A 72,089-nucleotide genomic window follows, 5' to 3' on the forward strand; every position below is an offset into this window, starting at 1 on the left:
AAGCGACCAGGGCACGCTGATCTCTAGTTCGGTTGTGATAGATTTGGCGACTTGTAAGAGAGCCGAAGTTAAAAGAGCCGATTGAAAGAGCCGAAGATTTATTGAAGTTATTGGTCGATAAATTAAGATAAATTTTACAACCAATCAAGTTGCCTTCTGAAATGAGAGTGCCAAATTCTCAACCAATCAATACCGAGTATTTGAGAAATGAAATTTTAATATTTTTTAGTAAAACAAATTGAAATCGAATTAATAATAAATTATCTTGAAATTATCGCAATTTAAGGGACCTGATATTAAACTATCACAACCGAACATGAGATTAATCAACCCAATTAGCTACTTTTCTTGGTAAAAATCATCAAAAAATTTCAGATAGTTAAAAGCAACATTTTGCTTTCGGCTTCTTCGAATTAAATTTGTTTTTAGCTCTCTTTATACTCGACTCTTTATAACGTCTGCTAAATAACCGATAAACTCTTATTAAGTCCCACGTGGCGTTAAGGCATGGCCATTGTCTACTTTTAAATTTATCTCGCTTCAATTATTTTGCCTTAATAAAAATCTCATCCCCCGGTTGAAACCATTTCTTTTCATATACTATTTGGTTGAAAATACCTGTTTTCGGAATCCATTTTTATAACATGTATATGTTCAATTTCCTGGTTTTTTAATTTCCGGTTCCTCATATTTGATGTTTCTCGCTTAACATTCTATGAGAAGCTAAAACAAATCGATAGATAAACAGTTTTTCTGTTATTATTGTTGTACGTCGAAAAAATAAGGTAATTTTGTATGTTCAGTTTATTTGGCTCAGATATGTTTAAAGAAATATCTTAAGCATATTATAGATTATTTGGGAGCTGACAGTTATCTTCTCCAAGAAAATTAAAAAAAAACGTTTGTTTTTCAAATTGATGAGACGAAAAATCTCAATCATTGTTGCTTCTTACCCCAAACAATTGAACCAAATAACTTTCAAATACTTTCAAATAGATAATCAGATCAATATTCAAGAGTTTATTGGCACTCCTTTTCTTTTTCCCAAAACTTATGTTAGAGACCATTCACTAGAAAAAATTATTTTTGTACAACCACTTGCAAGCTACAAGTGTCTTAATTGAGTGAAATTTGTACGTACACTTTTCTAGTGTCTAGAGAGATTTTGTTTATCTAATAAATTTTTTGTTCATCTAATAATATGCACTTTTGTCTCTTTTAAAAAAATAATGTGTTAATATTGTAACAATTTTTCAACTAACATAATAACTGTGAAGTACACTGCCTGGAAATTTACACAAATCTGTAAATACTCAGGTAATTCAGTGTTTCTTATTTTATTTTCAGGCATTCTGTCCTATGCCTGATTTCAGATGAGTTCTTAAAATCATCACTCAATCTGACCTCAAAGTACTAAAAGTAAAGCTTTCAATAAGGATTTGCCTATAGTTTTGATTTACTAGTTTCCAAAAAGAAATTAATTAATGAGATTTTTTTTTAAAAAAATACATTACAGTCAGGTCCGTAAAATGCAGCAATTGCAAATTCTCCGTCTTGGTTTTGAAGATAGTTCATCTCTCCATAAATCAAAACCAAAACACATCTGGCACTACCACTGTTGTTGTAGTTGACGTCACAGCCGATCATCACTTGGTAAGAATTGGTAAGCAAATTGTTTGTTGAGTTGCCGACATGGTACCACGTGACAAGTAGTCCGAAGTCACATGAGAAGATTTGGTCGCCAAGATTTGAGTCGCAGAGTTCTCGATCTGCCGCTCCAGACAAAAGTCGGTAGAAAATTCCACTTTCAACTGAATCTTGATCCTATAAAATTGTCAGAACTATTTAGAGGTTTTCAAAAAGCATGAAATTCTATTGATAGTCAGTTACAAGTCGTTAGGTATACTGTTAGAAAACTTAGGAAATTAGAGCGAAATCTGCTCGGTGAAATTTCTAAAATTTCTTTCCAAAGAATTCATAAAAAACTTGAAAACTATTGAATCAAGTTTTTTTTTGATAAATCAGCAATCAGTTATACATAAAACATAAAACTGGTGGCTAGAAACGCAATTTTCTTGACTTTTTTAGTTCAATTTCAGGAAAATAAAAAAGATCCCTTCTTTTGTGATTCACAAGACAAGACATACCTCAGCCATTCAACATGCATGTCTTGTAAGATTTTATAAAGTATTTACGTAACATCATAACGTAATGCAATAATCTTGATGCAATAAGATTTGAAACGACGTTTGAAATTGTTCCAAGACAAGCAAAATAAAACCTTTTATTTTTTTTCAGAACAAGAATTAACTTAAAACATTGTTGAATGATTTGGGTACCTTAGAGGTTTTTTTTCTGATTCAGAGAAACTTCAAACCTAAATTCTAATTCCACTTCGTGATATTCACACTGGACACACCTTCTGCCTCTCCTGAGTTATTTGAGAATCAAAAGTGAAGAATAGTTGTTCATCAATCACGGTGTTGTTCATCAGAATAGATGATAATTGAAGGCGAAGTAAAAGAGCATTATCCGCATTTTTAACGATACTTTTCAATTACTGTCAATTCAATTTATACAATTCTTAAAATTGACATTTAAATTAATTGAGAAATGATCAAGTTTTTTTCATGCTAACTTAAGATTTCAACTCAAACTGTTTGGCGAATATCTGTTTTATTCAACCAATCTTTTGTAAATGATTTCCGCGAGAATGTGCTTTAATTACCCGAAATCAGGATTGCGCGAGTTTTATTAATAATTAATTGAGACTTATTTTCTGCACCGAACCTCCAAATAGTTATGGCATTCGTTAATGCTAATCAACAATAGGTCGTTTTAATCCTCAATTGAGGAGCTTTCCATTTTTTACCATTTAGGTATTCTTCAATTTCTGCCCTAGTCTAGACCTGGAATTATGAAAACGACAGATTCAAGGTATGAAAAGACTGTCCTCGACAGATATTGGGTATGAAAAGAATTTGTCTGGACCTAATGTGATGTCCTAGAATTTGGCTGGAACTAAAACGTACGTCCTGGAATTTAATTCAATATTTACACCCCCCCCCCCCCCCACCTCGAATTATTAGGTCTTTTCATAAATTCCAGGTCTAGACTAGGGTGCCTATCTCCCAACATGTTTTGCGGAATACGATGACGAGTGAGACTAACAATTGTCATACAAAAACGTTTTAATAGATTCAATTAAATTAAACAAATTAGCTCTCACTGAGTTAGGACTGTCAATGCACGCTGCTGCGACGTAGAATCTGGGTTTACTGTTTTGGTCAAAGTTGGACAAATCTTCACAATCCTTCACAAAAGAGTCGCATTCCTCGTCTTCGCTCAATAACACGATGTAACTTCTGGTAATGCAGACTTTTGTGATAGGAATGTTTCCTATAGTCAACACCACGTTCAGAAGCATTCCGACCACCGACTAAAAACAGCGTACAAACCCGGGTTGACCACCATAAACGAAACTTAGCAATAAAAAACATGATTGCCTTAAATTGGTCTATTATTCTGAAACAACTGCGAAACGGAGTGGATTATGCTCATTTATAATTTCAAATACTGGAAATGAAACCTGCTGAACCCAATAAAAGAAAATTAATAATCCTAAAACGCCTTATATGGACTTTTTAGAAACTTTCTAGCCAAACAAAGGTCGGGAAATATATTTTAAATTGTCAGATAAAGGGCGACTGGCGGTTTCCAGGACCACTCCTGTGCCTGATTGATCAGAATTTTTATTTCACTTTTATAGTTCCTTACTTACCATAAAACACTACAAAACTATTTTAGGGTGCTTTTATGGTTACCAATTTTCTACAAAAAATACAGACATTGTCAAAAACTGTTCTGTAATATTGCAAATTAGTTCCAAAACAATTTTGGTAGCAGTTAACGAGCAACAGAAAAAAATTCAAGGTGTCCAAGTTAACAAAAAAAAAATGAACAAATGAACACAAAGAACACAAATTTTTTATGGACATTTTATTCAGCAGTTTTTAAAAAACTTAGTTTGCTTCTATGTGTTGTTTTTCAGTTTTGTCTCAGACCTCACAACCTATGTGAGCTGTGAATCTGTCATTTTTGATTGTCTCAAAAAAGTTGTTTTTTTCCTATATAGAGCGGCAAAAAATAAGGACTTAGCGATATTTGCATAGTTTCGTTTCATTAACTTTTAGCATTCTATGACCTTAATAAACTATGTGAACAGAGAATCTACAAGTGATTTGTTTAACAAAAATTGGGTTTGAATTTCAAACAAAAGTCTCTTTCCCTCTCTATAGTCTTCAAAATTTAGGACTCCAATTGATATATGAAAATGCAGTTTTTTGTCAGTTGCTGGGTAACCTAACAACTCTAGCAACTATGTGAATTTCATACTCCTGGATATTTGCGCAAAACATGACATTTGGCAAAAAATGGAATTTAAAATTTCAACTCTTTTTTCCTCTTATGGAGGTCAAACCATAAGATTCTGTTTTCAAAAGCAAAATGTGCATTTGTGTCGAATTTTGTGTATCATACGAAAATTTTCAGTTATATAAATTCTGATCGAATCAGTTACAATTTTCATTAAGAAAAGCAATTTGATTTATTGGTTCACTAATTCCCTTATAAGTGAATGGTTCAGTTTTGTCTTGAAACATGGACTATCAAAAAAATGGACTATATATTGTTCCATATACGGTCTACCATTAAAAAAACTAAGCATTATTAAACTTAGAGGAGTTAATATATGGTCTACCAATGCCATAAAAAGTAGAAAAAATGGCATGGTTCAAAAATTGATGAAAATTTGCTTTGGAAACATACTTGACTTAAAAAGAGCATAAAATGGACCCTACCAAACTGCCATAACGTACACGGTTCTTTATGTCTTTAATGGACCATAACTGGGCCGTTCTATGGATATTAGGGAACTTTGCACTGTTCGTATTATGGTAAGTAAGTTCGGGACAGTTTTTCCTCATGAAGAGTAACTCTAGTTGACTTTTCCCGGCTTTGTTGTGAGATCTTTGAAAATTGTTGCATAATTTTGTGCTACACAACGTAATCTTGGATGATTCGGGCAACAAATTTTTCAGACCTGGTATAAGAACCAGTTTTGGCAGGAGGCAGCACAAGATAAATGGTAATATAAGCTCTCACAAAGCATTATATATTCGTACAATAAAAGCAATAGGACTGCTACGGTAATTGAAGACACTTTTATGCTCTTCTTGTAACACACCCCAGTGTTATTATAAACGCTCATTTTTTTCGTTAATAGACAAAGTGGACAAATGAAAAATTTTCCAAAACATTAGCTGGTCATTATATTTATAACCTTTATAAACGTATTTATTAACACTTGAGGTCAATACAACTTCGTTGATGAATTTTTAATAGCCTGTAGCCTGCCAAAATTGAAAATTGAATTTTGGGTAACGTGAAACTGGCTGCTTGAATCTCTACCAAGATTTGTTGAAATTCAGTTCCGTTTTTTATTCCCATCAATGTGGCCCTCACTTAATTGAGCAAATTTGGACCAGTAATGTATCAGAACGTTCTTCACTTGACTCTTAGAGATGAAACTTCATTTGCCAGAATTACGACCAGAAAAAAAGTGCCAGACTTTCTCCTGCATATTTTACAGGTAATATTAAAATATTACCTGAACTTCCTGCTAAGAAAAAAATGATCTCAATCTCCTGAAATTTTCTACTGGGAAGATTTGCTTTGTTATCCTTTTTTCGTTTTCAAACCTTTTTGTGCATATAGCTCTTCTGATTATTTTTTATATCCATTTCACGCAATTTTTCTGCGAACAAATTGAAAATTTCATTTTACTCAGAATTGCGTACAAAGCCAGTGCATGATTGGGATCTTTTGTTACAAGCTTCAAGACCACAGACTTCAAAAAGCAGGATTTTGACAAAAAGTTAAAATTCATTGAAAAATATAGCAATTTCCAATATTTGCCAATTATACTTCATGTAAATTTGAGTACCATTAAACCTTACAGCAAATTTCATAAACTTTCTTCCGTTGGAGTCTGTTTATTTGTCTTTTATAGCGAGTTTCATAAGAATTGAAATGCAAGCGGACGTTCGCAAAATTCTAGGAAAGCATATGAACATCAATTAAATCTGAACCCGGGTTGACCACCATAGATGTTTTTCTGGAAACCATACGAAAGACATGCATGGTTGTGTGGCTTCTTTGATACCATACATAAGACCATACACAAATTTAAAGATGATCTCATATGACTTCCTTCGGATCACCTAGTACAACGAAGTATATCGTAGTTGCCATTGACATTCAACAAGAAAGTTTTTTTCTATGGTGTCTTGTGTACCATATCCAAGAATAGAGACTTTTATGGCCCATACAAGATCATAAAACTTTTTTGTGCAATATCATTTTTTGACTCCAAATGTCTTTTCACACCTTAGAGGGTTTCAGACGGAACAAAATGTTAAACCATTTATGGTTCTTAGAAACCTTAACAAGAACGTAAAAGAAATTTTGGCCCTTCTTGAATGGAACCATCTATGGTCTTGCGTATGGTTCTCAAGAACCATTTCTGGTCTTTTATGGTTTAAAAGAAGGGTCAACCCGGGAGTGTTTTATATTTGAACTTTGAAAGGTTCCCTAACGTTTCAACTTCATGCTACGGACTATAAACACTAAAAATGACACCTGATCTTAACTGTTTCACAGCAAGGATTGCCGACTTTTGTAGTTTTGTAGATTGAAATATAGTTTTTGATAGTTAGTTTCGTAAAATTTATGCTATGGACTATAGAAAACGAAAAAAATTTTATCCACAAACTTTTATGTGTCCGTCAATAAATGCGTCCCCGTTGAATTCCATTAAAGCTGCATTGTCATCCTCGCAATCAGGAGCAATTCCAGTGCAATCAGACGTCTGGAATTCTGTTAGAATGTCTTGAGAATCTCCATCCTGACTCAGTTCGTACACCCACAGACCATTCTTTCTCTCTCCGTCTATCAGCACATTGCCTGGTCCAAGCAGAACTGATGCGACAGTCGATCCGTTAGAACTTGGGTGCATCCATTTGTTGACTAAAATAGAGCTAAGTATAAGGAAAGACAGATGTATAGCGTGCCCCCTGAAGATGAAATCTAGTCTGACCCATAAAGTTGAAACAATCGAACGTTTGAAAAACTCGAAAACATGCAATTGAACATGCAATTGTGCACGCAAATGAGCAATGTGAACAGTGTTTTTTAAAAGGTTCGATTATTTCAACTTTATGAAGCACGGCATACATCTGTCTGCACTTATATATAGTAAGTCCCATAAAGTTGCAACGCTATCGAACGTTTCAAAGGTCAAAGTTCAAACTTAAATCATGTAGAGATCAGAACTTTTGTTGTTCATTTGAACGTCAGAAATTTTTCGAACGTTCGCTTGCGTTACAACTTTATGGGACTTACTATATATAGTAAGTCCCATAAAGTTGCAACGCAAGCGAACGTTCGAAAAGCGCGGGGCATGCAAATGGGCAGTGCATTGCTAGATATCTGCATGTTTTAAATTTGAACTTTGACCTTTGAAACGTTCTATAGCGTTGCAACTTTATGGGACTGACTATAGCGTGTCCCGTAAAAATGATATGATCGAACCAATCAAAAACAGTCTACACGTTGCTCATTTGAAGGAATTCTCAATTGCATGTTTTGGAGTTTTTCAAACGTTTGATTATTCCAACTTTATGCAATAGACTATACATTAGTTTGACTACAGCGTTTGACCAATGTTGGCTGCAATGATGGTACCACGTGAAGTTTCAGAAGCAAAAGAAATGGCAATAATCACCACCGGGACTCAACGCCAAGTCAATTTCAATGCTGGGCAAGGCTAATTGGAAGTCTCATTTCATTACTGACTAGCATGTCCAAAAACGCTATCTGGATGCATCTTACCTTGAAACTTTAACAGTCAAAAATCTCACTGAGGAATTATTCGTGATAACTGTTGTACATGCGATCATTTCAATGATTTTTTTGAAAAACTTCTTTAGACACGCCAACAAACAATGAACAAGGGGAGCCAATTATGTCAAAGAAAGGCTTTGCGCGAGCTAAGAGTAATAGACGTTCTCACAGAGCATTAAAAAACCAAAACATATAGATTGAGGTATAAAGAGGTAGAGAAAGATCGATAGCAGCAGAAATATATAGAGTCGGAGAGCAATTAGATTTAAAAACAAGAAAAAAACCAAAAGACAGAACAAAATAAGATTGAAAGCAGAGAAAGAAAACAAAAAAGTCACAGAGAAAGCCAACGGGAGCAAAAAGCTCAAGAAAAAGGAATTAACGGGAAAAAGAGAACAAAAAATCGAAATTGAAGACAGAGAAGAAAGCATACAATGCAAACAGAACCATCAAAACATCAGAAACCCAACGCAAAAAAAAACAAAAGCAGGCAAAAAATTGAGTCAAGAACCGACAAAAAAGAAAAAGTTAGTAAACAACCGAGAAGAGAAAAAAAAGAGATAGAGAGAGAAAGCAGGAAAAAGAGAAAAAACGCAAGAAAAAAACACGCGATAGGATGAAGGAAAATGGGACATCAAAAAGAAAGAAGCCAAAATCATGAGAGAGAGAGAGAGAGAGAACAAGAACAGCGAGATACTGAGCTAGCGCAAAAGGCAAAAATTTGAGTGCAAAAAGAAAATATCACAGAGAAGACACTGGAAGAGCAGAAAAATAGAAGATCGCACAACAGAAAAGAAACATAGAGAAGGAAACTGATGACAGGCAGAGATCAAAAGAGAAGATAAAACAAATCCTGTGTGAGACACTGAATTCCCCGTTCTCATAAAAAAGGATGAATGCGCTAATGAGATCACGATGGATGAGCCCAAGACGAGCAATGCGCTGATAAAAAGGAATCGTTGGCAAACCTTTGCGAATGCTTTTAAGAAGTCAACAAACAAAGAGCGGATTTAAAGGGCTGGCTAATGCCACCAACAATAATTTCCTCAAAAAATAAAGAAAAGTCATATACCAATCAAGTTCTGTATGCAATGATTTTATTAGTAACAGCCCTGAACAATAAGTCCTCTACTGAGCACTAAAAAATTTGTATTTGTTTGAAGACCCCAATTTTGTCATACATAATTTTTTGGCACCTATCATTGGTTTTTGTATCGGCAGCTTTTGGGTCTTTAAGACTTCACAAATTTCGTTCGGTGAATTCTTCTTTATTGAAAAACTTTCGTACAACGAATCTTTGACAAAACAAGTGCCATCATCCACCTTTTAATCCTTGACGTTTTCTGTGAGTGACTTTTCCTTCACAATTTTTCCAGGCAAACTTTTTTCAACAATAAGTTTTTGACAATGAATTACGAAAAACAATGGTTTTTTCGGTCATAAACCCTCTTTGTCTCGACACAATTTCGATCATATACTTCTTCAATATCAAACGCTTTTCGGTAGCAGACCGTTTTCCGAAGACCTTTTTGGTCGCAGACCTTTTTTTGAACAACTAATTAGCCAATGATTTCTTCGACACATCTTTTTTTTTATTGAAACACCGTTTATTGTATTTTTCTTTAACTAAAAAATTTCGGCAAGGTTTTTTCGCAAAGCATTTTTTGGTAGATGACACGACCTCATTGCACCATTTTGGGTCAATGACCTTTTGGCAAGTTTTTTCGGTCAATGACCTTTTAAACATTTTTCGGTCAATGAGTTCTTAGAAAAATTAATCTGTCAATGAGCTTAAAGCACTCTTTTTCGGTCTTTAACCCCAATTAAGCAACCGCTTAACCGTGCTCTTCGGTAATACTGTTAAAACATGCTGCTCAGTGATGCCTCTAAAACATGCCGCCTTATGTTTTCACGCGATTAATATATAGATTCAAAGCTATGACTTTGTCACTATTTACACTTGACAGTCTAAATCCAAGTCCTGGCCAAGACTTGGCAAGCCTAACTTCAAGTCTTGGCACGTCAAAAATAGTTCCAGGAAACCCCAACATTAGCCAAAAATTGTCAAAAATAGGTCCAGAAAAATCCATTTTTGTGAAAATTTGGCCAAAAACGGCCCATAGGTACATGAAATGACGCATTGTGACCTCCCGGGGTCCTAGAGTATTGTTTGGTATCAATTTTCAAGACGCCGGTTAAGTGGGTATGAACTAATTTCAAAATCGCGGCAGGCTTCGAAAGTTCTAACTTGAAAAAATTTGAAAAGTTGGTTTTGGCTTGAGAATAATCTTGCAAGTGTCAGACTTGTAAGACTTGTGACTAGACTTGCCCAGTACTGATATTGACTTGGAGTTCGGTCCGGACAAAAAAAGACAGTTCTGCTCCGGAAAATAACATTCTGACACATAGGGAATATTAGAAAAAGGGCAGCTGAGAACAAACTACTATAGCCTAAGGCTGTTCCGCTGCAGTTACGCGGAAACCACAAAAAATTACGAGCCAAGCACCAATACCATTAACTACCTACTTTGCAGAATGTAGCGACAAATGACAAACATAACCGACTAAGCGTAGGAAGAATTGCTCTCGTACGACTAGTGGGAGCTCTAATCAATTGCAGCCTGCCTCAGTCGGGGGGAGGGGCAGGGAGGGAGAGGGAGTTTAAATGGGACTAAGAAGTTCAATAGTGGGCTTCAAATAACCACATTAGAGGTTAACATATACCACTATTAAGATCTAAAGTAAAAAAATGGCACCAGTTTTGGCGCACTTTTCAGTTGACTTTTAGTGTTAAATTGCCGCCAATTGAGTTCAGCTGCTTGAAATTGTAACTGAGAGAGAATTTCAGATCCCGCGAAACGCAAAAAGTTAAGGGCGTAAAAAAGTCACTCGAAAAGTCAAAACGAATCGTCGAACAAAATAATCTCTACCCTAACTTGGACAAAATCAGAATATCGAAAAAACCACTACAAATAACAAAAATAGTAGACCAATATAACATAAAAAGCGTTAAAGTTTTTTCAGTTCAGGGGTGTGGGTAGGTGCTTGGTGGGGGGGGGGGGGTTGGTAGGTGGGGGCAGGTAGTAGGTGGTGGTGGGGGTGAAAAGATAGGTGGGGTGGGGGGTAGGTACGTTGAGGGGGGGGGGGGGGTAGGAAGGTACGGGGGGGTGGTAGGTACATGGGGGGGTAGGGTGTAGGTAGGTACGAGGGGGGGGGGGTAGGTACGTTGGGGTGGGGGGGGGGGGGTAGGTACGTGGGCGGGGTAGTTTTTTGGGGGGCGGGGTAGGTAGTTAACTGGGATCAAATCTTCTCAAATTGACCTCTTCATCTTGAATTATAGACTGTTACAAATTGCTATAAATTACAAACTAAGCTATTGTTAAAGTCCAATGTTCTAAAACAGAAGTCAACAATCAAAAACCGAGGCAAAAGCTCGAATAGAAAGAAGTCAAAATTCAAGTCATGAACAAACTTGTTTTCTGCTAAAAAAAATACCTGTAGAATATCAATACTCCTCTTCGAGTCGTAAAAAGACACACGTTTACATTAATTGCTATGAACTTCGTTCAAGTGCAATTAAAGACATGAATAGTTACCAATTACTATAATAGTGCCATTGTCGCTATATCCCACACTAAGAGTATCTTTTTTAGATATAGATATGTTCTGTTGAGTTAAAGAGGAAACATGGAGCAAATAGTCTATTTTTTTTCATAGTTGCGCTGGTTTTCTCGGTCAAGAAGTAAGGTATTATTGGCAATGTGAACTCGTACACAATGTTAAACAAACATTTGAAAACTTTGAGCTGAAAGTTTCATTTTAATTTTTCACCTCAGATCGTCTATTCAGAAGTTCTGAAACCTTCAAGTTTAACTATTGTTAATTAATACAGAGAACTGAATAAACTTTATAGAAACAAAAACCGACTGTCGGAAGAAGTGCTCTTGAAAGACAAGCGAGGAAATTTATTTCAGGGGCTGTAGCCTAGATAATTTTTCTTTAAGGGTGCAAAAATAGTTTATTAAGCCGGGATTCGAGCCACTGACATCCCACTCCCTGACCAGAAGCACTGCCCACTCGGCTATCAGGCCCTTCTCCTTGCAATGTTGGAATCAATTTTATTTTAGCAACACGCTTTACTTCGGAGTGAGAGCAATCGAGATCACTCAAAAATGAAAAATGAAAGCGTGAAAAAGTCACTTGAGAAGTTAAAGAATGTTCTAGAAGAAAAGCGAAAAATAGTCCAGCAGAAAATTTGCATAAAAAACCAATACGTTTAAAATAATTCCTACGAACTTCGATCAGGAGCAATTAAGAACATTTTTTATTGCTAAAAATAACGCTTTTATAAAATTTGAAATTAAAATTTCACTTGGTTTGCCGAGTGATTGCTGCACTCTTTTTTCACCACAGTTGTGAAATAGATGGCTCCCTATTTTTATGCCAATTTTTGCGAGTTACTAAGTTTACGCACTTCTCATTTGAACAGGAGAAACGTTGTTTGTTTAGATAATGAAATGTTTATACGAATTTCCTGTTTAAAAAACATCTGACTTTGCTGTCCTGCGTAAGGACAAAGTCAAAAGAAACATTTGTCCTTATTAGAGGCAATAACCAAAGATAAGCATATATTTTCCTTTTTGTAGATTATTTTATGGTTAATTTTGATAACAGACACTACAAAGAAAAGACTGTTTTTAACTACTCGGCTCCCCTTTATGAACAAGATCCAAAATTCTGCAAAATTGAGAAGTCCTTTTGGTAAAATTCACCGCATTGCCGAACAGAAGGCTTCCGGGTTGAGACGCTTCTTTCCAACAATTTGTTAGTACGTTGGCAGATGAGAGCACACAAAAATTTAAAGCCGGTTTGTTAGATTAGCACAACAAGGAAATTAGACAGAATTCTAATCAAATATTTCGAATAGTCGTCATGTTGAGTACTTCCTTTTGTATATTTCTTTCCCCGGTTTAACCAAAATCTATCGACTATTGCGGTGTCTAACTGTTTTTATTTTTCTCTGTAATGTATTGCAGCAAAAATAGATTCTGGAAAAGTAAAATTTTAGTAGTGAGTGTGAAAACAGAGCTATAGTAACAAATTCACTTGTATACTAAAACTGAGTTTACGTTATATTAGTGCAACTTTGCATAGCAAGTGAGTAATCCGGCTTCTAAAGAAGTGGTAGATCGAAAACGCAAAATTTATAACAAGTTTGAAAAGTGATAGTTTAATTTGTTTAGTTTACCAAACAGTTGTTCATATTTTTTCTGTGATCCATTTTTATTGAAAATTTTTTCAGTAATTTTGAATATATTCTAACGATGTTGCTTACTGCTCTCGAACTGAAGGCTGTTTTTTTTCGAAATCTGATTAAAATTACCCGGGATCATGAACCTGTAATCGTCATAATTGGGCCATTTTTTTAGTTGTCACGTCTTGAACCACAAATGTCAGAATTGCATAGATCTTGAGTCAATCTTTGACAACATCAAAAGATTAAAAGGCTATTATGATTAGTATTCCTTTAAAAAAGAAACCCTATTAGTCTGAACAGTAGTTAAATTCTAGAACCAAAAGAATATCCGAGAAATTGATTTTTCTTCTTTAGGCACATTACTGGTTTTTAGAAAAGGCATTTGAGTAATTACATTTGTCAAAACCTATATCAAGGCCCAAACAGTTTTGATAAGTGGTGACGAAACAGCCCACAATTACCGCCTCTGTTTGTCACCGCCTCAGTAAATTGTGACATTGAGCCTTCAGTTGACCATAACTCCAGCTCAAATACTTTTTGATAAAACTGTCTGCAACTGTGTTGTACAAGAAAAATTCAGACCGCGAAAGGTGGCCGCATTCACCATAAGATATTACGTTCGCTAAATATCTAAAAATATCTAAAATGTGAAAAATAATTTTAAAAGACTGCTACAAACATGCTCTGCTAATGCGCGGCAGATTTTTTTTATAAAAACTAATGTATCAAGAAACTATGCTTAAACAGAACTATTTGCTTTTGTAACATTGATATTGTAGACATAATCAGGACTAGTTGCATAAATTAAAACGACCATTTATGATCTTGGAAAATTAAAATGAGCCTAATTGTTTTTTTTTTGCTTTTATGCTCTTTGAGGTTGAGATTAAAATTCGAGTAACGGGCATCTAAAATTGGGCTTTAAGGGTTTATCCCGTTTCTATTTCTGATTTCGTTATTTGATACTGACTCTGTTTATTTTGAATTGACTTGCTGAGCAGCTGCTATCCAAAAACACTTATAGCAGAATGAGAGAAGAGTGAAACTAGAGAAGTTAAAAAGATTTCACGCAAAATATTGAAAAAGTTGTGAACTAAGGTACAAGGAAAAATTTTTATTCGACGAAGTAAAAAAACATAGCAGGACAAGTCCTGACGCACAATTCAAAGAAATTTCACTGACTAAACCACAAACTAGACCCAAAACGGACTATGAGTGAATTTGGAAAACCAACTCGAAAAAAAATCAGATCAAAATATAAACAAAAAACGGAAAACCAATGTCAAAATGCCACATATGTACAAAAAACCACTAGCGAGAAATGAAAATTTCGTTCAAACAAAAACTAGGCCTATAATGAACTATGAAAGGATTGGGAAAACCATTTAGAAAAAATCCGATCCAAAAATCGAAAAAACAGTAAAAATCAAAGTGAAATTGCCGCATGTGAACAAAAAACCACTAGCGAGAAAGCGAATTTTTGTTCAAACACCGTTTTCTCACTACTTAAAATTTAGAGCGAAAAAATTTCACACCGCAAAACCACTCGCTTTTTCGCTCCACTTCCTGTTTCGGCGTGACCAAAATCACTACTCCAATTTGACTTCAAAAATCATGAAAATGTGTAAACAGATCTTAAAAAAAGACAGCTCCCCAATAAAATTCAAATTCTTTGAATTGAAAAAAAAATTAGGAGCACTATAATAGCCGACTAAAAAATTGAGGCGGCTATTAATCAAACGCGAAAAGAAGGCGAACGAGAATTTGATGAGAACTCTTAAAAAATGGTTACTTTCTATCGTTTTTAGACCCCAATTTCGACATTCTTGACCGCCAAATTTATTTGTTGATTTTAGTCTTACCTCTATCCGGATCATTAATGCCCACAGCCATGTACTCTACTGTTCTTTCCAAGTTCTGACTGTATCCATCAATGTTGTAGTATTCCATGACCAGAACACATTTGGTCTTATTCTCAGCCAGCGTCTGAAAAGCGAAGTCACAAGCAATGGCCATTTGGAAGTCATTCGTTGCTTCTGTCTCAACCGTTACTTCACGTCTGGTCCGTTTATAGAAGTACTCGTAGGATGACAACTCTTTCACCCACCGTACCGCAAATGCTTGGGTTGGTCTGAAAAACGGATCCAGCGACTGGAAAGCTGTCAACTCTTCTCCAGTTATGTTTTTGTACATTGTTCTGGACAGAATAGACAGGTAGTGCCGCTTGACCCGTTTCCGTTTATGGTCCGTTTCGAAAGGCATGATCAAACCGGGCGCCACAATTGTGGAGTTCTGAAGGTTGCATAAATCAGAGGGCGAATAAAGAATTTCTGGAGCGTCTGGACCTACTGTTAAGTAACCGTCGCTGCACGGGTAAAATTCTTGGAACAGTGCATTTCCAAGAAAAATACTTTGGCCAACATGCAAACTGTAATTGAAACAGAACCCACCGTACATGTCGACCACCTCGTCATCAGGGTGCCAGTCGCTCAAAATTCCCCCGAGATTCCTGGCTTCACAAAAGGGGGCTATACCTGGGCAGTTTGATCGCTCGTATGGCGTCACAAAATCTCCGGTTCCGTTCCAGTTCTGGTCCAGGTCAAATGCCCAGACACTGCGGGCAAACTCATATCCATCGAAGTATAGGAGACCTTGGGTGAGGTAGTAGGAACTGACATTTTGGGTCTGAGAAAAGTCAGGGCTCCATCGCATTGCTGAAGAAAAAATCTTGAACTTGACAAACTTAAATTCAAGAGAATGTTTGCCGAGAGCGTGCACATGAAAGAAGAAAGAAAGAATTTATTTCTCCAAAGAAATTTTATCCATACAAAATTTGACAGATTATCTCGGAGAGGACAGGAGGACGGGGCAATGTTGCCCTCTAGGTTCCTACCCTAGCTAAGTTGAAAGCAATTTGTGACGAAAAGTGATCGATTTTTTTAATTATGCTAAAATTTTCTAAGTTACATAACTCCTTCAGTGATTTTTTTAATGAAATGTGTATTGAGTGTTTGAGACGAAGAATCCGAGTTCATATATGTCTGTATGAGTGTGCATGTGCTTATGTGTGTATGCGCGTGCGTGTGTCTGTGTGGGTGTGTGTGCGTGCGTACGTGTGTGTGTTAATTTGTTTAAAAAAATTACCAGTTCATTATTCAGATCTGAGCAAAAAGCTAAATTTTAATTTTTTCAGAACATTTTTTCTACAAAGCAAGTAAATTTAAAAAAACTACGCTTCGTTTGGTGACAAATTATTGTCAAAAGATATTACTCGTTCTGAATACCATGACCATGTCGCGTTTTTTAAGTGAGTCAGCGTTTTGGATCGAACAAAAACACGTAGTTACTACGTGTTTTGATACAAAAATTACATTTAACTACAAATTTTAATCTAATGCGCTTAATTTTTATACGATAAAATTAGAAACCCTACGAAGTTTAACCAATTGGTTTTAACACGAACATGCTTCACGTCATTTTTTGTTTGCTAGATTTTTCTTCTGCCGAATATTATTTAATAATGGAAACTATATGGAGCAATTATTGTTCAGAGGGTAGAGATTTCTGAGGGTGCTAAAAAAACTCATGTCACGATCAGCCCCAACTACCCTTGGCAGAAGTTCATGACTATAACTTGAATAGATTAATGTTGAAAATCCTCAGATTGAAGTTGATGTTTTATCTCAAATTTAAAAGCAGTAGTAGTTTTTGTAGTTACACGTACTTTGTTACATAGTTACACGTAGTTTTTGAATAGAAAACATTCTAAAATTTCCAAAATTCCTTGAGTTTAGCTTGACTTTATCAAAAAAAGTTCGCACCAGCAATTAAGTACGGTCTCTTTTTTGTACAACTTTTTGGTTAATCATTTCATTGTTTCGTATTTTGAGGTAGTTGTAAAACAAAAAGGAGGAAGTCAATGAAAACTTCCTCCTCAAGCACACAATTGTTCAATAACATGATAGTAAAATTTAGCTTCCAAAAATGACCCTTTTGAAGTTACAGGATTAGGATAAATTTAATATAATTGTTCAGTCTCTAAAAATCCCGTTCGCCGAGAAAAATTTTCTTAATTGCCGAATATTTTTGCAAAGTTTCAAGAACAAGTCTGAGTTATGATTCCAATCAATTATTTTTTTGACAAGAGAGAATGATTTTCCTTGCTAGTTGAAATGTGTGATATTGATTTATTCATTAACTTTACTCGCCAATTCTTTTTAGGTTCGTTAGTATCTACATAAAAATACTTTACATTAAACTAATTATAAGAGTTCAGATGATTCAAACTTGGCAATGCCTTTTTCGGGTTTCAATTTAACCTATAATTTTTTGTCGAAAATATAAACTTACTATCGTCGAACAAATTGCTCTTGAGCGTCAGGTAGGAAAATTAAATTCAGAGGCGATGTAGCCTAGGGAACTTTTTATGGGTGCGAAAAGTACCCGCAAGGGAGGGTTTCTCTCCCGCTTTCTTCGAGTGCCAATCTGAGACCGTAACCACTAAGCTATGCTGATTATGGCATCTCATTGCTTTCAATCGTCTTTATGCTATCCACAGACTTAATCAAGCATGATAGAATAACTTGAGAAGTCAATTGCTCAAGCAAACGCAAGAATTCAAGCACAAAATGGCTATGCAAATATTTTTCATTAAAAAAGACAAATGTTTTCCATTATTGCTTCAAATTTTGTTTGAGAGCATCTAAAATTTCGTTCTAAAAATATTCGTCAAAATTATAAAGCCTCTTATAACATTTAAACCCTAACCAAGAGAAAGCCATCTGTTGAAATTTTGATGTTCTAAAGCCATTTTTAAAATTGATCCGCACGTGCTTGTTGGTGTGGGATTCTAAGGGAATGTAAAAATTCGATCGAAAGTGACCTCAATTGAGAAATAATAAAACTCGGACTTCTTTTAGTTGATATAGAAAAATCTGAGGTCAGTGGATTATACAAGTTCATACATTCGTATCTCGATGTTATCTTGTCATGCAACATGGCAAGATCTTGGCAAGATTTACCACGTTTTAACATACTTCTTTACTCAAAATTATATATCATGGCTAACAAGTTTCGTTTCACTGATTAAGTTCAATTAGGGGCGCAGTAAAGTGTTAGAGCGACTAACTTTGACTAGGGTTGTTCACGCCAACGGCCATGTATTGTATCTGCCCGCTCACATTTTGCTCAACATCGTCAAGTGAAAAATACTCAAGAATCAATGAACATTTTGTGATCCTGTCAACATTTCCTTCAATATCCAAAGTTGGATAGTGATAGTCGCATCCGATGGCCATGGAAAAAAAGTTGGACATGGTTTCCTGTTCGTCATAGTTACCCCAGTTGACAATAATGCCGTGATCAGGTTTCCAAAACGGGTCAACAGCCCCAAAGAAGTCTCGTTCGAAGGTGAACCCCTCGTAGTAAGCGTAAGTGTGGTTCCAACGAGGTAATCCGAGATCGTTAAAAGAGTTTATCAGACCCGCAGCGACAATAGTCGAAGTTCTCAACTTGTTGAAATTAGAGGGTCTGGTTAAAGACTGAGGCACCCCGCCGTCAATAGTTATGTAGCCCAAAGCACAAACGTGAATTTTTGTGACGTTGACAGATCCGATCATGAAGTCAACACCTTCGGTTAGACCTACAGGGTCACAATCGGGAGTTTCTGAGCGAAGTTCGAAATCCCAGGCATCGGGTATTACTCCAGTGGGCCCTACCAGTGCCTCGACCGCTTGCAACAGAGTTAAAACTGACCCGATGACCAACAAAAAGCGATAGGTAGTTTTTGGCATGATTTAATGTCAAGTTTGACCAACTGTTCAAGAAAACTTTTAATTTTTGCTATGAGGGACACAACGTGAAAACAAAAAGACGCTGGTTAATAAATTCTTAATCTTTTGTGATAACTAATTAGCATTCTTTGTGCTCTACAGTTTTCAAATCAATTTTATAAACCACATTCACCAAAAATTTTAATAACTTTTATCCATAACTTTTGATCAAACTTCTCGCGCACAAAATTGACATTTTTTTAGACGCTGTTTGATTGTATGTTCATGTATCTTCATTTAACATCGGAAAGTGAATTCACGACTCTTAGAGAGTCTGATCTCAGCTTCGTTAGCACTTATATTTTCAAATGCCACAAAATTGACAGATAAGACAGAATTTTTGATCAATTATAGTCAAAGTTCTGAATAGTTTTTCACATTATCCAATTTTTTGACAATTGTGAGAACATCTTAAGTACCATAGACTTGCGTTCTCTCGTTTACTCTGCCATTCAAACATTTTTGATCACAGTCTTGTATAGAGGTCTTGTTGAACCAGAGGTCAAAGTACCGAAATTGGATGAAAAATAATGTGTTAACGATTTTTGTCATTGTCAAACGTTCGCTTATTTACGAAAACAATTTCGCAAACATCTCGAAAACCCAGCAAAAGAGTAAGTTTTTGTTTGTTGCTGGATAAACTTGCAAACATAACCGCAAATGGAAACATAGCCGACAGATTGCCAGAAAATGGCCGCGATAGACGCTTGTGGGCTTCGATGGAATTGAAACAACTAAAGAAATAAGATAGACAGATTGACCATCAGTCCTTTAATAGACCAATAGACTTTTTCTTTAGATTCGGAGTGTCATTTTATGAGACACATACGCTCTAAAAGTGAAAAAATCCTAATAGAACTTTTTCAAAATTCATACTCGAAATCAAAAATTCACGTCTCTAATAGTCAAGAATTATGACATATACGTTTGGCACTATATAGATGAACGCTATTGATCTTTATTAACTAGTAAATGTTCCTTAAATTTAAAGTTCGTTAAATGAGTTCAGAAGTCATTTTTTTGAGTGAGGTAAGTCAGGCAATTGACCTAAAAGCAGAAAAATTGACGTCACGCACACAAACTGCTAAGCACTAGAAGTCAATGAAATAAAAAAAAAATAGCAGGACAAGTCCTGACGTACAATTCAAAGAATTTTCATTCACTTAACAAACAACTAGACCTAGAACGGACAATGGGTGAATTGGAAAACCATTTCTAAAAAAATCAGATGAAAAAAAAACAAAAAAAAACAGAAAATCAATGTCAAAATGCTGCTAGGGAGAACAAAAAACCACTAGTGAGATATGTAATTTTGATTCTAACAAAAAACTAGGTCCAGAATGAGCTGTGAATGGATTGGGAAAACCATTCAGAAAAAAATCCGATCCAAAAAATCGAAAAAACAGTAAAAATCAGAGTGAAATTGCCGCATGTGAACAAAAAACCACTACCGAGAAACCGAACTTTTGTTCAAACACTGTTTTCTCACTGTACTTTAAAATTAGAGCGAAAAAAATTCACGCCGCAAAACCACTCGCTTTTTCGCTCCATTTCCTGTTTCGGCGTGACCAAAATCACCACTCCAATTTGACTTCAAAAATCATGAAAATGTGTGAACAGATCTTAAAAAAAAAGACAGCGCGCCAATACAATTCAAATTCTTTGAATTGTAAAAAATTAATGGCCGTAAGAATCATCGATGGAGACGACGGATTAAACAAAAAAACACGATATCCCCACTAATAGCCGCAATCGCTTCGCGGCTATTAAAAAAACTGTAAATTTCTAAATAGACTTCTATCCTTCGATTCAAATCACTAATGATCCGAACCCACCTTAGTGGGTAGAGGGGGGAACTTTTATGCTCAACTGGGTTTTTATTGCGCCAAGTTTTGGCCACTGGATAAATTCATCGTTAAGAGTAAGTAGTCAGACCAGAAAAAGGTGAAAGCCCGTCAAGCAGAGAATATTAAATTAAAGTATAAACCGAATGACGTTGGATAAATTACTCTCGAAGAACAGTCACGGTAATTTAATTCAGGGGCTGCAACCTAGATATTTTTTCTTTATATGAGCCAAAAATTCCACTCATGGTAGGATTTTAACCTCTGACCTCCTCGGTTCTCGACGGAAACATTGGCCGCTAAGATATCATGCCCCTCTGCTATCCAAAGCTACAATCGCTTTAATTTCAGCAACAAGCTTTAATTCGGTGTGCGCGCAATTGAAATCGCTCAAAAATGAAAACAAGCATGAAAAAATGACTTACAAAATCAAAGGACGTTGTAGAAAAAAAGTTTAATTATAAACCAAAAAACTCCGGATGAATTGCCATTTAACTGGATAATTTTGGTTTTTGCTCCATTTTTGAAAATTTAGCCGTTTTAGTGAAAAGCAGCACAAATATGCTTCGTTATAACGCTTTTTCCAAACTGCGAAAATAAAGACTTAGAAACTGTTGTCACGATCTTCGTAACTGTCTGTTTATACATTTGTACATTTGTGACATATCAGTTCCCATATCGAGCTTTAAAATGGTTGGTTAAAAAATTTTTCTACTTTTTTTGTTCCAACTCCTCTTGAGAGGGGGGAACTATATACTCAAATGAGTTTTTGTCCGGTCAATTTTGACCGATTGATATATTCATCGTAAAAGATTTGTGAAAGGTATTATTAAAAAATCGGTCCGGTGAAATATATGGAATTGAAAATATTTTTTTGAATTTCGTTTTCTAACGCGTGTTATCGATGTTTAAATTTTTGTGAATATTAGACCAATTTTCGTTAATTTCGATCACATTTTCTGGAATTTTTGCCAAAAATTTTGTCAATTATGCTAACGTATGTTAAAATTGTTAACCATAGTGTTGTTGATTTTATTTATGAAGACAAAAAAGTATTTTTGACTATTTTGATTTAGTTTATTTTTGGTTAAAAATTGCAAAATTCAAACTATATCAACAAAAATAGAACAAAATAAGCTTCTCTAATCCACTTTGATTAAATTGGCCGGAAGTACACATCCAAAACTACTAACACAATAAATGTTAAAAAGGGGAAGTCCAACTTCCACTTCCTTTGAGAGTGCCCAGTAATTAAAAATTTTGGTGTTTTTCAGCTAAATTTACTGGAAGATTATCAAAAACGCAGCGTTTACTTTTGTGTTTTTAACTAACGAATTATCTATATCTATAACTTTTGAAAAAATTTAGTGTTCTTGATGGACAAACAGCAAAAACCAGGCTAGTTTTGGCCCAATCTTGGACTGTTACAATCCAAAAAAAAATCGGATTGTCATCAGTAGGACTTTAAAAATTGATCTTTTTTGTATTAATGAAAGAACAGAACAATTCAAATCAAAGTTCACTGGTGATAGCTCCAATTGGCTTCCGAAGCAGTTCTAAATTAATGTTTCTAAGGTTTTTACTCGAAAACTTATGGCCGCTTTGACTTCTAAAAGTATTTGATTTTTAAATAAACAATGGCTTACTGAACTTTGCCGCTTTTTTAATTTGGTCAACTTGCAGCTTATTGTCAGCAAAGACCGAACGCATCTTCTTTCTACTGACCAAAATTTAATCTTTATTGCGGTTTTAGCCGTCAAGTTACGGTTTTCTGGCTTTGATACTACCAGATTTCAAATTTTCTTTTATTTTTAGCCATGTGCCTATTTCTGAAGTATTTTTTTTTCGTTTTGTCACATAATCACATTATGGACAGTTCACAAATAACAGTAATGACGTTCAAAATAAGCCAAAATTGAACATGTAAAGTCTCTAACGTTATAATTTATGGTTTTAACGGCTTCGACAACACTTTCTCGAAGACTTTGAATTTTTAACTTTTGTTTTCAACCGTCGTTTTTCCTTCGTATTTTTAGTCTTATGAATTTTCCTAGATAATGAAAAGTCTCATTGGTTTTTAATGGAGGAATAGAGGAGCCGAAATTTTTATGTTAGTAGATAGCTGACGGTTTTCATTACTTTGTGTTTTCAATATTTAAAAACACTTATTAAACTTGCATTTTTGTTCTTTTTTGTCTATTTCCTACTTAGTTTCGTTTAATTACGGGTCACAAATGACATTATTGGTGTCTCGGGAAAGCGCAAGTGTACAAAATCTAGTGTTCCACACGGGTTTTAAGCAGAAAAATTTAACTTAATTTTTGTCTATATTTGACGTTTTTTGTTGACGTAAGCGATATGAAGCATTAGATTCTCGAGGACTTCCTTTCGATGAATAAACGAACCTATTTAATTGTTTTATTCTGCAGCTAATGGCTTTCATGACATAGAAAATATTTTTTCGAAAAATACAAAGTATTACCTAATTTTGCCTTTGCTCTTTTTTGTCTCCTTGTCGCCTAATCTCATTAATGAGAGGTCACATACCATATTATCGGCGTTCGATGAAGGCACAATAGAACATATTTTGTGCGGCAAATTTTAGATGTAATTAATGTTTGTTGTTGTTTGTTTTGTTGTTCGTCTTGACTCGCTTTCTTAATAATGTCAGATCTCATCAATCTAATGCGTGATTTTTTATTCCACTGATTTATTTGCTTCAGAGGCTATCGTTTTGTTCATACACCATTTTTTCGTTTTGTTCATACACCAAAGAAAAATATTTGAATTTCTGGGGATTTTCTGTCTGCTCCTGATTTGGTAGACAATTGTCAAAATTGTGGATGAGCGGGGTCGGAACCTTACGTGCAAACGCACATTACCGAGCCTCTTTGTTTAGACGCCGAAACAGCATGTCTTTATTGTGGGGAAACAACTCTTAAAATTTGAACTGTTTGACAATTTGATGGTCTATTTGCATCTTTGTTTCCAGTTTTAATAGCAGATGAGGTCAAGAGTCAATAGCTGCTATTTGCTGTCCGAGTTCATGATCAATTACTGGATCAGGAAACGGTGACCATTGTACTTTGTGCTTTCTCATTAATCCTGGATCTCTCAAATTTTAAAGCTTATGTAAATGGTATCAATTTGAACTAACTGAAAGGTTCAGCGTTTAATTTGAAGACCCTCATACCCTTCTTATCCTTTATTTGACTTAATTATTACGCAATTCAACTCAATTCACCTTTTAATACTTCTTACCTTTTAAGTTTGGAATTGTAAGACAGCTGGAAACACAAAACGACCGTTCTGGACCCGCCTCCTTACTAACAACCTTAATTCTGATAAATATGTCCATTAATGCTTTCGATCTCTAAACCTCATAACACATAAGGGTAAGCTTTGATTATCAGTTACCGAAAGCCACAAAACTTATTTGAAAACTATTTCCTCATTAAACACTACTCCTGTTAAAACAATATAACAAGAAATCTTTTAAAAGAATCAGTTAAACCCGGTTAAGAGTGGCAAAGCAATAATTTGATAATATTAAAAAAAGTTATGTATTTATCTAGCATAGAACAAATCAGTGTCCGAGTCAGATAGCAAGACATGGTGAGATGAAAAATGTGTGCCTGTCCCCTTTGACTCTGCCGTTATTAACACAGCGTAATCTTCCTCTTCATCATTAGCCATTGCTTCGTCGAACTCTAAAAATATCCAAAATAACAAGTGTATATCAACTGAAATTAGTCAATTTACGTATCCTGCATTATGAATTGAAACTGAAGATTTCACTATTTGTCCGATATCAAAGCTGTCTATTATATCAAATTTCTATTAACATGGCTGTCTATTGGATTGAATTTGATAATCAGGCCATAAAAAACAAACGGATTATTACTATTCCAAAACATTCTTGAACATAATAGAAAATCGCGAAAAAAAACGAAGCAAAGTGAAGTGATGGGTGTTTAAAACTGGGTTTAAAGCGTTTATCCTTGTTTTATCTTGACTACGTTCTTCGATCCGGACTTGTTTTCCTTGACTGCGTTGCTGAGCAACTGTTTTCGAATAGCCAAAGAGCAAAATGAGCCAATAATGAAACTAGCCTAGAAAGATCCCGGTTTCACGCAAAATGTTTGCGAAACCAAAATTTGATCAAAATTTTTGGTAGAATTAGCTTCTAACGAGTGGTAACTACAGGACAGTCTCAATGGATAACTTTAACATTGTCACAATAAGGGGAAGAAAAGTCGCACATGACTGTCAATTAAACTTGTTAAACTGAAATAAAAAAATATCAGGATGTGAAGCTATTCCAGTTTTATGACTAAATAGATCATTATTAAAAAAATAAATCAAACGCTAAAATCTGATCTCAACAACTCTCGCAAATTCTTCGAGAATATGATCATTCAATCAAAAGTTAGTGATATAAATTTTATTGATATGCAAATAATTGCAGGCCTTTGGTTAGATCCTTCAATAATTAAAATTCGAAAACTGCTTACTTTTCTTATTGATTGTGCCCTTTCTCTTGCGTCTAAGCGAGAACCTGACTTGCAGTGATTGTGCAACATCATTTGTCCACCGGCTTCGACATGATACTACAGTGACAACCAGGAGAAATAGGAGGAACAACACAACTGTCAGAACAATGTTGAACATGTTAGGCTCCGCAGTCCCTTCATCTGGCTTTTTGTTATCGGGCGATGTTACTTCTGAAGGTTCTATCAGCGACCTAATGCACCTGTCCATTCGTGCTAAAATCAATAAAAACTTATAATTCGATACAAAATATTAATCCGAGGAAACATTCTGATGAAGAAATTTGAGAGATCTGAAGAACGGGTGTTGGCGGGGAAAGCACAAGATATTAAAACTTAACAACAGAACCCTTAATTTGCTGAATAGCAGCATTGTCGACTTTTTTAGTCGAATAGAAATATCAACAAAAGAATTAAACTGGTCAGTTGACCGAAAAAGAACTTCAGAGAACTTTAAATATATTCTAATTTCACAACTTTTAATTGCCCTTAAAACAGAGTCTTTAACGCGTGGCAATTGATTTTTAAAGTGTGCTTCATTTTCAGAGAATCTTAATCCTTTAGCATAAAACTACAAGTATTCATGAGGGGCAAACAAACGCAATTAACGACAACAGCCGACTTGCATTGGGTACAAAACAGCATAGAAACATTCAAAAGCGTGAGAAAAAGAAAGAAACAGCCAGAAGACTTAAAATAAGCTCAGGGTTTGCATAACTGCAGAATAAAATACTTTAAGAAATACAAGCACTAACCATTTGATGAACGAAGGTGGACAACACATCTGCGAAAATCTAATGCAATAAGAGTCCGCAGGGGAACAAAAAAAACTAGTAAAATACCTTCAAGCTACCAATATTCTACTTAAGGTCTTTTAAAAGATGACTAGGAACAAAAAACACTCAATCAATTTTCAATGTTTGATCAGAGCTGTCTCACTTTCCTAGTTTTTGTATATTGTTTTCAAATATCTTCCGTCTCAGACACTTTAAAGATACCTCTTAGGCCTCAAAAATCGTCCTTTCAGTATCTTAAAAGTTTTGTTTCACTTAGTTTCAAACCTCATTTCCAACTTTTAAATTTACAAGATACTGTAAAAGAACGCTTTAGGTGAGTGGTGAGCGCCGGTGGGCCAAACTCAAAGAAGCACCCTTCACACCATGAATTTATGTCACAAATAGCTTCGGCGAATCGCATACTTGACTATTGAGCCGGTAGCAATTTCATAAAAACGTAACCAGTAGAATACCAGAAAAGTCTATAAGAGTCGTAAAAAAATCTGTAAACAAACCTTAGCTTAATCAAAAATATCAAAGAAAATGGACAAATTAGAACAAAATAACTGACTTTATTATAAGTCAGTTATATTGTCCTAATTTCTCTATTTTGACTAACTGTACAAAGTATGACTGGTTGGTGTCGGGGACCAGCGCGTAGGTATGTGGTGAAAAGATAGTATTTGCGGGTTAGGTAGCTGGGTAGTTTGCTGGGGGTTGGAGGAGGAACAGGTACGTGGAGGGGGTAAGCGCGTTAGGTGCGGGATCGCCTGGTGGGGGTAGCTAGGTAGTTGGGGAGTGTACTAAAAATGAGGGACTGTAATGGGATCAAAACTTCTAATACCAGATCTAGACCTTGAAATTTAACAGCAGCTCCTAAATAACTAAACATTAGAATATAAGCTACTGTTAAAGAACTATGTTCGAAAAAACACGTCAACGTTCTAAAAGAGAGGGCAATGTTCGAAAAGAAAGAAGTCCAAGTTCAAGTTATGAACAAACTCGCTTCTGCAAAAAAAAGCGGAAACACCAGTACTTCTCTGCGAGTAGGAAGAACTTGAAGATCAACCAAGACAACTCTTCGAGTATAAAGAGTATGAAGAACCTGTATAAAGACCAGCTCGACTAATAAGATTGCTACAAAATTCTTCTGAGATCAAAATCTCGAGAAAACTAAGAGATATATAACCTGAAGAAACAATTGGTATGTCACTATCAGTTTAACTCTATTTCTAAATTATTTTTCTACCTATATAAAATTTGAATTGACTTAACCTGCTGATCACATGCTCTGTACTCTCATTGTCGGCAAAATTAAGAATTAGCCCAGAGAACAAAATATGAAAAAACTTGAAAGTGCAAAAAACAGAGAATAGGCTCAAAAAGTAAGACGGTCACTCAAACTGAAAATAAAAATACGGGCGCAATAATTGTCTGCTAGAAAAAAATATTGCCTTTTCTGAAAACAGTAACTAAAAACGACTAAAAATATTGACAACTGCTTTTTCTTAATGATAAAGTCCGTGTACATTACCTCACAACAAAAAATAGTGACCGAAGCTCTCTTCCAAGGAAATATGGTCTACACTGACATCATTGCAGAGACCAGTCTGATAGACTAGATGAAAGTAAATATGGACACTGTTTGAGCAGTAGATTGGTATTGCAACAGAAAACATTTTGATTGTAGAAAAACAGAAAATTTGATGTTTTACAAAGATTTTTAAAGCTTGAATTATTTTGATTTCAATCTATTATCACACATACACATTTATTAATCAGAGGATAAAGGGATAGTACCAAAGATTAGAGATGGCAACTAAGCGTAGCGGACATCTAAAAATGGACATCTAAAAAGAACAATGAAACTAGGAGACAGTAGTCATAAAAATTTCACGAAAAATGTTGAACAAGTTGTGAACTAAGCTGAAGCAAACAAATTTTGTTCGACGAAAAAAACATAGTAGGACAAGTCCTGAACATCAATTCATATAAATTTTATTAACCAAAAAATAGCCGGGAAATTTTATTAACCGAAAAAATAGCCGGGATAATTAAATCGAAAACGCAGTTTGAATAAAACCCGAAAAAAACAGCACAATAAAAAACAACCGACTAAACGTCGGAAGAATTGCTCTCGAACAACAAGTGGGAGCTCTAATCAATTGCAGCCTGCTGCAGTCGGGAGTGGGGGAGGGGGAGCCTAAATGCGACTAAGAAGTTCAGTAGTGGGCTTCAAATAACCACATTAGAGGTTAACACATACCACTATTATGATTTAAAGTGAAAAATGGCACCAGTTTCCGCGCACTTTTCATTTGACTTTTAGTATTAAATTGCCGCCAATTGAGTTCAGCTGCTTGAAATTGTGTTGTCAAGGGCGTAAAAGTCACTCGAAAAGTCAAAACGGTCTAGCAAAAATTTCGCATCAAAAAAGACACCCACGTTCACAATAATTGCTTCTCTACGAGAGCAATTTATTAGTCAAATTGCCTCACGTGAACAAAAAATTACAAACGAGAAAGTTAATTTTTGTTCAAAGACCATTTTTTCCCTCTGCTTCAAAATTAGAGTGTAAAAATTTTTAGCAGCAAAATCACTCGTTTTCTGCTCCACTGTCCAATTTTAACACCCAAAAACAAACTTCTCCAATACTCCTCTTCGAGTCTTAAAAAGACAGCGCCCCAATGCAATTCAAATTGTAAAAGGGTCGCTATAATGACCGAAACTTTCAATACCCCAAACTGGTGTCCAGATAAATACCTTATTCCTAATTTTGCCCACCTGATCAACGTTTTCAACTAGCCTCGCCCGAATTACCAGTAAAAACAGAGCAAAAAAACTTAAAACAATTCATTTATTGTGTTCTCAAGTCGTTTCTAGTAAAAAAAATTTGTTTATTTCTTAGTCCTTTCATTATTGCATTCCACATACTTTCCTGATGTTATCCTGAAGTATCATCCCATTTATAAAAGATAATGTCGACTTATTATTCTAAATTAAATAGAATATCACATACGATAAAGAGAATATTATGAAGTTATATCAGGCGCATAGCATCGGACTTCGACTCCAACCAGCACGCAAATTAGCTTCTCTAATTGCAATGATTAAAATTACAGAAATTAAAATCCCCACAGATTAAAAAAAACAGAATAAACAATGTAATGCAACGGGACCAGCTGTGTCGGCATATCCACTGCCGATCTCTTTGTGTATTATATTTTCATGATTTTAGCGTCTGGGGTAATTTATGCGTGACATTTGTTTTTTTTTGTTTTTTGTGGGCTTTTGTTTTTGTTGAAATTAATTTAAGTTTTTGTTAATTGAAGAAAATAGACTGAATTTGAACAATTTTTGCTTATTTTTTTTGTTTTTGAGGTCCTTCTGCCACAAAATTTGAAGCAAAAAAAATCGTGTGAAAGTTTCAAAAATCGTTCACAAATTTCATAAGAGAGCAATTCCAAATGTTGCAGCCACATGAACCTATAATTACATCAAACTACTTAATCGTCTATATAATTCAACGGTTACCTGGTTCATGTTCTGAATCTAATTGTTCCTCTGACACAGGTGAGGGTCCAATTCTAGCCACATGCTTTGGTTCCTTTACCAGATCATCCCTCAAGGCATCTTGGACAGAACTGCCATGAAGTTCTACCTGATGAATTTGGTAAATTTTAGGGTGTCGAATACGGTCCATCGTCAGCACACTTAGCGTTCTCTAAAAATCGACAACAGAAACTTTGCGTTATAATCCAGATAAATTGAATCGTCGCAGTAAACACTTTTATACCAACGGAAACACCACCAGGAAGCTTTTTCCGGTAACTTCACTTAAATGAAAGCACGATTCATCAGCTGTCTTTGGTCCTGTCTAGTTTATTTAAAAGCGACGCATCTAAGATAGCTTTTGAACTCAACCAATTTATTATCACCATTTCACAGTAGAGTTCCATGGTACAATAAAAAATCGAAAGATAAAGAATCATGGGGCCAAAAAAGTTCCTTTCCTTGCTATTGCAGCTGGTCAAAAACAAAGTACACAGGTTCTACACTGGCACCAGTAGGATCATAAAGAGCCCCAAATTAATCCTACTTATTTTACCTTTTGAGAAATGTCAGTGCAATCCAACACGACTTGATGACAACTGCTAGCACCAGAGTTCTCTCTACGCATGATATGAATTTCAGACACCAAGTATGTGTTGCCGTCTTCATTTGATAACGCTCGATCTGTGCCTGAAACGAAGATACAACCATTTCCTTCATAAAGTAAGGACCAAAGAAAATCATTTTTTTACAATGCAATGTAGCGCTCAAAAAACAATCAGAAAAGCATTCACCACTCCGAAAATCAACATTTTGAAATGTGCGATGTTCAAGTTTTTGCATTAAAACACAGATCGAGCAAATTGACGTTAGAAAAAATTGGTTGCAAATGAGATTAACAAATATGTGGGATTTTGCGAAGCAAAATTCATCGAGATTTTAGAACAGCTGAATAAGGGCAGCTACAGTTTAATAACAAGTTGAGGTTCGAAAAAGGTTTATAAACCGGAACACCGCAAAGCCCAACAAGCAATCGCTCTATTGGATTTCGATGACCTAATGCACTATGAATCAATACATGGCTTTATCGGTTTTTCCCGTTTCTTTTGATTTCGCTCTTTAGACATTGACGGTTTTAACTACATTGCGTATTTCAATGAGCGAAAGAATTTAAAATCCATTTAATTCAAACAGTGAAGGAGGTGAGTCAGTAGTTAAAAGTGAAAGTCGTAACGAAAAACGTGGAAGAAAGGGAAGGTGTAATTAAAAAAACAGCCGAAGATTCCGGAATCGAATCGAAGTAAATTTTCACTTACACCCTAGCCACCTAACTGATCAAACTATCTTCACTGTACGATTCAAACTGAAACAACAAAGGGAGGAAACATAAGCAACTAGCGTCGGGCAATTTGCTCAAACGACTGGCGAGCTGTTGGCTTCATCAGTACGTAGCTACGATCCAGGGAGCCTAGCTTTAGCTCAATTGAAAGGGCGGAGCGTCAGCGCCGCGGGGTGGGGTGAGCTAACAGGGGCTTTAAAAGAGGCTGATGTGCGGGTGCTGAAGTGGGGCGGAGGAAGAACAAGGGTTAGATTCTAAGAACCACGCTCTTTAAGACATGAAATTATGTCCCAAAACAGTTTTGTAGAATTGGATACTATGGTAAGCCGAAAGGCTTTAAGAGCCCTTCATGACCTTCGGGTGTTACGTTTATCCCGTTTTTGAGAACGAAATATCAGAATGGGCGGAAAAATAGCTTACCACTCCGGGATTCGAACCATTGACATCCCGATCCCTCACCAGGAGCACTGCCTACTCGGCTATCAGGCCCTTATTTTTGCGATGCTGCAATCGATTTTATATTAGCAAAAAGCTTGACTTCACAGTGAGAAAAATAGAGACCAGTCAAAAATGAAGAACGAAAGCGTGAAAGTCGCTTAAGAAGTCAAAAAAAGTTCTAGAAGCGCAAGAACGGTAAAGCGAAAAATTTGCAAAAAGTCGGATCTTTTTCGTTTGTGCTCACCCAGCTTAGTGGTTACATATTATTTGCACCCCCCCCCCAGAAGCACGTGCAATATTTTAACAAAAATTTACCATGTAATGACACGTGCTCTGTAATTGGGGGGAGCATAACATAACGTACTGGGGGGGGGGCACAAACAGAAAAGATCCTATATTTTATGGAAATATCTGCCATCAAATTTACAATTGTTTTCAATTAGTAACAATAATCATACAAGCATAACCAGCTGAACAATTGAGCATAAAAAAGAATGAAAGTAAGAAAATTTGGTCGAATTAGGCAGAAATTCAAAAACCAAATGAGCAAAAAATTGTTTAAATTCAGCCAGTTTTCTTCAATCAACAAAACTTAAATTTTAACAAAACAAAAAGCCGACAAAAACCAATAAAGAACAAACGTCAACAAAAAATTATCCCTGACACTTAAAACATGAAAAAAGAGTACAAAAACAACTTGAAGGCCTGTATTACAGCGAAATCACAAAAATAGCACAAATAAGTTCATATAGAAGTCTACTAATGATTAAGATGATCAAAAATGCTCTCCAACGTACAGTATCTTGTTAATATGGATTCGAAAACTCACTTTACCCGACAAAGTAAAATAAAAACTAAAAAAATTCTTCGAAAAAACCGCACGCGAACAAAAACATTTCACTTACTTGGCGAAAGTTTTTCACGCCAACTTTCATCGCAGTCTTTAAAAAAAGCGTCATGGACAGAAAATCATTCTTTTGTCTCTCTGTTCTTCATTCAATTCGTCCAGATAATTCACCTAAACACTTAGTTTTCACGTGCCGCATTGACTTTAAATCTAAAGACGCTCCACCAATACTCCTCTTCGAGCGGCAAAAAAACATAACCGACTAACGTCGGAAGAATCGCTCTCGAACGAATATTGGGAGCTCGAATCAATTGCAGCCTGCTTCAGTCGGGTGGGGGCGAATGGGACTAAGAAGTTCAATAGTGGGCTTCAAATAACTACATTAGAGGTTAACATATACCACTATTAAGATTTAAAGCGAAAAATGGCACCAGTTTTGGCTCACGTTTCATTTGACTTTTAGTGTTAAATTACCGCCAATTGAGTTCAGCTGCATGAAATTGAGAGAGAATTTTAGATCACACGAAACGCAAAAAGTCAAGGGCCTAAAAGTCACTCGAAAAGTCAAAACGGTCAAGCGGAAATTTTGCATAAAAGACACGTTTACAATAATTGCTTCTCTACGAGAGCAATTAAAAAGGAACACTACAATATAGCTCCGCTCAGCTTACAGCTTCGCAGTATCAATAAATGGTCGAATCCCTCAACTAAAAAGAATACATAAGAAATATGACTACATAGTTGCTTCAAACTTCGTTCCAGAGCAATTAAAAACAATAATCTGCTTAGATATTAGTTTCACGCAACACATCAAAAAATTGGCGAGTCTCCGTAAGTTTTAATGAGCTGATTCGTTACACGGTAACAGTATCCAGTATCTCAGCATTGCAGTTTGGATCTTTGGGCAAACACGCAAAAGTCAGATATATTGAAACTTTTAGCGAAAATGTTAGAAATGGTTACAAATTGTGAAATATCTGGCAAAGTTCCTCTCAAGCCTAACTTGCTTTCGTATTTCAACACAACCTCGGGAGATTAATTTTTCCATTATCTATAGCTAATTCGTAGGGCGAAAAATTTGGTAGTCGAGAGAAAATTAAAGGGCCGTTTTACTTATAAAAAGAAACGAACGAGCTCTTCCATGCTTCTACAGCCTGTCAATGCATGTAATGCTATATCAACAAACAAAGTATTAACATTTGAAAGAATCGGTTAATTTCAAAAGTGTACCTTAAATTACACCAGTAAAGCTCTAGCAAAAGAGCCCAGCACTTCAATGCATTCGAGAATTCCCATTTTTATCCCATTTTTGAGGATGAAAAATCAAGTAAGTGAGAAGTACCACAAGAAATACCAACAAGAATTAATAAATGCAGTAATTTTGAGCTCACTTAACAACCATTTAAAATCAAACGAATAACTTCGGCCCAATTGCTCTAAAATGATGTACAGTGGGTTTATGATAAAAGCCAATAGCATGAGAAAATATGTGAGAACTCACATTTGTCAACCAATCAAAATTGGCCAAATCTTACACCCCAAACTTCTGCCTTAAGTTTCTCGTCAGTTATACAGAACCGTACACTAAGAGCGTACTAGGCTTCAATAGATCTTAGCAACTTAATGCCCTCAAGCTTTATCCGTTCATCTCATTTCTTTTGAACAAAGCCGGCAGATTGCCGGAAGAGCTGCGAAATACACTTGCGTGCCATATAATACAGATATCAACAGATACAGAAATATAAGTTTCAAAAGTTATCAAAAAATTGTAGAATTCAAATTAAAGATGTTTTAAAGCGCCATTTTATTGAATCAAGTAAGTCATGTATCATGAAAATTTAACCACGAAACTGACTGGAAAACTTTTACTAGAGAGATTGAGAACCCATTGACTTATTTGCACGTCACCCGCGCAAATAAGTTAGAGAGGAAGAAGTCATTCAGAAAATTGACTTTTTTTAGCTTTGAGGTGTGAACAAATGTAAAACGAAAAAAGCGCCAGACGACAAAACAAAAAACATGGCTGAAAGACTTCTGGCAACGACTCGACGTACGAATTTGACCATGCTAATAGATCTTATGAAAAAATTAAATAATGGAACAAAAACCTTTTAAACAACAGGAAAAATAGCCTGACAAAAACTGATATGGCATCTGATAAAATCTAATTTCGGTTGCGACTCCAAAAAACTGATTGGCAACAACTACGAACACCTTGTAATACAGACAGTTTGCAATAAAATATTACCCTTTAATATACAATCTAACAAAAAAATAGTTTGATAAAGAGAAGAACGCGGATTTGAAGAAATGACGTAGGACAAACATAGAATAATAATCTCTTCTCTGCAAAATGCCAAAACTCACCTTTCAGACCTTTATTCTGGGGAAAATAAACCTACTGGTATATCAATGAACCCACCAATACTTGTCGAAATATTAAACAACAGTTAAAATATGCAAATAAAAAAGCTGGAGAAAATAAGAAAATTTTTTGATTTATTTTATGATTTAGAATAGCTTTTAATTAAAACTGAACATTACACTCTACAGCGGGAGGCATACAATGATAAGAATTAGACAAAAAAACTTAGACAAAAATGGACAGAAATTGGTTTAATTTTGCTCAATTTTCTTCAACAAAAACAACTGTAAACAGAAGTCAATCAAATTGAAAAACCACTAAGATTGCTAGAGTAAATAATCTCAGCCACACAGCTCTCCAAATGCTATAAACAATCGAAGAAGAATACAAAAACACTAAGAAAGCTGTAAACGAGGCATAATGGTGAAAATAGCTGAAAATCGGATCCGAACGTGAAATATTTCATTCAGATGGACAAAAACCCATACAAACTAAATATATCTTAGATAATTGAGAGAAACACCTTTGACTAAAAAAAATTGAAATTAAAACTACAAAAAAAGTTTCGAAAAAGCTGCAAGAGAACAAATTTCGATCCCTTAGCAAAAACTTTTTACGCCTACTTTTACATGCTGTTTTAAATACACATCAAAAAAATTCTCGATAAAAAAGACGCTCCACCAATACTCCTCTTCGAACACCGCAATATAGCTCCGCTCAGCTTACAGCTTTGCAGTATTAATAAGTGCTCGAATCCCTCAAGTAAAGAGTATACATAAAAAAGACATGACTACATAGTTGCTTCAAACTTCGTTTGAGAGCAATTAAAAACAATAAACTGCTTAGACTTTAGTTTCCCTGGTTGGGAGACAACTACAAACTCAACACTTACAGCAAAATTGGCGAGTCTCTGAGTTCAAATGAGCTCTGTAAGTTCAATTGGCGAGTCTCTAAGTTCAAATGAGCAGATTTTAAGAGCTTTCTTGCTCACCCTCAATTTTTTGTTTTAAATTAATTCTTCCCTCAAATCAAACAGTCTAGGCTTACAGAAATAGTCTATATACAGCATCAGATGTCTCTGAAGTCCGCCATCTCCTTGGGCAGCAATTTGAACCACTTCTGACGTCACCTTAACCACATCTATATCTTCAGAGGAAAGACTCCCATTTTTATCTGGGGTAGTCTTCAATGAAGCTAAAACAATTTCCACATTGTTTAAAACATTACCCGATTACAGACGCGTTAGTTAGTTAATTGAAAAAATCGAATCCGATAGAAGTAATTGCTTCAAACTTTGACCACTTAGTTCTTCAAAACAAACCGATTTTGATACTGAACTTATTGTAGTCAAAAACGACTAAGCTCATTAAATATAGTTGAATGAGGAACAGAAGTACTATTTTGGTCGCCAATGCATTATAAAGCCTCCATTGTAATCCATTGCTGACCTTTATCTTGAAAGGGCGCAGAGTAACATTAAGAGGCCATAACATTAGTGTTAATAAGTCATTCAAAATATGAAAAGTCGTTCTTGATCAGAGAGTTATCAGACATCTCAGCCGAAATGACGTCATACACGCGAAAGCAGCAAAGCAGTCATACAGCGGATGAACAAAACCACTTATGATGATTAAGAAGTGAAATTGTCACCGAAAAAGAGCGTAAGACAACGAAATAAAAAGAACATATCAGGACAAGTCCTGACCTACAATTCCAAGAATTTTCATTCGCTGCACAATAAACTAACCTAGAATGGATCGTGAATGGATTGGAAAAACATTTTACAAAAAATCGAATAAAAAATCGACAAAAAGACGGTAGAAATCAAAGTCAAATTTCCGCATGTAAGCAAAAGAAGCAACTAGTGAAATTTTGCTGAAGCAACGTTTTCTGACACTACTTTAAATTTAGAGTGAAAACATTTCGAGCCACAAAACCACTCTCTTTTTGCTCCATTCATTATTTCGGCGTATCAAAAACCGTGACTTCAATTTGACTTCAAAAATCATGAAATCGTTAAACGATCATGAGAGCGCTCCAGTCAATTCAAATCGTCGAATTGCAAAAAAGTAAGAGCATCGTATAATAGCTACGCCCAGCTTACAGCTTTGCAGTTATAAAAAAACTAAAACTAGTCAATAGCAAACCTAATAAATAAACATAGCAGGCAGATTGCCAGAAAATAGCCGCAATAGCTTCGTAGACCCGCAGTCCAACAAAAAAACAGTAAAAAAAGACGGATCCAAAAAAATCGTCTCTTCATTGAAGGCTGATATGTTATATTTTGATTAAAAATCTGTATAAGTTTTTGCTGCCTCTGTTAGCTGCTATTTAATAACCTTCCTTTAGAGTGACACACACCCATTTGACCTTATCTCTTTTAATTGAAGTAAATAAAAGTCACTTTCAATGTGAGGAAGTCATTTTTGAGAGTGAGGTAAGTCAAGTGTGACCAAAAATTTAATCACGCAAATGAACAAAAAAACTCGCTCCACTAAAAGCGAAAAATGACGTCACACACGCACTTCAGTTGAAATTGCATGAACGAATGAACAAAAGGCAGATTTGAAGTGGTTGTGACGTCATATGGTCGAAACAAAATTCGCGACGACGAAATAAAAAACATAGCAGGACAAGTTCTGACGTACAATTCAAAGAATTTTCATTGACTAAACAAAAAACTAGACCTGGAATGAACTATGAATGGATTGGAAAAACCATTTAGAAAAAAATCCGATCCAAAAAATCGAAAAAACAGTAAAAATCATAGTGAAATTGCCGCATGTGAACAAAAAAAACCACTAGCGAGAAAACGTATTTTTGTTCAAACACCATTTTCTCACTCTACTTTAAAATTAGAGTGAAAAAATTTCACGCCGCAAAACCACTCGCTTTTTCGCTCCACTTCCTGTTCGGCGTGACCAAAATCACTACAATTTGACTTCAAAAATCATGAAAATGTGTGAACAGAAAAAAAAGACAGCGCCCCAATACAATTCAAATTCTTTGAATTGTAAAAAACCAAGAGAAGGCCAATAATAGCCCCAGCTATCGCTGTGCGGCTATTAAAAATAACTAATAAAAAGTATTCAATATAAAATGTTTGCCATCAACAAAAAGTAAAATAAAATTTAACCTTCCATCGATATTGAAATTTAGGATTATGATTAAGGCTTGACATTAAAGCTGCCTTATTCGATAGTTGTCCCTTAATTACAAGTCCATGAAAGCGTCAAAGAAATTGATGAAAAAATTAACAAGAGCAGGTTAAATAATTACCAATAATAGATATTTTCCAGGAAATTCGCGAATAAAAAAACTAACCTGCTCATAAAATTAATACATTAATATTTAAGATCAGTATGTGAGGAACAAAGTGGAAGAGAAATATTTCGGAACAAAAATTCTGGGGCAGCATTGTAATTTTGAAACAATGTAATTGAATTGTGGTTTTGAAAAGTTCTGGGGCAGCATTGTAAGAAAAAATCTCAAATAAATTCAATTTATAACATTCTATAGAACTCGACAATAGTGTGAGGTGAGGTAACCGACAGCCTAGTAGTCCTCAAAATACCACATTAATCTAAACAGAAACGCTATACAAAATTAGCTCTCCAAAAAGCGTTTTTCTGCCGAAGCCAACCATAATTTGCATCAAGATTTCAGCAGATCAGATAGAAAGCACTAACAAAAATAATGAAAACAATGGAGGCACAAGTGACAGCGCGGAAACAAGCTGATGAGCATTCAGTCAATGCTGATGCCAAAAATACACAACAAAGAAATCTGAGTTTCATGAGCAAGATACCTCAATCAATGCCATTACACAAACATAACCGACTAACGTCAGAGCTCTCAAAAGACCGGCGAGTGAGGTGAGCGCAGCGGTGGGCGTTGCGCCTTGGGGGGGGGGGGGGGGTCAAGCTCTCAGAACCGCCCTTCATACCATAAGTATAAGTCTCCAAAGCAGTTTATGTGAATCGCATACTTGGAGACTAGTGAGCTGAAAGGCTCTAAGAGAACTTAATGCCCGCTGGGCGCTACCTGTTTATCTGTTTTTGAGGACGAAAAAATAAATGCGTCAGACGAAAAATTGGTCAAGCGAAAAATCGAATTAAAAAGACCAACAGGACTAATATAATTGCTAAACTTCGTTTGAGAGCAATTAATAACCATGAAGAGAAAAGCGAGCTCAAAAAATAGTTTGATCTCTTTAAAAACTTCTTTGTCGACGAAAGACAAAGGCTTAAAAATTCACTAGCGGCAATAATCGGCGAAAAATAGGAAAAATGTTAGACACGGTGTTCTAGCTTCAAATTGTTAAACTGTTGCTTTCAATTTTGATGACTAATTTTCACTGCAACTAATCATCGATCAATTTCATCAACTTCGTTCAATTTCCTGACAAATTCCTCAACAGCCCCCCCCCCCCCAAAAAAAAAAATCAATTGGTTTGAAGCAATTAGTGAGAGATGATCGAATCTGAGAGCAACCTTGTAATTGTGATAAACAAGACAAACAAATCAATGCGTGCTTATGAACATAAAGGCGATGCATTGTACTGAGATAGATGGAAAAGTTTATAGCTATTAGTCAGTTTGATGTCGTTATTGAAGTGTGATCAATTTGGTAAGATGCTCCGTCTGAAACGCTTGAAGTTCACGTTTACTTAAAAATTGTTATTTTCAAATATTGTAAGTTAAAGCCACTCCAGTTATTTAGGTTACAGCAGAAGGAAAATTGTCTCTGATTTCCCTAGTTCCGACTACCAATATCGTGGAATATTACCTGATAAAATCATGTTTCCGATTAGCAACCAAAATCGGTTATGTTTGTTCACCCCTTCACCAATGGAAATGATCATTAAGAAAAAAAACTCTCCCACAAGATAAAAACACAGCTGGTTGATTGCCAGAAAATAGTCGCAATAGCTTTGTAGATCGGCAGTCTCGAAAAACCAGAACAACGAAATTTCTTTTCATTAAATGATCTCGTTATTTTGATTAAGAATTTGTATAACTTATTGCTGTTTCTATTAGCTGCTCTTAAATAGACTTCAATTAGATAACACACACACGCACGCACACACACACGCGCGCGCACGCAAAAACACACGCACACACAAAAACACACACTCACTTGACAATATCTCCTTGAATTAAAGTATAGTCATTTTGGAGAGCTAGGTGAGTCACGCGCGACCGAAAGTTCATAACGCGAATGAACAAACTCGCTATACTAAGAATGAAAAATGACGTCACATATGCCATTTATTTGAAATTGCATGAACAAAAGGCAGATTTGAAGTGCTTGTGAGGTCATATGGTTGAAACAAAAACCCTGACAGAAAACATAGCAGGACAAGTCCAGGCAGAATTCAAAGAATTTTCACTGACTAATCAAAAATGGAATGTACTAGGAATGGATTAGGAAAACCATTTAGAAACAAAATCAGACCCGAAAAATTGAAAAAAAAGTAAAGAGAGTGAAATTGCCGCATGTGAACAAAAAACCACTAGCGAAACAGCGATTTTTGTTCAAACACCCTTTATTCATCTACTCAGAAGTTTCAGCAAAGACATTTCACGCTGCAAAACCACTAGCATTTTCACTCCAATTGCTGTTTCGGCGTGACCAAAATCACTACTCCAATTTGACTTCAAAAATCATGAGGACGTGTGAACAGATGTTAAAGACAGCGTCTTAAAATAATTCAAATTCCCTGAGCTGTAAAAAGCAAGAGAAGGCCAATAGAAGCCTCAGCTATCGCTTTGCGGCTATTATTCAAAGCATATTTTTTAAATCTCTATATTATTAAAGATGGAGAGGACGAATAGACCTGTTCACGTGCCACACTTGACGTTTGCACATAATGAATACAACTCAAAAATATAATCACGGCCTTATTACACAAAAGTTACACAAATATTAAACAAAGTTTTAATTTAAAAAATTCCATCCCCTAAACCAATTTTTTGCGGATGGTATTCTTGGACAGACAAAATATGTTATTATAAAAATTCATTTGCACAAGAAGACCTACCTTTGGGTCTGGTGTCAAAATTTATTGTGACCTTGAGAATTCTACAATTTGACCTAGGTCGAAATAAGATCATTAAATTTATACAATTCCCCTTTTCGTGCGCTTCAAGAATGCAAATATGTATACATCAATCAAAACCCACAAGATCAAAGATAACCGGAGAAATTTCGCAACATATTGATAATAAATATTTCAGTTTGCATTCAATCATCATGTCTGTACAAAAAAGAACAATTGAAAATTTTTGCTCAAAAACGCAGCATAAATTGACACCAGGATTTGTCAAAATTAATTCTTGAAATAAGAACTCTTATTTGACTTCAGACGGATGGTCGATAAAAGTTGAATTTTGATTTTCAGATTCAAATTAATGTATTTTGATCTTCAGATTTGATGACCATACAAATTTTAAATCCAGCCATTTCGGTCCGACGTAAACATTTTTAGCTCAATGACACCTAGAGTTAAATGCCTTCTTCTGTATCCAAGACGAGCTGATCAATTACAAAAAAAAAATTGCAAAATTGCCATTACTTTGCACACCAGCAAAGCAAAAACGAGCTGTGTACTCGATTATTGCATCTTCTGGCTATACGTTCAGTCATATATCATTTCAAAATCTTGTCGCAAACCAGGCTTTAATTATATTGTGTCATACCTTTCATAAGTCCTCCAATTAAAATAAGCAAAAAATAATTTTAAGTCTAAAAAATCATTTGAGATCAAAAATTATTAAGGCGAACGAAATAAAAAAACACTTAGTTGAGACCAAAATCGATGCCGAAAGCGAAGATATCACTAAATAGGCAAACTGCAAAAAATCATAAATGATCAAATAAGTTTGAAAAGAGCGAGCGCAAAAAATCGTGATAAGAACTTGAACGATATTAAAAATAGCGGATTCCAAATTCAAAGAAAGTGGATTTACAACTCCAAATCCATTTGCTGTTAGCGTCATCTGAAACGTCCTCAGATTCATTTACCAACTAATGAACAAATCAGATATTCATTTGTTACTAAGTTACTTTTCAAGTATATATGAGAACTGGGAATTTTCGTACCGAATCGGATATGAAGCAATAAATGGTTTGCAGCATCTTGGGAGCAACTCAATATTTGTTCGCTTCATCAAAAACTAGTTAAAAAGTTTGTCAGCAAAGATTTGTCTTAAAAGACTTTCCCCCTTTGAATTAATCCGTATAGAGTCTAAACTTGAAACTGCCCGTAAAGTTTTTTTGTATATTGATCTTGAATGCTTTAAATTAATGATAAAATTACACCTGATTTTAGCTCGCTGAAACATTGATATTACCAAAGTGAAATTTTCGGCTTAATTTTTTCCTACCTCCTAGTCAGAACTTGAGGGTTCGTTGTCTTGGAAGTTGTTGGAGGCTCGTAAAGCCTGTAATACTATTTCGGAAATATTGTAAATTCATTGCGGTTAATCCAATATGCAGAAAATTACCAATAATGATAACAATTTTAATATAGACGGGCAGGAAGATTATCACGCTGAAGAGTATGCTAGCAAAAGAATACTACAGCCAAAAACCACGGACAAACGCCATGGTCGAGGAAAATTCCACTCCCAAAGAAAAACAAATGGAACAGCAGCGCACTCAGTCCAATAGGTGAATTTGCAAAAAATTCAAACCTATTCAAAGAGAAAAAAGATCTTTGATGAGAAAATGCAGGAATTCGAAAGCAAAGTCGGGGAAAGACTATCTTGGGAACATAATGAACCCGCATTGAAAAATCCGCAGCAGAGACTAAGCTCCTCCAAACGTACAACAGAAGGGAACATATTAAGATACCAGAAATGATAAAAACTCATTTGAGTACCAAAAACAAAAAAATCACATTAAAAAACACTTTCGCGGGTCTTAGAATTAGCACAGGGTGCAGGTGCCGAAGTGAAGGAATAAACATATCTCGCTCACGCATCGTTTGCCCTCCAAAAATGAGAGGAATCGCCAGAGTTCGCAAAAAATTAGGGAATATAGAATCTGCTAGAAACGCAAAGCGAGGATGAAATTTGTGCATCTGATGAAAAGAGATGAAAATATATCTGACGTTTGGCTACGGGAAGTTTTTTTCAAATGGATTAATGGCAACCGTGACGGTAGAAACACTCTAATTAAAAGGTGCGTTTTTTCAATTCTTACTTGGATAGTGGCAACGAGCAAGCAAAGGTCACGGACAATATCCTTCAAAGCCGTCAACATTTCGGAGTGAACAAAGAGAGAACGAACTTTGTCTTTAGAAACTGAACTCTCCTTTAATTCAAAATTTTCGTAAAATATTGATCACAGATCAATAACTGTACAAAACGTAAATGTCAGGTCACTTAGAGAAAATTGTGTAGATTGAGTCATGTGTGCTGAATTGCCAACCAATCCTTCTTTATTTTACGGAAATTTTGTAATCGGAAAAAATTTAGCCAAAAAAATAGCTTGTCACTGATTAATTATTTAGAACTTGAAAAATAGCGAGGTGGTTATAACGCAGTACAACAAGAATTAATCTATAAGAACAAATCTATCAAATAACTTTGATAAATGCTTGTTTTCAAAGTGAAAAGAAGTGATATAAAAACTTAGTTAGCTGTTATTTTAAATAAAATTAGGTCTAATCAGATTTGACAAAACTTTGGATACCTTTCTCGCACAAAACAACTATCGAAAAAACAATTATTATCTGCGTGACATGAACATTGACAGCCAAAAGGACAATCTAGCGAACTTTTACAAAAAAAATTTGTCACATTTCCGTACATCAACCAAAAAAATTACGAAAAGATCATCTATATGTGTTAATCATAATATAAACCACGCCATAATGCCAGAAAAAGACGCGTTCAGCATCAAAAACTTACCGACCACTTCACTGTTCCTTTTAAATGGCTGTTGGACAATAGAGAAATTAACCCTCATAATCCGAGATATATTAGTTACAAAAAACCCCCGCTAGTTTTCAATTATAAATTTTTAGTTAGGTAGCGTCTGCAAAAAAAGATTGAAATTAGCAGTTAGGCCAAAAACAATCTGAGCGCCCTGGAAAAATTTAAGAATTGACGATAGCAAATAAAAAAATTCGAGAAGATTAAAAGCAATTTTGTTCGGAAAGTTTCAAATCTTGTATTTGCAACTCGAGACAAACCTACAAACTTCTCAATGAAACCAAAGGAAATGGAATATATAATGAGAATAGGCGACTGCTTAGTTCATTTTAAAATATTTAAAATAGTCAATCAAACGAATAAAATTAATGCAAATCTTTTTAAAGAAAATTTTTGTAACATCGGAAATAAAGTAAGTTATAGTCCGTCGGCTCAGTTTGTGCAGGTTTCTACAGCAGTAATCAACTCTCCATTCCTTGGGGAAACGCACGCAAAGGAAAACAAAGAAATGGTCGGTTAGATAATCAGTGGTCGTCAGGAAGCAACAAAGTCAGCAATATCTTCGTCAACTTAGCAGCTGAGGTTACCCTATCCTAGTTTATCTGGTAAATTTATTATTTACCAGTGGATTCCTTCGAGAGAGCTCAAGAAAACTAAAGACATAATCTTGGAAACGTCTAAATTAGAAGAAAATAATTATCTGCCCATCTCGTTGCTTAATGTTTTGTAATTTTTGAAAGGATTATGTACAACGAAATATACAAAGTTTTCGAAAAACAAAGCTTGATTTATGGCAAACAATTTGGATTCACAGCAAAACTGTAATTCTGATGCATTAGTAGAACTTACCAAAAAATCACATGAAACTGTTAAAAAAAATATCCTGGATTTTAAAAAGCTTTGAAACAATCAATCGCAATATTCATCTATATAAACGAGAATATTAGGGAATTAGAGGTTATGTCTGAAATAGATTAAATCAGATCTAACAAGTTATTATTATTATTATTATTATTATTGGTAAGCACTGTTTAAAATCACAACATTGCAGTAAAATTAAAACAGATAAGTTTTGAAGTTTCGCCTGAATAAAATTTCAGATGGTTTTCAAATCAGTTTCAAATCAAATGAGAGTTTATTCCACTCAACAGCGACAGCATGCAAGACAGAACGTCTTCCAAAGTTGGAGCGAAATTTGGGAACAAGTAAATTGTAAAAAAATATTGAGACCTCGTAACCATTGTGTTTCGTTTCATTAGTTCCGATAAATATAGTGGAGTTTGCCAGGCTGATGTATAAAGCGATGTGCATAAAATAGGATTTTGAACACAATGCGCTGCCTAATTGACAACCAGTGCAGCTGCTTGAGGTACAAGGTTGGTGTTGAAGCTGACAATCGAAAGATCAAACGCGCGGCAGAGTTCATTATTCGCAGTAGTTTTGCTAACAAAATGTTTGCCAGACCATAATAAAGAGAATTACAGTAGTCAACACGTGATAACACTAAAACCCTAATTAACTCAATTAAGACTGATGTTTTAACTTGATCGCGAATTGACCACACATTACGGAGATAATAAAATAAATTTGAACAAACAAAGTTGACCTGTCGTTGCAGAGTAAGTTGACAATCAATATAACAACCTAGAACTTATACCTGTTCAGTGTAATCACCATCTTCTGGCCGACGTAAAAACCATGTTTGACAATTTTACATTTCCGAATAATCATATACTCACTCTTATCTGCATTCAATTTCAATTTTGCATTGCTGAACCAACGTTGTTCTCAATGTGTTCTGATATAGCTGTATGTTGTTCTCAATGTGTTCTGATAAATGTATGTTTGAATGAAATAAGGTTCTATGTGGAGTCCCATAGGGTTCAATACTAGGACCTTTGCTCCTTTTAATTTACGTTAATAACAACTGACAAGCGTCTTGTTGCTGCCGTTTTTCTTCGCTGGAAGCTATCTATATATTACGAAAGAAAATCTTGCAACTCACTTCAGCAAAAAGTTCGATTGAGTTGGAAAATTTACTGCTGAATATAAAATTTTTAACTGTGTATCATTTGCATATTTCTGAGATTTTATAGCAAGCAATCAACAGCATTGTAGAGAACAACTAGAACTAGTAAAATTATTCTTTTAAAAGAAAAGCTGTGCAGAACAAAAATCCAGGGCTATTCAATAAGAACGAGGGGTGTTCTCTTTTAAATATAGCCGACTAACGTCAGAAGAATTACTCTCAAACGACTAGTGAGAGCTCTAACTCATTTAAGCCTGCTTCAGTGAGGTTGGGGTGAGGGGGTAAAACTATGTCGGCTTCAAATGACGTCAATAGAGGTTGTTATATACCACAATAGTCACTAACAAAATCTTAAGTGATTTCAGCTGCTTCAAATTGTTAATGAGAGAGAATTTCAAATCACGCAAAACGAATAAGTCAAGGGCGCAAGTCACTCGAAAAGTAAAATCGGTCAAGCGAAAAATTTGCATAAGACCAACACGTTTACAATAATTGCTTCAAACAAGAGCAATTAATAAACTAGCGTCTATTGGAAAACTCCTGCAAATATAAATCAAGCTACAAAAAATGAAATTTCTAATTTCTCAAAATAAACCATATCTAGCATGTAATCATGAGTTAAATCTGTATTTTAATTATATTATAAATATCTTAAGCTATAACTCCGAAGGGAACTGTTGTGTTATATTGATAGCTGTATGTTATCTTCTCTTTTAGGCAGTTTGAAACAGGAGGTTTGTTAACCTTGTAATTTGACCTTGTTGATCTCATATTCAATGATTCAACGAAATAAATTCTCTCTTTTCTTTCTTAAAGGCACTTCTCGAAAATTAACTTTTTGACTTTCAAAATCATCAAAATGTGTGATTTAAAAAATACAGCTCCTCAATGCAATTCGAATTCCTGGCATTATGAAGAACAAGACAAGTTCATTAGAGCTCCCTTCAGCAATCACAATATCAATTGTTAGTAGACATAAATAGACAACTGAATACAAACCAAATTCTCTGTAAAAACTACTCGCCATGTATCGAAACAACATTCTGGATTATTGACAACTAGAGATAGGTGATATAGGTTTATTGCGGTCTATAATTCCGGATTCCCCAACATTTAGAAAACATTACAAATTTCTTCGAATTTTTTTTTACAAGGATCAAAAATTTGCGCTAACACAGCTGTGTATAATTTTGCTTCCAAATGATTTGAAAACACTTTCTCTGCATCCTCTTGGCTCAATTCCACTAAATAAACTAGATCCAAGGTTCACTAACATCTGTTTCTTGTTTGCATCTTGTTATCTCGCATTTTGTCCACGACCCTCAATTTTAATATGCAAACATGCGAGTTGTGTGAGCGTTCTGTGCACAGCGTTAGCGCGCCCAATCGTTGAATTAAACAATGCAGTTATGGTAGTCGGAACAACTTAAGTTTAAGAGATGCAAAAGGGAGCTTTCGAAAAGCGTGTTTGATATTTCCATGCCATAATTAACTTACTGAGACTGCAGACCTTTACATTGCAAGGCACGCATTGGTTGGAATCTCTCTGAAAGAAAAATTCCTTGAAATTGCATAACTATATGATAACAGTTCGCGCAATAATCAGCCAAACTACATCTAAAAGCTAATGGTACTATTTAAGGTACCAGCATAAGCTTAAGTTCTCCTTACTGTATCATTGGACTTCCAATTTTGGACAACACATCTTGAGTTTTCCACAGCAGCATTTTGCAAAGCATCAAGTAAGGAAACTTCTGATAGCCAGTAACACACTAAAGATAGGTAAAGAGTCCACGATTTCATTTGCACTCCATTAACAACTGAAACTAACAAAAATGAATGGTATCAGACAAAAAGTAAGAATCGGGGAAAAAGCAATTTAATCATTGCAGTCGAGCTAGTCTTAAAATTAAGTAAGTTACGGAAATTAAGTAAGTTACGGTGCATTTTCGAGAATATACCTTTACGACGCTAGTTTTAGCTAAAACGATGCAAATTTTTTTCTTGCATCTTGTTTTTCGTTTCTTGTTAAATAAAAAGGGGGCACGATACACCCAATAGTTTGAAGTGAGCCTCCGCTATGAAACAATACAGCAGCGTCAACAAAGTTATTGTAAAAAAGTTTCAATTTTGTAATAGTTGAGTCTTTAGAGAAATAAAGTTTCGTTCCTCTGGAGCTTATAGGCCCTTTATTGGGAGTCCTTCATCAATTTTTTATTCGATCGTTTTCCAGATGCTGCAGTTGGAACATTTTTTTGTTGTGGTTTCCCGACTTCCATCGCAGGGTTCTTAGTACCAGACATCAAGTTTTATAATATTGTCCACTTTTTTCCACAGTGATGGTAATCACAGAATAATTTGCATGTGCAGACGTTCTTTTTAGAGTAAAATTCGTTGACGAAACGCCACATTATAGCTATAACTCTATTTTTTCCCCTTTATCCACACGTCGACCATTTTTGAAGACAAACTCTCCTCGAGCTTTTTCGGAACGTTTTCTATCAAGCAGAAAGATGTCATTTTTCCGCCCTTTTTATTGCACAGTTTCCAGCAGCTCTAATCTTCGTTCATGATCTTTGAAAGAAGCAGCAGATTGTTTAGTTGCACAAATATAGTGGCAGTTGAAGGACATTTAGCAGTATGAGTTGGTTTTCAAAACTGACATCTCTGAGTCCAGTGATCCAATTGACAAATTTCTTCTGGAAACTCCCAGGCTGCTCCAGCTCAATTATTTATGCCGTTATGTAAACGAAACCATACAGCATTTACTGGAATAATCAAGGACTTGTAGAGTCCAAGTACGATCCTCGTTTGTACACCCATGGCAACATTGCTGGGAAGTAAGAAGAGCACTTTGTGTGCTTTCATTAACTTTTTTTTCGTCGTGAGGCTTCCGAGAAATTTTACTCAATTCAAGAATTTCTAGGCCTTTCACTGTCGCATTACATCCATTACTGAAGTTGGACATCCACTAGCTTGAGGGATTTATCTTTTCCAATGAACGTAAACTTTGTGCATTTTTCCATGCAAGATCCATGTTATTCGTTTCCACCCATTTTTGGATTTCACTCTGATCTGCTTGTACCTCCGATGTTTGTTTTCCAGTTGGCAATTTTTTTTTAAATCATCAACAAACATGAATGGATCTGAGAACATGGGGGTTTCCGGTCAGTCGTTAATAAAGATGCAGAAAGGAAGCGGGCCCAAGAGAGATTTTTGAGGTACACCACTTGTCATTGTTAGTGTTCGTTATCTTGCATCGTCGACGCGTACGAGTTGTTTCCTTCCTTTAGGTAGTCGAACAGGAGCTCCAGTAAACACCCTCCTACTTCTATGCCTACAATTTTCTTTAAGTGCTCGTAGTGAGGTACATTTGCAAATGATGCATCAAGTACGTCTGTGGAGAGAGTTGTACTTCGTTATAAAGTATTGCCAGATTTTGCTGACCGGTTTTGTTTAGCGTTTTGCCGTAGTTCTTGTGGAATCACCACAAGATTGTAGAGCCCAATTGTATCTTTAAAGTTTGGATCTGTGGAATAAGTTGTCGACGGATTTCATTAACCTTTTATTTTCAATTGAATATTCTTTTTGCTATCTTGTCTTGCAGTCATCTGTGAAATTAAGAATTACTTAGAGAAAAAGAATTAGGTCATGCATTTCTACGTAGACTCAGGGGTATATGATTAAGCTCTAGCAATAACTGTTGTAGTCCAGACGTTCTTTGGTTATCCACTTTATTGCGAGGATCTGTACTCTTTCAAATTTTGTCATATTAGACGTATCTGGGGACTTGCTTGGGAACAGTAGGTTACAATTGGAAATATTTTAGCGTTGCTTTTAGGGATACATTTGGTATTAAGAAGAGCGCTCTAGTTGTTTTTGAACCCTTTGATGACAGTCTTCATTGCAAGTTAAAGCTGGTGAAACCATTAAACCTAGGTCTTTTTGTATGTCTGTAAATATTGCAATCTGATTCAAACCTGAAATGTTTCTTCTATGTTGATCAATTTACACATTGACGTGTTTGCCCTTATGCAGTTGTTCTTACACAATTTGTTTATTTATGTGGCTGCCGATTGGAGTTCCTGACAAGTTTCTAGCAATTTGAAATCATCAGCAAAACCATAACTTTCGATCGAGGGGTCTGAGGCAGTCGAGTCATTTATAACAAAGAGGAAGATAAGTGGACAAGTATTAATCCCTGAGGAATTCCACTTGTCACGTGCTCTAACTTAGAGCAGCCGACATTAAACTTTAAGAACTGTAGCTGCTTATTAAAGCAGGATGTTAGTAGCAGTACAAATTTTCTAATAATTTCATGATGTTCTGATATCTTTGTGAGTAAATAATGATCAACTTTGTCGAAAGCCTTGATAAAATTGAGACACAACACAGTTGATTCGTTTATTTCTTTCATACTGTTGATAAATGGTTTCCAGAAATCGGAGATTTTGGATTACCGCTGTCCTCCGTTTCCTGAAACCGTACTGATTTTCGTGGAACATATCGAGGCTGCATTCATATAATTGATCAAATATAAATTTTTCAAAAACTTTGGATATACAGCGCAGCAAACAGATTCGACAGTAACAACAAACATCGACTCTGCTTCCATCTTTAAAGATTGCTGAAGTTTGACTAACCTTCCAGCGCAGTGGAAAACAATCTTTATTTAATTGATTTGAAAACTGAGGGAAAAGAATTTGGTATTCAAATCAGAGCAATATTTCTGAATTTCCACAATATTGTAAGGCCCAGTTCATTTCTTTACTTTTAGACTTCCGAAAACACCTGAAACTTTACTTTCATTAATTTCCAAATTATTTAGTTTCTTGTTGTTAGGATTTACTTTGAGGTAAATTTTGTGTGTGTATACGCTCTTCAAAAAACAACTAAATGAGTTTGCCTTTTTTTGTCATTCACCGCTATTGAAGAAAAGAGTTTCAATCTCGCCGGAAATTGGTGACCGTTTAACATAGATTATGAGTATTTTAAAATGTTACTAAATCTGCTGGCTCTATAATTATCGTCCTCAAATTCTCATTGATCAAACTCAATTGAATCTTTGATTACTTTTTCCAAAAGTTTTAGTTTTAGCAACCGGCGATGGTTGAAATTTGGCCATTGACGTTTTTTAGTTGTCACCTTTTTTAATGAGATACGATGTGGATCTGGAGACCCATGGAGGTTGGGAAGCTCTCTTTTGTCTTTTTTTGTTATGTGTTCAGTGTCATGTTTACCGAGCCAAGTATAACCGTGTTTTAAAAGTATGTCTGTATTGCTGAAACAATAGGCATTGAATGGTTTGCAAAATTGACTTTTTTAAAATATTCACCATTCCGTTTTCTGAAAAACAAAATTTGTGGAAAACTTGACTAAAGCTACCACTCGCGATAGTTTCATTTGGTTTATGATCAGAACAGTGTTTGTTTTAGTTCTGATAATTTCTCTGTGTGATGTTGTCTAGCGCGCAATTTGATAATAGGATTGGGATTATTGATCAAAACTACCCGAGTTGTGTCTTAGATACGTTTGAGAAATTGTTTTCAATTAGAAGCTCAAGAGTTTGCGTTTTCATATTCATCACTGGATGTCATTTGGTTCCAGGTGCTTTTTGAGTTTATGTAACCAGAGGTTTTGAACAGCTGCTATTGCACTTCACTGATTGCTTTGTAGGGTTCACAAAAGAAAATTTCGAACTGTTCTGGAGTCCATCTGAAGGAGCTCCCATCTGGAAGACTGTATATAACATAAATAAGTGTGGGATGGGGTCTGAGAAGCTAAATTATTCCGATGATGCCGCCCTTGAAAATTTTGTTTTTAAATTCCGCCGTCCTTTGAAGTGTAATCGGCGCTTTCATGGTCTTTGCTATATATGTTATATATATTTTTGCTGTTTCACTGCTGAATACAAAAAAGGTGTTTTCAGGTAACCACACCTGAACTTGTTCAGGTACAAATTTACCTGAAATACAGTTCAGGTGTATTTCAGGTGCTTTTACACCTGAACTTCACCTGAACTTCTAGTTACCTGAACTTGGTTCAGGCAAATTTACCTGAACTTTTTTTAGTATGTAGCTTGGTAGGAATAACGCATTACTAGGGACCTTCTCAGAGAGCACTGTTTCTGACAAACAGAGGATGTCGTATCCTGAGTTAGAGATGATGTTTGCAAAGATTATAGGTGTTTTCAGATTCATCATACTACCGACATTCAAGGAAAGTAATGCATTTGAATTTAGTCAATTTTCGACTTCAGATTGAGCTTCATTATCTGATATAAAGCCATTTTAAGTGAAGTCAGTCCATCTTCCATTCAACCTGACTGCCGATTTTAGATTTCCAAGCGTACGTTTTTTGAGGGTGTGCGGATTTGAGATCAAGTTCCTTGCTCCGGGAGTTTTCTAGGTTTTTATTTACTTCTTTCTAGGTTCACATTTATTTCTAGGTTCAATTTTTGGCATCACATTGATAGCAAAGGGTGAGCAAATTTTGATGTAGATTGAATTAAAAATATTCTTAATTCGCCGATTTCAAGTACTGCACTTGCTTTTTAGATTACGCCTGGTGACTTGCACGTAAATAATTAATGAGTTGGACAGGAAATGTTTAACAGATAATTAGGTCGCTTATTTCGATAGAGAGGGGAAATGACAGAGGTCGCTGTGGTACCTGTGTTATTGGTGCCTGCCGAAATCAAACAAGCATATTACCTGTGGTAACTGTAAGAAATGCCTTCCTTATTGAGCTAATTTTTAAAGGGTAATTCGACAAAATTTTGACAAATGTTTTTGACAGAAATGTTAAACAGAAATTCAGCATAATCAAGCCTATTTAATACATTTAAGTTCATCAGATTTTAAACTTAGAGCAAACTACTAGGCTGTTAATTAAAAAAACAACAAAAATTAGGTACAAAGCATCCCTCCCGCACAACAACACGACGATCGATCCCGGTTACAATTGTAGAACAGCAGTAACCTCTGGGACAAACAATTGCGCTGCTTAGTAGCACAAAAATTATCCTTTTCCGACAATGTTTAATGCTTTCTCTGAGATTTAACATGCTAGTTAATTTATACCACGAATCCTAAACGGCCTTGCACCCAATAAGTAGTGAAACACACGCAAAAGAAATTTTTTTCAAGATCCAATATGCGTTGATGTTCTTGATTTTTAATTGCCTGTTTGGTTCCGTGGACTCTTTTGGACACATATTGTCCAAAGGATTAAAAATTTTCACTTCGAAGAAACTTCCTCTCAATTGAAACCCCTCCCCTTCTCTAGCATTGTATGATCAGTTAATTGCTTTGAAGTGAATGCGAATTGGTCATCATTGCTAGCAGATGTTGCATACTGTTTCGCCTTCTAGCAACAGAAGTGATGGTTCACTTTTGTCATTATGCCATACGAAGAGATGTTTACTCTGTACCCAAATTCTAAATACAAAAAACCTAAGTGAGTTTTTTGGAAAGATCCGAAACCTTCGAAGGAGATTTTTGGCAATGTTTTTGTCGAGAAGGGTTGAAGCGTTATGACTAGCTCCATAACACAGGCTTCGTCTACAATAAAGACACCGCTTCCTCTTCAATTTGGCCGAACTCCCCGGGTCGAATGTCCTCCCTAAAATCCTCCCATTTTGTTGTAAGAGTGGGGGAGTGGGGGGTAATTTATCTAAGGGGGGGGGGGGGGGTAAATTGATGTAAGAGTGTGGGGTTATTTTGTTCAGAGGGGGTAAATGATGTAAGAGTTGGGCTGCAATGAGAGGACTTTTGAGGTGTTAACCCCGCTGACTAAAATTGTCATGTAAGAGTGGGCTACATTGGGCTGCAATGGGAGGATTTTTGAGGAATCACCTCCCCTGACTAAAAATGCCATGTAGGAGTGGGCTGCAATGGGCAGCAATGTGAGGACTTTGAGGAATTACCTCCCCTGACTAAAATAGCCATGTAGGAGTGGGCTGCAACGGGCTGCAATGAGAAGAAAAAGGCTGAATGTTGTGAGTGAGGGGATAATTTGTTCAAAGGGGGGGGGGGGGTAAAATGATGTAAGAGTGGGGCTGCAATGGGAGGATTTTTTTTGGATAATGCTGCTCAAACTGTTACACTTTTTTGGGCTGCATTAAGCTTCCAACGAGGGTAAAATTGTGTAAGAGTGAGGGGGTAAAATACTAAAATACAAGTTAACCCCACTCTTGCATCTTTGTTTTTTACCCCCTCACTATTACACCAATTTACCCCCGTTGGAAGCCCAATGCAGCCCAAAAAGATGCAATGGTTTTTTTAGCAGCAGTTTCTTAAAAAATCTGGTTTTCTCGTAGTGCTTTACAATTACTTGGTTTTATTGTGTTCGCTAGTTATACAAATGCTTAGCAAGTTCGGGTCAACTCACAAAGAATTCCAGTAGATTTTGGACGCTTCTACCCCACTGCTGTTTTATGCATCCACTTTTTGCGTTAAAATCTATTTGCGAATGAGGTTAATAAAAATAGTAATAAAACTAAAACAACATCAAACTGTCATGGCAATAGGATCTCCCTGGTTGACGACTTCTCGGGACGTGAGTCCAATGGCGGCGAAATGGTTGGATGAGCCTGTGTATGCATTGTGAGCCCAGGAGCTTGCTGCAAGTCATATTCTTCTATTTTTAAGAGCTTATTGTCGATCGAGGCAATCGAATGTATTTTTGTCAACTATTTGAAGTACTTCATCTTTTTCGGAACATCCTAAGCAAACGGCAGTGAAAAAAAATTCAATAATTTGGAATCCAAACTTTTGGTCGAGCAAGAGCTGACTATTGCCCCTAAGAGGTTGCCCCTTTTGTTGTTGTTGCTGTTGTTGTTGTTGGGGATTCGCAGTGGGTTTGCTGCAGGGCTGATTTTTGCCCAGTCGTCAGTAGTTAAAATAGAGTCCAATTATTTCTGCATACATGGCTGTCGGAAAAAGTTTGCCAAGTGCAGACGTTCTTATCACAAAATCGTTTATTGACAAACTCCCACATTAGGTTTATGAGTCTCTTTTTTAGTCCGTAAGGTCTACTGAATTCAACATATTTCTCTAATCGGTTTGAAAGTCTACAGTTTCGGAAGGTGAATTCGCTTCTAGCTTTTTCCGCTCTTGTTATTTTGTAGCCGAAAGACTTCTTTTGTGCGTCCATTGGCGCTGGTGAGGTCAAGTAGTTCGATGCAGTGCGAGTTTTCATGCATGGCTTTCGCAAGTAGAATTAGGTAGTTCACTTGAAGAACTATATGCAAGGGGAGAATGTTGAGCAGCCGAAGTTGACTGATGTACTTCACTCCTTTGTTTCCCGTGATATATTTCTTTGCTTTTTTGTGAAAGCGTTCGAGGTTTTGTAGCTTGCTTCGTGATGGGTTTATGCAGGTGAAGCCGCACAGCAAAACGGTTAAGATTAGTGATTTGTAAAGCCTAAGTTTGATGCGTGGTTTGACTTGCACTGCGACGTTTCGCTACTTCTCTCGAGGAACACCTTGGTCGAGTAGTTGACGTCTTGTTTTCAGAATGAGGTTTTCCTTCATTGCATCTTCTCGCGAAAGAGCAGGCAGGAAGTAAATGTTTCGCTTAGTGAGATCTTCCCTGTGTTCATGACTTTTCACCAAGGTCAGGCGTGCTTGATGTTCGTTCGCTACCGTGACCAGAAGTGCTCTAGGTTTCTTTCGCTCGGATTCGAATTAATCAAGTCTTTTAAACTCGAGAACATGTGGCTCAGCTCCAATGGTAAACAGTATTTCGTTCAGTTCAGAGTTCGTTGGGACAAAAGTTTTGGCTTTAGATTTCGATGGGTCTTCTTTTAACCCTTGGATTCTGAAATTGTTGTTGATATTGTGATTTGACTATTGGGCCTCCGCATTTTGTGCTCCTTTGGGTTTCCCGCTTGTGGATTTGTCCACGGCGGCGACAGCTGCGTATGTTTTCTCCACTTTGTCGCAAGTGGTCGTCATTGCTTCTCCAATTTTAGAATCGACTAAGTCCGTTAGTCGCTTTTCCATGTTCTTTAACTTTTCAACTACGTCAAGGCTTTCCAATTTCTCAGAGACACTTGCTAGCGCACGTCCTCTGATGAAATTATCTCGCTCGTTGTTTTCTACGCAGGTGTTCCACAGTAGCATCGCAATCATTCCCATTTCTGTTAATCCATTTATAGCAGCCGGTGAGAGGGCGGTACATTCAGTGGTTAGATGCATGTGAGTGTTACAGGATACGCAGAAGTAACTTTTCTCTTTGGCAGATACGCCTTTCTTTGTGTTTCGCAATTTCTAACCATGACGTGAGATCTTCTTTTTCAGTTTCTAGGTTCAATTTGATGGGTGCCAAGGAAATTAATCACTAGGTACTTATAAAAGAAACTTAGAACTGACGACTGGTGTGAAGTTGTAGATTGGTTTTGATCAGTGCCAAAGAACTTAATCACTACGACCTCACAAAACCAGGAACAATTTCAAAAATGAAGCACTTAATTAGTACTTCTTTGCTGGCTTTTGCTTCTTTCTTCGTTGGGCTTCCGACCGGCTTTGTCGTTTCTTTGTGATTGCTGTCAAGTTGCTGTCGTTTTTCTTGACAATAGAGAGGGTTTTAATTTCAAGGGCTGGTTTTTGATAGATTTTTTGGTATTCGGTTATCAGCTGTCGATCCTTCTGTTTTCGTCTCGACAGAAGGTCAAGAACGACGTTTAGGGTGGGGATTCCTGTTGCCTTTAGCTCCTTTTAAACGTTGGCAGCTCCCGCTCTTTCACAAAAAACTATTCCAACAACTTTTCTTTTTAACTTCTGTATTTTGGTGACTAACTGTTCCTCAGTTAGGGGGCTTCTGGGGTCCGACTTCGGATTGGTCGTGGAGTTTTTGTTATCAAGTCGTGCCAGAGGATGGCTTCCGCCGATTTGGGTAGTCGATTGATTCGATGAGAAACAATCTTCAACCTAGCTTTCGCTTGAGGATGCAGGTTTTAGCCAGACTTCATGATGACTTCTGGAAGTTGTCGTCTCTCTCGGATATTTCTTCCCAGGTTGTAGCGAAGAGAGCTAGCTCCAAGGATATACATCATTTAGAAAGGGCCACCACGGCTGCCCTGATGAAACATATAACCTGATACTATTTAATAAGTTTATCACTACAATTAGGCTCCTTCTTCATGCTATTTGTGATGTACCTCCTCATAATACGGCAAAACAGAATTTGTCTCAATTCGTTGGCGTAATGCTCGTTTATTGGTCTCTATACACTTAAATCTTACCGCACCAAAACGCATTTCAAGGTTACCCTATTACAGTTTAATTTGATTTGTAAGTACTTCAATGCTTTTCATTGCCAATTAAATAATTTCTGAACATCATATGACTGACCCCTCAGTTGTTTGCTTCGCTGTTTCGCAACAGACAGAATGTCGTCTCAATTACTACCATTGGCCAGCTGCAGATATCATTTTTTTAAAAACCAACTATTGCAACAGGAGTTTTACATTTCTGCTGATAAGAAATTCTGCTGTTCTTTCAAATTTGTCAAACCTTCATTGGCCTGCAGATGTATTGTCTGTATATTCATTACTAGCGTACGCTAGCCTAAGTATCTCAGAGTTTGTTGCATTGTAAGCATTTGAGTTGGAAAAATTTTGTGAGAGGGAGCGTGAAAAAATAAAGATTATTTATAATTTCCATAAACCTTATCAACCCAGTACTACAAACCCTATCAATCCAGTACTTTTGGAAATTGATATTTGCTTCGGAAAGGTTTAATGCAAACTATCTCTGCTCGGGTTATCTGTTATCTAGAGTTGTTTTCAAGCGGCAAAAATTAAATTTATGAAAAACTCCTACCCAACACAGGGTGAATATTGGCTGGTCCGGAGTCATCGCAATAATACGTCTTCATGAAGCTTTACATGTTGATCAAATCTATCATTAAAATATAACTTTTTACACAAACATCATCTGAGAAAAAAAAATAAAGCAAAAGACAGACAGCACTAGAACACAAGCAACTAATGGCAGTAGCAGATGAGTGAAATCTGCAGCCTCCCTTCCTCAACCAAGGCTCCTATTGAAGCATCGACAATTTCGCGCCTCCGTTGTCCTTGAGCCTCGAATGCAGGGGATTGAATTCCTCAGAAGAGCGATACTTATTTTTGTCCGTAGGTATAATAGGATCTCAGAATTGCTGTCTCCAATTGCGCATAAAACTCTGATGCCAATTGGTCCAGTACTTTTGAAGCTGATGGACTAGCAACCCGTGCATGAAAATACAAATGAACAAAAAGATGCTCTCTCATCATTTACACTTCGTTCATATTTGTTCTTTTGGATAGATTTCCTGATTCATTTTGGATTCGTACTGCTTTCAGGGAAAATTTTTACATCAAACTATGCTTTATCGAACCTGAACTCATAAAGTTCGTTGACCTTGATGATTAATCCCGCATCATCATCATTTATCCTTGACGTAAGAGCAACGGCTGAAGATGACGTTTGATCTCGACATCATGACAGAAACCACGTAACATATTCCTAAAGGCATCGCTAACTTCATGAAGTCTCGTGTTAATGTATCTTGCTTTCCGACAAAGGAGGGCAAGTGCAGCAGTGAGGTTTTCAGTGCATGCGAATAATGATGGCATATTTACTGGGTCTCAACCATAGCGAAAAGCAATTCTATCAGAAAACTTGCTTTCGCTAAGTGATAGTGACATGGGCTCAATGACACAGCGTTCAACCAGCTTGATGTTCCTTTTTCAATAGCTAATTCAAGTTTACTATTCTCGTTCTTAATCACTTGGTTCTTAATTATGGTCTTTTTTGATCTGATATCAAGCTCTTTCTCCGTTTCTATTTCAATTAAGATTTGCTTATGCGTAAGTTCGTCTTCGGGTAGAGATAGAGATAAAAGACCTGAAAATTGAATTGATGGTTCGTAAAATTTAAAGCAGTATTCTGTTTAAATGAAGATCAGGCAACCCTCCCCTTATCGGTAAAAAAAGAAACTCAGGTTTCTCTGATTGCAAGCCAGACTCTTATTCTTTTAACAGGTCATTAGATCTTAGATGATCTTAGATGTTTAAAGAAATAAGACCATTTGATGGTGAACCGATGTAATGATCGTTTGATAAAACAATTTGAGGTGAAACATGGGCATTAAAAGTCAAATATTTGGTGACAATTTATGCCATTTTCTTGCCTTCTCTACAATTTTAATCCCTGCAATTTACAAAATTTTTTACAGTAATAAGTAATCTATAACCGATAACTATTTCCACATCGTCATGAACTCTGCTGTGTTGTTTCAAAAAGATGACACTTGGTTAGATGGTAACCAAGAGAACGACCATGTTTTCCCAGTGACAAAAAAATTACCGACCTCTGAATGCCACTTTTGAAAAACGAAGCAATCGTCAGGAAGTCCTGTTAATAAGGTTATAACAATTGCATACATCCACATTGCAACGGAGTGCTTCTTGAGTTATGACTTCTTGAGACAGTATTATTAGTTTCTCATAAACAAATTTGATTATTCACAATACGATTTACAAATTGAATGATAGAGCTAATGGCTAAATTCACGATGTTGTTTCAACAAAATTTCTAATTCAGGCTATTAAAAGTGGTTTTGCGTCGATAAGCAAGACAAAATTGGAATTTCTACTTTTAAAAGCAGCTCTGAGTGAATCAATAGCATGTTTAATTATTCTTTTTTGACACAAAACTGGTTGTTGATCGGCACCTAATTTTTCAGACCTATTTTAACACACTTGACGAAAGTTTTTCCAAAAATTTGTTTTTCCAACGAAAGTTTTTCCAAAAAGCAATTAATTTGAATAGATCAGTCAAGGAAACCTCAAAGGGTGTCAGAAGTTTTTGTCATTGAATCCAATCGGGAAGGGCCATGGCCTCCATAAACTTTCATATCAGATTTTCTAAATAATAGAGCATCGAGAATTTCAAATACAGAACTAAGAGTGTGGCAAAACCTTTGTATGGTCATTGCAAACTAGATAACTCAATTTTGATTTGCTTGTCTCTGGGTGTTTCTCTCGTAAAATATCATGAACTGATTTCTGGTCAATTTTCTCAGTAGAAAACAGAACACTACTTTTTGATTCTTAAGTGAGAATTTCAATGACCTTGGAATTTTCATTATTTTCCCGCAAACATATTTTTAATAACTTCTGTGCATTAATCAACAAATAGTGTTGCTTTGGTTCTGCTCATACGTTCATGGATAGGTTCTACTTCAAAAAACAGGTATTTTATGTCCAACTTTTTCAATTGGTCTAATCATTTCGGCTTGGTTTTGTTTTTCGAGGCGTGATCTTTTGTTCTCGTTCATGCTAGAATGAGATTAGACACCACAGGTGGGCAGCAGTTTGCCGTTTCCGCGTAAGATTCATTCAAGGTTTTTACTCAAGTTATCGGTGAAGATAGACCTTGTCTTATTTTATGGCAGCGTAATGAAGATTGCTATCCAATTAATAGTTTGCTTGTAGATATTATTCATGAGCCCCTTTTGTTTTCTTCGAGGTTGAGCTAATGGGTTAAGAACAGGCTTGCCTAGAGGATTGCAATGTCTGGATATCAACGCTTGCATGGCCTATAATTGTTGCCGCTGATGGGTTTGAAGTTATTTTCATTTCGGAGAATACGCAGCAAAAGTTCTCTTGGTATACTCTTCTAGCGCTGAGATTGCTAACGAGCTATTAGGTGGCGCATGATTAACAACAAATCCGTCCACATCTGCGATGCTTCTAGAATTTTCATCCGTGTGACAACCCGGACATTAGTGTTTGGGATATAAATAAAGGAGGCTCCGAGTAGTCTCAAATTATTTTATTAATTAACGGGTGAAAAATTTAAACATGTGGGCTGGACAACACGCAAACATATAGTTACCAGAGAAAAAAAGTACAGCATCTCTAGTGAAGAGACTAAACTACGAATAACTGATGCGTGGGGACGCAGTTTGAGTGGTTGGATGAACAAAACTACTAACTATTTCATGTAGAGCATAATTCAGATTATAAATTTGATTTTTTAGAAAGCAATCACTTGTTTTGAAGCCAACAATTGTAATGACGATTGAGTTTGGAAATTGTCATGCTTGTGCTTCTCAAGTTTCTTCACTCATTTGAAAAGTCATTTGCATTTGCGTTGTTATCAATAAAACTAGCAATTACAGTTACAGTCTAAATTTTTTAATCTATAATGTTGGTGGCTTCTCTCCAGGTCCTCAATGGCAGCACTACTGGAGGATTGCATTATCGCCGTCGTCAGCCTAGGGCCCAGATATTCCATCGGTGATATTCCGACGATCAATCTCCTTTACAAGTCTGGATTTTTTTGTTTGGCATGAAGTGCTGATCATTATTCACCTAAGAAACCGTATGGCAGTTCATGGAGAGGAAATGATTAAACGGATTTTATAAAGTAGATTCATGAAACGTTGAAACTTTTAACATGAAAAAAAGCCTAGTGATGTTGATAATTGACTGGTATCTCAGTGTGTTCTCTCACGGGTCCCCTATTGAATGGCCAAAACAAGATCTGAAGAACCAAGCTATAAATTGCCGAATGCTGTTTAGTTGGTTTATCACAAAAATTAGGCTAGTTTTTTTATGTTGTAAAGACTGAAAACAGAGCAATTTTTATTGATGATTTAAAAAGAAAATGAAAATTTAGCTCCATCATTTTTAAGTTTACAACAAATTAGGCATCAAAAATACCATTAAATTGCTTCAATCAGAAGCCCAAAAGGAGCCAAATTCGATATAAAAAATTTGGTTGCCTAAAGGAACAGGAGATTTCTTGCAAGCTTGTCTTACTTGATTTAGTTTTGAATCTTGATTTATAAGAATCCACGAACGCAATGCAAATAACACTCTTCAGTCGGGTGCATCAGATGTCGGGACGCATTTGTCAAAACTTTAGATTGACCGATATGAAGATCTTATGAATTTTATGGGATATGGAGCTCTATAAGCAATATCAGCTCTATCAGCTTCATAGAGCTTCATCTCTATCAAAATTATGGATACGGAATGACTTTAGCTCGACCTTAATAGCGTGCTCCAATTAGAGTCAGAGTTGTGTTTTTATAATTCGAGATCTAGGCTTGTCTGTTTTGGAACGAAGACTCAAAACGGAGCTAATTTTTCTGATGCTGTGAAAAGAAAATAAGAAAATGACAACTTTTCAAGCGCAGACAGAAAAAGATTTAAAAAAAATTGCTTGACTCAATTAGTAATTTTGACGTTTAAGCTCAGATTTGTTGCCAAAACAACTTAGGCATGAGCCAAAATTATGTAGCTGGACTTTAAATCCAACCTATGTTGCTCCTCAGTTTTATGTTCACCGGAGTTTAGGCATCAAAAAACACATTAAATTGGCTCACGAGTAGCTCAAAAGCAACCAAAGTTGATAGAAAAGTATTTCATGTCTGACGGAACAAGAAATTTATAACCAGCTTGTCGTAATCGATTTTGTTTTGTGAGCTTTTGATTTGTAAAGGCCGCGAACGCATTCTAAATATTTTTTTTCGATCGGGCACATCAGTTGTCCCGACTAAATTTTTCGGACAATAGTGCGACTGATGAAGAGATCTTGCCAGACCTTCATGGGATATGAAGGCTTTAGCTCTCCTTAAATATGGACACAAAAAGACTTTAGATGGACTTTACCAGGGTGCTCCATACTTCACTTAAAGCCAAGAATGTGTTTTTATAAACTGTCAAAAATGTGTCTAGGCTTGTGTTTTTGCTGCCAAGCTTGCGTTTTTCATGTCTGACGGAACAAGAAATTTATAACCAGCTTGTCGTACTCGATTTTGTTTTGGGAGCTTTTGATTTGTAAAGTCCGCGAACGCATTCTAAATATTTTTTTTCGATCGGGCACATCAGTTGTCCCGACCAAATTTTTAGGACAATAGTGCGACTGATGAAGAGATCTTGCCAGACCTTCATGGGGTATGAAGGTTTTAGCTCTCCTTAAATATGGACACGAAAAGACTTTAGATGGACTTTACCAGGGTGCTCCATACTTCAATTAAAGTCAAGAATGTGTTTTTATAAACTGTCAAAAATGTGTCTAGGCTTGTGTTTTTGCTGCAAAACGCACTGTTTTATTGCTGTCATTGTTTTTTGCTGAACAGGTACTTTTTTGCTTTGGCGAAAAAATAAGTCAAAAACATCAACAATTTTCTGCGTCCAATTTTTTCTTGCAAAAACACACGCATTTAGTATTTGCTGTTTCTTTTAAAAAGGTAGTTTATTTTTGGTCGTTCTGAACCTAAAAGTTTTTTCATTTTTCAATTTTAAATTTGAACCGTTACAATTTTTAGTATTAATTTGTTAACGGTAATCCTCGAACGGTCTGAAAAACACAACCGGCATTTGGCGAAAGGTACAAATTTGTCTGCAGTCCTCAATTTTTTCGTAAAAATTTCACTGTCGTCTCATTTCATCATGAACATAACGTTTTTTGGGCCACAACTTGGACATCAGTGGGTGGGATATCAATGAGGGAGGTTGCGAGTAGTCTAAAAGCATACGATTATATACTTTGTGCAGAAATTAATCTTGCGGGTCGGGTTAAACAACGAGCAAACATATGGTTACTATAGAAAGAGGAATGTACGTCATCTCTAAAGAAAAAATAAAAGTGTGGGATATTGAAGCTTGTGGTCCTAATTGGAGTGCTTAGATGAACAAAATTACTAAATTAATCACATAGAGAATTATTTAGAATATTAATTTATTAATTTGATTATTTAGAAAGGGATCATTTGTTGTGGAACCAAAAACTGTAGTGACAAAGTTGAGTCGAGGCTGAAATTTTTTAATGCTTGTGTTTTTTAGTTTTCTCTAGTGATTTGAAAAGTAAGTTGCATTTGAATTGTGATCATTAAAACCAGCAAATACGGTTACAACAGTTACAGTGGGTATTTTTTTTGTTCTATACTGTTAATGGGTTCTGGCCAGGTTGTCAAGGGTAGCACTTTTGGATGAATGTATTACAGCATTTGTCAGCTTAGGGTTCAGATACTTCATCAGCGATATTCCAATGAAATCTCCTTTTAATTAGATTCAAGTTCGCGATCAACATTCACCTAAAAACATTATTGCAGTTCAAAAAGTGTAATTAATTTAATTGTTTTTTCAAAGTAGATTTATGAAACAATTAAAAAGATTGTAATGAAAAGAAAACAACCTAGTGATGTTGATCGCTGCCACGCGTTCCTTCACTGCATGCCCAAAACAAGATCTGAAGAACTTCTTTTTCTATATAGCAAACGCTGTTTAATAGGTTTATCGCAAAAATCGCACTATTTTTTTATGGATTAAAGACGCAAAGCAAAAACGTAGCAAATTTTTCTGATGTTTTAAAAGGAAAACAAAAATTTTTCAAGCGCAGCAGGAAAACGATTATGAAAAAAATTGCTTGACTCAAGCTCACTTTTGATGCTTTCACAATTTAAGCACGAACTAAAACAAGGTGGCTGGACTTTAGCTGCACCCTAAACTGATCCTCAATTTTTGGGTTGTCAACTTTTTGTCATGGAAAACCAAAGTAAATCTCAAGGAGTAACCTAACAGGAACCACAGTTTAAATATAAGCTTTTGATGACTGAAGAAATAGGAAATTTATTGCCAGCCTGTATTTCTTGAGATTGTTTTTAGATCTTTTGATGCATTAATCGACATTCTAACAATATTTTTCAATCGCATAAATGGGCTGTTTAGTGGTCAGATACTTTGTCAGCGATGTTACGATGATCAGTCTTCTTGGGAAGCTTGGAATTCTCTCCGGCTTGAAGTGCGGGATCAACAATCACATAGGAAACGCTATGGCAGTTTATAGAGAGGAAATGATTAAATTGTTTTTTTAAAGTAGGTTTGTGAAACAAACAAAACATTTGAAAAAGGCTTGGTGATGATGATAACTGACGAGTATCTTGTGTCATGGGTCCCCTCAACTGAATGGCCAAAAAAGGATCTGAAGAACCAACCTATCAATTGCCGAATGCTGTTTAGTACGTTTATCACAAAAATTAAGCTAGTTTTTATTTCTATAATATAAACTGAAAAAGGAGCCAATTTCATTAATGATTTATCAGGAAAAAAAATTAGCTCCACTATAGGTTGATCCTCATTTTTAATTTTACCACATTTTAGGCATCAAAAATGCCATTAAATCGGCTCGAGCAGAATCCCAAATGGAGTCAAATTTAACATAGAATTTTTGGTAGCCTGAAGGAACAGGAGATTTATTGCAGGCTTGTCTTACTTGAATTAGTTCTGAATCTTGATTTAGAATAATCTGCGAACGCATTGCCAATAACACTCTTCAGTTGGGCAAATCAGATTTCCGGACACATTTGTCAAGACTTTAGATAGACCGATGGGAAGATCTTGCTTGAACTTCATGGAATATGGAGCTCTATCAGCACCATCAGCTCTATCAGCTCTATAGAGCTTGAGCTCTATAATAATTATGCATACGGAAGGACCTTAGTAGAGATCTAGGCTTGTCTGTTTTCGCTCAAAAAGCACTCTACTCATGGCGTTGTTTTCGCTAAAAATGTTTTTCTTTTGGGTTGGCAACGAATACACTCAAAACTCTCAACATTTTTTTGCATCCATTTTTCCCTGCAAAAGCACGCGTGCTCAGTATTTACAGTTGTTTTTCTTTTTTGTTTACGTGGAGATTAGTTTTTATTTTTTGAACCAAGCGGTTTTTATTAGTTTTTTATTTAACTTTTAACGTCAAAAATTTTTAACTTTTAATTTTTTAACTATAATTCTCGCAACAGCTGAAAAATAGAACCGGACTTTGGCCAAGGAGTACGAAATCGTCTGCAGTCCTCACTTTTCTCGCAAAAAATTCACTGTCTTCTCTATTCATATTGAACATGCCAATTGATATCCACCACTCTAAAGTAAACTTTTAAAGGACTTACTGCCGTTTTTTAGTTAAATAATAGGAAAAAAAAGATGGTTCTACTGAAATTTTGAGAATAATTGGATCAATATCAGGAGTGGAGTGTTACTCCCCGGGACCATATATGAAAGACAGCCACAAATCTTTTGCTATTGCAAAATACGGTGCTCCATTATTCAATTAAAACCAGAGTTGTCTTTTTTTTATAAGTCGAGGTATGGGCTTGTGTGCTTTGCAAAATTTTGACGCAAAAGCTCGTTTTCCCATAAAGGTATTTCTTCTGTGTTGACAGCCAAACATCCTAACAATTTCAACAATTTTCTTTATCCACAATTCTCTTGCAAAACCACTCGTGCTTAGTATCTACTGTTTTATATTTACGGAGAGTTTAATTTATCATTTTTCTGAACCTAACGCTTCCTTAGCTCTTATATTAAACTTCTCACATAAGGGGGTGTGCAATATCTGGGCAATTACTGTTAATCACTTATTTTATTGAATGCGGGAAAACTTGATACGATGTCGTAATTCAGTTCTAACTTCATTTTACCCTTCAAATCTATTTTACCCCTAGACATTATTTCACGTTTCCCATTTTCAAATAGCTTTTATTCTGTTGATTGTTATTTCCCGCCTCGTGATCGGATACGTCTCTTCACTTGATTTCATTCGTTGACAACCACTTCATTTTTAATCTTCGTAGTTCTCAATTGAAAACCAATTGCCTTAATTTCTTTGATTCCGCTCCGCACAATCAAGCGTTTAGGAAGCATTTCACCCAGCAAAATCCGATCACGCATTGAAAATATGTCTTCGCGTGGCGAAGCCGACTGTAGATTAATAAAGTAAGACATGGCGCAGTCAGAAAACAAACAAACTCTGCTAAGAATTGACGCATTTTGGGATAAGCCCACACACAACCCACCTCTCTGATGGGAAAAGTAGAGGTTACAGTATAAACTAGCCTTGCTCGCAATGGAAAAAATCATTGTGGGCACAATTTTGGACCCGAAACCCGGAATGGTAGAACTTCTCTTGAGAGGATATCCAAAGAAACGATCATCGGATCTTCATCACAATTCGAACAGTCAGCCCAAGAACTTAATTAATAAATGAACAAGGGGAGGCGATTGTCATTGTCAGCAAAAGTGACATTGCAAAATTTGGAACGTAACAAAAACGTCAGTCACTCCTAAATGTATATGCCAACCGTCGTGAATCGCGCACTATCGAATAGCTAGTAGAAGAAAGAATTCAAAGTCGTAATCAAAACTTACACGGAAATTGAAAGGTGATGAGAAAATGAAGATCAAACATCGCACGCGCAATGCAGGATCGCATCATCAAACTCCCGAAATTCTCCGCCCTCAGAAGCCAACAAGAAATAACGAATCCTGATTTGCAAAGCGAAATAATCATCCCTCTAACGAATTCTTCGTCCTCAGCGCTGCAGCAATTTCTGCCGACCACATCCAAGACCACTAAATATATACTTTCATCCGGCCAAAACCGCCGAAGCCCTTCATAATATTTTTTGAGGATTTATCACCAGACTTGGAAATTTCGACTCCACCAAAGAGACCACGTAGAGCAAGCGGTGTGTAAAAATTTCAACCACCAAATTTTTCGGTGGTGGAAACAGTTCAATCAACAGCCGAGCAAGTTCAGAAGGAACAAAGCTTCTCCCCGGTGATCGGACCATTTTCGCCCCCTAACCCACAGGAACGTGCTATAGCAGACTATAGAAACCCAACCCTTGAGGAAGACGTCATTCCAATGACAGTTTACGAGGCCGAAAATCAAAAAGACTCTGATTAACTACATTTGAACTCAATAAAACTCACATTATGTCATTCTACATATTACTAGCTCTGATAACCAGTAACTATGTTGTTACTACATTTTTAATCGGCCATCAAGTATTAGTTTTGTAATTTTTGATATAATTGTTAAAAAGTTGTCCTATTTGTACTTTTTTTTCCTCACTCAAGGGGTATGTGATACCTGTAAAGTTATTGTTAACCATTCTTTTAATTTAGTGCAGTAAAATTTGATACAACGTCATAAATTAGTTCTCATTTCATTTTACCCTTTACCCTCAATTTACCTGTAGACATTATTTCTTGTTTCCGGCTTTTAATTAGCTTTTATGCAGTTGACTGCTATCTCTTACCTCGTGGTCCGATACGTCTGTTAAACTGATTTCATTCGTTGACAACCACTTCTTTTTTATTCTTCGTAATTCTCAATTGAAAATCATTTGCCTTAATCTCTTTGATTCCGCTCCCCACAATCAAGCGTAGAATTTAGTAAGCGTTTCGTCTAGCGAAATGAAATCACAAATTGACAGTGTGTCTTCTTGTGGCCAAGCCGACGGTAACTCAATAAAGTACGACATGGCCACGAGTACAAAAATGTCTGGGTTCCTTACCTTACTCGCAAATATATGACTGTCGTCTCGTTTCATCTCGAACATACATTTTTTTGGCACAGCTCGGACAATAGCGGATGAATTATAAATGGAGAGGCTGCGAGTAGTATTTAAACACATGATTAGTTAACGTGTGTAGAATTCAAAGCAAACATATGGTTACCACAGAAATAGAAAGGTACATTACAAGATATTGAATTATACGGACGCTATTTGTGCGGTTGTATGAACAAAATTACTGATTGTTTATATAGAGCGCAGTTTAAATTTTTAGTTTGCTCACTCAGGAAAAAATCATTTGTTGTGGAGCCAATAATTGTAGAGACGTATATAAATCGAAGTTGAAATTTGTCAATAGTTGTGCTTATTAAGTTTCTTCAGTCATTTGAAAGGTCACTTGCATTTGCATTGTGATCAATAAAACCATTAATTACAATTACAGTATGTATTTTTTGTTCTATAATGTTGGTGGATTCTGTCCAGGTTCTCAGTGGCAGCACTTCTGGAGGATTGCATCATCGCCTTTATCGGCTTAGGGCCCAGATAATTCTTCAGTGATGTTCCGGTGATCAATCTCTTTGAGAAGCTTAAATTTTTTGGGCTTGAAGTGCTGATAAACATTGACCTGAGAAACCGTATGGCAAATCATGGAGAGGAAGTGATTAAATGGATTTTTTAAAGTAATATTATGAAACAATTGAAAATTTTAACATGAAAAAAGCGATGTGATGTTGATAAATGACTGCTCCCCTCACTGAACGGCCAAAACAATATCCGATGAACTAACCTATCAATTGCCGAATGCTCTTTTATAAGTTTATCACAAAAATAGGCCAGATTATCTTCATGGGTCCCCTCAATGGATGACCAAAACAAGATCTGAAGAAACAACCTATCAATTGCCGAACGCAGTTTATTAGGTTTATCACAAAAATTAAGCTAATTTATGTATATGTAATAAAGACTGAAAACGGAGCAAATTTCATTGATTATTTAAAAGGAAAATGAAAATTTAGCTCCAATATGGGTTGATCCTCATATTTGATTTTACACCATTAAAAATCCCTTTAAATCGGCACAAGCAGAAGCCCAAAAAGAGCCACATTTGATATAGAAATTTTGTTTGCCTGAAGGAACAGGAGATTTATTGCAAGCTTGTCTTACGTGAGTTATTTCTGAATCAGGGTTTATAATAATCCGCGAACACATTGCAAATAACACTCTCCAGTCGGGCAAATCAGATGTCCAGACGCAAATTTCAAGAATTTAGATAGTCCGATGGGAAGATCTTGCTTGCACTTTATGGGATATGGAGGCTTACGCTCTATCATAATCTTTGATTAGGAAAGTTTTTAGCTAGACCTCAATAGGTTGCTCCAATTAAAGTCAGAGTTTTCTTTTCATAAGTCGTGGTCTAGGCTTGTCCGTTTTGAAAAATTTTTGCTTATAAGAACACTGTACCCAAGGCGTTGGGTTTCGCTATGAATGTATTTCTTCTGTGTTTGCAACTAAAAAACTCAAAACTTTCAACAGTTTTCCGCTTCTAAATTTTTCTTGCAAAACCACTCGTGCTCATTATTTACTGTTGTTTTTCTTTTTATTTGACGGGATCTTAGCTTTATTTTTTTTGAACCAAGTGTTTTTTTGTTTTAGTTTTTTAAAAAACTTTAAACAGTAATAATTGTGAAGTTTTAATCTTTAAACTATGACACTTAAAAACACAACCGACCTATGGCCAAAGAGTACAAAGTTGTCTGCAGTCTGCACTTTTCTCGCAAAAATATCTCTGTCGTCTCTATTCATATTGACCATACCATTTTTTAGCCACCACTCTAAAGTAAACTTCTAAAGGACTCTCTGCCCTTCATTAGTTAAAAAATAGCAAAATACGACAATGCGTTAACTGAAAATTTGTAAATATTTGGACCAATAGCAGGAGCAGAGTGTTACTCTCCGAAATCAATAATGAAGGACAGCCGCAATAAATTTGCTATTGAACAAGTTTTCGAGTGAACCTCATACAACGACAAATTGTTTTTGTGTAACGAGAGGAACTTGAAAAACAGTCTGATTCATTACATGTGGGGATTATTTTGAAAGGAATGAATGGGAAGAATCCAGACACCTGGATTTTTATTTGTAAATGTAAATACTACCATGATAACAAAAGAACCTAAATACGGGACTAATACCCTCATTTTTATCCGCGAAGCTATGATAATTTGAGAAGACGACAACCAGAGTCTCAAAAATTGGAAAATATTTTAATTAAAAAAAAAACAAAATTTTATCAAAGTCAAACAACCGTTTTTAAAAATTGAAATAACAGAGAAAATTAAAGTCAATATACTCTAAGAGGATTGAGACTACGCTACAAGGTCATTGAACGAGATAAAAACTGGTAAAAAACCCATTAATTTAAGAAAAAAGCTTTTTGAAGGGATCAACAACGATAAGCTTTCAACTGAAAAAAGTACATAGAATTGCATTTTTACACTCTTGAACGTCTATAGAGCATGCTACTACTGAGATTGAGATCAAATAATATAATACAACAACAATTCGGTTTTTTGCAACGAGAAGCACCTGAAAAACAGTCTGATTCAATACATGTGGGACTATTTTGAAAGGAACTGGAATGCACAGAACCCAGGCGCCTGGATTTTTATTTGTTTTTGGGAATCACAATTGTACACTCTTGGAAGTCAATCGAGCATGCTATTACTGACGCCAATTGAAATGATTTTAAAGTATCAGCGAACACAAGCAGAAATCAAAATTTCAGAAACAATTTTCACGCAAAAACAGTGTGGAAGCCAAAAAACACCATGATTTTTTGCTGAATTTGCAGCGTGTGATCTCTGATTTTTATTTGCACGTAAATAATTGTCAAGTCAACAACTGAGACCTGATTTGAAGTCATTCTGGTCTGTAATAAAAGATAACAAAGAGGCCAAAATACTTTTAAAACCGACAGCGCCCCATTAGCATCCGAAAATTTTTAAATTGAACATTTAGAGAAAACTACCGTGCTAACAAAAGAAACTAAAGGCAGGGCTTAAATACTGTTGTTTATCCTTGAAGCTGGGATATTAACAATAAAATTCCGTATTTGTTACCTTAAAAAAATGCTTCGCTTTAGCCTCCAAAATTTTTACAAATTGTTTTATGTTCTTCTGCTTCTCTGCAGGCAATGAAATGGCACAATTTTTAAACAGATCAAAAAGGTTTGTTAATATGCATTTCCTCAAATTGTTCCAACACCGCTCAACTACAGTTTGATTTAATTGTCTACCAAAAGAAGAAGAGATAGAAAACTTTCAAGAATGCATTTTTGTTCGAAAATAATTGTGGTAGATACTTAAAAAATTGCTTTCAACGCAAACCGGTGAACAAAATTTAAAAACGTCTCATTAGAAGGCCGAAAATACTTGCCGTTCAAGAGAGCAGGAGACAACCTAAACAATAAAATCAACTAAAGAGAAAAAGCATTAATCAGGACCAAGCTCAATATACCTATTTTTTAAAGACAAACAAAATAACAATGTCCAAATAGCATTAGATAAAAAACTCATCTGATTGACTACAGTTTCCGAAACAAACATGGACCTGTTCTCATTCAGTAAAATCAACATAAAGTCAAAAGCAAACAGGGTAAAGTTAAAAAAATACGCTTAAATTAATTTGAAAAAAGTCGTTTTCATTGACATGAAAACCGTTAGCTGTCAACTAAAATTTTTCATTGGCTTCTTTTATACATCCATCGAACGTTACTGAAAATTCTCTCTCCAAGTTTGTCAAACAACTGCGAAAAGAACAAAGTCAGGAAAACTCAAGGTGAACTAAATTTGTGAGAGAACTGTGTCCAAATCTTTACAACTTAATGTGTTCGCTAAAAACTTTAACTATAATGAATTACCACTTCCATTAGCAATATTAATGTAATATGTGAGTTTTCATTCATGCGATAACTTGAGACGACGGCAACCAGAG

At 35.8% G+C, this 72,089-nt stretch overlaps 2 protein-coding genes across 4 annotated transcripts in view; both read right to left on the bottom strand.

Annotated features, from left to right (window-relative positions):
* Positions 1–19,124, bottom strand: part of LOC142344247 (uncharacterized) — a 21,466-nt gene extending 2,342 nt beyond the window's left edge. Inside the window, exons 1-5 of the mRNA XM_075395809.1 lie at positions 18,348–19,124; positions 15,082–15,933; positions 6,833–7,086; positions 3,230–3,439; positions 1,515–1,824 (exon numbers count right to left, since the gene is read on the bottom strand). Of these exons, the coding sequence (XP_075251924.1) occupies positions 1,515–1,824; positions 3,230–3,439; positions 6,833–7,086; positions 15,082–15,933; positions 18,348–19,011 (2,290 nt within the window). The 5' untranslated portion in view covers positions 19,012–19,124. The remainder of the gene's footprint in view (positions 1–1,514; positions 1,825–3,229; positions 3,440–6,832; positions 7,087–15,081; positions 15,934–18,347) is intronic.
* A 5,246-nt stretch (positions 19,125–24,370) lies between these two features.
* Positions 24,371–56,853, bottom strand: LOC142344248 (uncharacterized). Of its 3 annotated transcripts, XM_075395812.1 has the most exons (8): positions 56,837–56,853; positions 47,404–47,551; positions 47,230–47,278; positions 35,809–35,955; positions 30,329–30,462; positions 29,755–29,944; positions 25,409–25,660; positions 24,371–24,604 (listed from the first exon to the last, which is right to left on the bottom strand). In XM_075395812.1, exons 2-8 carry the CDS (start codon positions 47,533–47,535, stop codon positions 24,462–24,464), a joined length of 1,047 nt encoding a protein of 348 aa, XP_075251927.1. In that variant the 5' UTR covers positions 47,536–47,551; positions 56,837–56,853; the 3' UTR covers positions 24,371–24,461. The 3 variants fall into 3 exon arrangements, with proteins under 3 accessions (XP_075251927.1, XP_075251925.1, XP_075251928.1); XM_075395810.1 differs by lacking the exon at positions 56,837–56,853 and having other exon boundaries at positions 47,404–47,576; XM_075395813.1 differs by lacking the exons at positions 47,230–47,278; positions 56,837–56,853 and having other exon boundaries at positions 35,809–35,890; positions 47,404–47,576.
* Positions 56,854–72,089: the final 15,236 nt, after the last annotated feature.

Source organism: Convolutriloba macropyga, chromosome 8 (assembly GCF_964194025.1).
Source record: "Convolutriloba macropyga chromosome 8, txConMacr16.3, whole genome shotgun sequence".
NCBI lineage: Eukaryota > Metazoa > Xenacoelomorpha > Acoela > Convolutidae > Convolutriloba > Convolutriloba macropyga.

What these genes read in the sequence shown, in the direction of transcription:
- LOC142344248 (XM_075395812.1), bottom strand. Translation starts at nt 47,535, where the DNA reads ATGAAATCGTGGACTCTTTACCTATCTTTAGTGTGTTACTGGCTATCA. An exon ending in TGTAAAGGTCTGCAGTCTCA is followed by an intron (nt 35,956 to 47,229) that starts GTAAGTTAATTA and finishes AAATTGTTTTAG; the next exon opens with CTTCATTGAAGACTACCCCA. An exon ending in GCACTGACATTTCTCAAAAG is followed by an intron (nt 29,945 to 30,328) that starts GTAAAATAAGTA and finishes GTCGATTTTTAG; the next exon opens with AGAACGCTAAGTGTGCTGAC.